General features: G+C 40.9%; 1 protein-coding gene and 2 long non-coding RNA genes across 4 annotated transcripts in view; 2 read left to right on the top strand and 1 right to left on the bottom strand.

The window, feature by feature from the left end:
• Positions 1–4,042, top strand: part of LOC141410863 (uncharacterized) — a 13,655-nt gene extending 9,613 nt beyond the window's left edge. For both annotated transcript variants that reach the window (XR_012435650.1, XR_012435649.1), the window contains 2 exons: positions 17–153; positions 2,229–4,042. This is a non-coding gene — a long non-coding RNA (uncharacterized lncRNA). The remainder of the gene's footprint in view (positions 1–16; positions 154–2,228) is intronic.
• A 32-nt stretch (positions 4,043–4,074) lies between these two features.
• On the top strand, positions 4,075–11,115 carry LOC141410862 (uncharacterized). The gene is made up of 3 exons (XR_012435648.1): positions 4,075–4,451; positions 4,570–4,694; positions 7,522–11,115. It is a non-coding gene; the product is annotated as an uncharacterized lncRNA (long non-coding RNA).
• A 28,405-nt stretch (positions 11,116–39,520) lies between these two features.
• Ostc (oligosaccharyltransferase complex non-catalytic subunit) lies at positions 39,521–58,880 on the bottom strand. Its single transcript, XM_020165105.2, has 4 exons — positions 58,676–58,880; positions 55,592–55,685; positions 53,157–53,354; positions 39,521–40,060 (listed from the first exon to the last, which is right to left on the bottom strand). Exons 1-4 carry the CDS (start codon positions 58,812–58,814, stop codon positions 40,042–40,044), a joined length of 450 nt encoding a protein of 149 aa, XP_020020694.2. The 5' UTR covers positions 58,815–58,880; the 3' UTR covers positions 39,521–40,041.
• Positions 58,881–72,089: the final 13,209 nt, after the last annotated feature.

The raw sequence follows: 72,089 nt of genomic DNA, 5'->3' as shown, positions 1-72,089 counted from the left end.
CTTATGCCTCATTCAGGTCAAAGAATGTCAGGTTTGGAAGCCAGGTTCTTCTTCAGGGACCTCACTTGTGAGTCTAGTTGAAGTTCTCTCCTTCAGGGAAACCAGAATCTTCCCAGCATTTGAAGTTAATAGTCAGCTACCTGACAACTCAAGGTTAGTTTAATCTCTTTATTCTAACTGATGAAGTCTCAGTGAGTCTGTTTTAAAAAGAGGGTAAAGTTAATGGATTTTTCTCTCATATTCAAAGTTATAAAAACAAAACAGAAAAGTCAAGATGGCTTTGATGGGTTAGAATAAAGCCTGAAGCTTCTGTACTTGGTATTTACATGAGGCTTGCCTTAACAGAAAAATGTGAAATGTTACTATTGCTAACAAGAACTGCTTGGGGATTCCTCAAACAAAAGAATCACTTTGCATATTCAGCAGAAAAAAAATGTGAGTGTGAAGAATACAAAATTCTAACTGAAGACTGAAACTAGGTCACTTTTGTTTCTACCAAAAAATAATAGATAATAAAAACCTATAGCTTTGAAAATAAGATCTAAGATATTCTTAAAATGCTTTAACATGGTGGGATCTAATTATAAGGATAATTTGAGTAAATAAGCATTGCTCCCAAATACATAAAATCTTTTCATTGCAATTGTTTCCACGTGTCTTTTTGCGAGCTTCCCAAGTCAAGTCCAAGAGTGGCAGAAAATAGTCTTTTCTTCAATGGCAGGTTTGCATTACATAGTCCTCCATTACTGTTGAGTATGATCTGGTTTGGTTCTGGGTGCTATAATTTGAGATTGTAGACAGGGATGGCCCCTGGAAAGGGAGTGGCTGCCAGTCAGGGGAGAGAGAAGCACAGCATCTTGAGTTACCAAGTGATTAGGAAGTGCAATGAGACTTCAAAATGAAAGAGCAGAAAACTATCTTCTCTCTATCCCATAATCAAATCATGAAAGTCTTGATTTTCCTTATAAGTAGTCATGTGTTTACCTCAAAGCAGTCACTGAAATAAAGACCTGGGGCAGAGAGCTTGCTTTGGAGATAAATCCCAGGAGGCAGAAATATGGAGGTGGGAAAGTGAGGCTGGGAAGGGAGACAGTGAAGAGCTGACCACCCTGCATCAACTGGCACTCTCTAACAAACTTGTGGGATTACATTTTTAGGTTGAGCCACTGCAGGAGAGGGAAAGTGGCACATTCTCCCACCCCTCCCTCCTCCATTGGTTAATAGCTGTCTGGGAAATGTTAAGGCCCCCACACTTTGAACTGTGTCTCCTTGCATTGAAGCCAGCGCACAAGGTCCACGGGAGCAGTTCTGGGGAACTCAGTAGCCCAAAGGGTCTGAACAGCAAGCATCTCACACGGTGAGGCCCACTGGGGTTTCCCTAAGAACCTTGTCTAAATATACGTACATAATTGCCAGAAGGATGAAAGCTATTTTTCTGATGAAACTGAATCCTTAAATTTAAGTGACATTGATGATATTGTCACAACCACCCTGCTTAGAGTCTTGAAAAACAATCAAATCTCTAACTTTCTAGGACATTAGCCTTTGCAGAGTTTTCAACAGTCAACTCAAGATCCAAAGGCATCATGAATACTGTCAATAATAGAAACTATAGGCTCATGCTCTCAGACAGGGCTGGGAGAGAGGAGGGAGATGTATGTCTGTCTAAGCAGCAAGTACCAACTGTGGACTTCCACTACTGTGAAATAAGCTTTGGGAATTCATTGCCCAGGCCAATAGGTTCACTTGGACATCTGTTTCTGTAAAATTAGCAAGTAATATTTTGGGGGGCTTTGTTTTTGTTTTGTTGTTGTCTGGGTGGGAGTGGAGTTTGAACTCAGGGCTTTGCACTTGCAAAGCAGGCACTTTATCACACACCCCCTGTCCATTTTTGCTCTGGTTATTTTGGAGATGGGACTCTCAGGAACTATTTGCCTAGGCTGTCCTTAAATAGTGATTCTCCTGATCTCAGCCACCCAAGAAGCTAGGATTACAGGGGGGATCCACCATCACACGCATATTTTTGTGTTTTTTTCCTGAAAGAGAGCCCAAGATTGTATAAGTTTCAGGATTCACAAAACCTACATTTGCACCCAGTTCTCTGGTTATGTGATTTGGAACTCCATCACGACAACATTCAAAGTTTGATGTAATTATTTTTCCATTTTTGATTGCCTAATCTTGACTTTTATCCACCTCTTCTTTCTCAATCTTTCTTGCTCTCTTAGGCTCTTTTCATGGTTTGCTGGCACTTGGCGGATGCTGCGACAAAGGAATAGTGGAAGAAACAACAACCTTTGTGCCCCAGACTGGAGTGCAAGAGGGTCAGGGTAAATTAACAATAGACAATTCCCTGGTTCTTCCAGGTAACAGGCCAAAGCACCTTAGCCTCTCTCGCTTTTATGTCTTTTTTAAAAAAGTACTTTAAGATCATTAGTTAAATATTAACTTTAACATCCAATGATTTGAAATTCATGTATATCTTCATTTCTAAAACTATTCCCAAGTGGAGCCTGATGTTGCTATATTTGTGTCCATAAGCACAAGGGTTGTACTCAAACTATACACCAATACCCTGGGTTCCCCACCCGGGTGCTCCTGGAGCATTTTTTCTGGCTTGCAAAGCTTGTGACTAAGACGGAGGTGTATTTGGTAAAAGTCAACTCAGAGGAAAACTATTTAAAAGCCCATCTACACTACATTAGAGGAAGGAGGAGGGCTGGTGTGCTCACTAGAATCTTGGAGTCAAGATTAGCAAATATTAATTGGACTCTTCCATGGTTCCACTTAGGAGTCTCAGCTCTGGCCAGGAGATGCAGACTCAAACAGTAAAATGGCAGCCCAGAACAGCCAGTGCTTCACATCATCCAGGTTCACAGGAAATGCTATGGGAACATTAAGAAGGGAGCAGCTAGCCTTGCCCAGGGCACTCCCAAAGTCTCTATAGTCCAGGAGGTGTTAAAGAATGGGAATTGAAGCCAGGCACCAGTGGCTCACTTCTGTAATCCTAGTTACTTTGGGAGGGTGAGATTGGGAGATTGAGATTGGGCTGGCCTGGGCAAAATAGTTCAAGAGAGACTTCATCTCCAAAATAACCACAGAAAAATGGACTAGAGGAGTGGCTCAAGAAGTACAGTGCCTGCTTTGTAAGCGCAAAGCCCTAGTTCAAACCCCAGTACACCACCCCTGAAAAAGGGAATTTACCAGACAGAGGAACAGCATGTGCAAAAGCCTAGGGTCTCTAGTGGAAACCAAAGAAAGGAAGGAAAAGGGAAGAGGAAAGACAGGGCAGGACAAAGGGTGAGAACTGTGGGGAGAGAGGAAGGCAATTTGGGAAGGAGCTTGGCTGTTATTTCCCAGATTATATGGAGCCTGTGAAAAGTTTTCAGCAAACAGAAGAGTTTTATAGAAAGATTTCTCTGAGGCAGCTGCAGAGAAAAAAGGTAAGTCTGGAAATGGCACTGCGATTGGCTTAGTCCCCCTTGCTGCTGTCACAAATTATCACCAACAGAGTAGCTTAAAACAACATCAACCTTTTCACTGGGAGTCCTGGAGTTCAGAAGTCTGAAGTGAATCCTAGGGGTTAAAAGCGAGGTGTAGCCAGAGCTGATGACTGTGGAGGCCCAGGGGAGCATCAGTTTCCTCTTCTTTTCCAGCTTTTGGAGACCACCTGCATTGCTTGGCTCCAGGTCCACTTCCTCCCTCTTCCAAGTCTGTCACTCCAGCTTGTGGGTCTGTCATTCCAGCTCCTCTTTTCTTGACATTCCTGCCTCTCTCTTAGAAGGGCTTCGTGATTACACCAGACCCACATGTTTAATCCAAGACAACCTTCAAGTCTCAAGATCCTTCTCTTGGTCACATCTGCAAAGACCCTTTGCCATGTAAGGTAACATTCACAGTTCTAAGGGATTCCAATGAGGACATCTCTAGAGGCCATTGTTGAGCCTCCCACAGTGACAGCCTCCAAGCAAAAATCAAATGAAGCCTGCAAGTGTGTGAGAATAACTTAAAACAAGAGTGTCTTTCCTTCCAAAGAAATCTCTTGCAGTTGCTTTGGGTGGGGTGGGGAGGGGGCTGAGAGGGAGAGACAATGGGGAAATATAAATAATGTACAATATAAGTCTGATCAGAATTGTCACCTTGAATCCCCCCATAATGAATATATCCTAATAAAAAATTTATAATAAAAAAAGAGATTCTTTCCTTCCAGTAAGAAAGACTATAATGTTTCATTTACTTTTTCCCTGTGCAGAATGAGAAGCTAGTTATGAACAAAACTAACACACAGTGAGTGAAAGAAATCAGTATTCTGGATGCTTTTTCTCTTCTTACCCATGTGCTGTCTTTTTCATTATATAAGTGCTGTCACCCCAGGTTGCAGAGCCCATGGAGTCACGCAAAATGGAACAATACTGTCTTTCATGAGGCTTTGATTACAGCATCAAAGTTGGGTAAGTCTGGAGTGAAGCACGTCGATGTACAGGGATTTGGAAAATAGATCTTAAACTTTTCTGTTTGAGGTCTTGGGAGCTGTCAGTGATCTGATTCACATTTTTATCTCCCACACAGTGGAGCACACATTCTATAGTGGACATTTGCTGACTGCTGACCCAGTGTGACTTCCTCCTTCCTGCATCCTGACGGTACTGGGTTTTTGATAGGACAACCAGCTCATGCACACATACTTGGGGAAGGTACTGAGCACAGTTCATTCCTTGTGCCCCAGTCTATGGGCCATTGACCAAGTGATGTGAGGGTGTGAGTCTGGAACTTCTGCAGACACTTAGCATGAAGAAAAATGCCATGCTGAACCACTGAAGAAAATCAACCCCAGCCTGCCCTTTGTCTGGACATTCCAGTTAAATGAGCCAGTAAATCTTTTTATTCGTTAAGCTAGTTTGAATTGGGCTTTTTATTTTTACAAACTAATGTCTCCTAACAGCTACATGCTTATCCTTTGCTAAATGAATGTGAATGAAGAAATGGATTTTTAAAAATTACATTATTCTTTTCTTTTGGTGGTGGTGGTAAGGGGGGTGGTACTGGAGTTTGAACTCAAGGCCTCGTACTTGCTAGGCAGGGGTCTACCATGCCCTCAGCCCTTTTTGCTTTAGTTATTTTTCAGCTAGAGTCTCAAATTTTTACATGAACCAGCCTGGACTACAATCCTATTTACACCTTCTGTGTAGCTGGGATGACAGGTGCAGCTGGTATGGGGTCTAGCTAACTGTTTGCCTGGGCTGTCCTTGAACTCCAATCCTCCTCATCTCTGCCTCTTGAGTAGCTGGGCACCTCACTGGGTCCCTACAATAGTCTTCTTAATGCTACTCAGAACATTCTTTGATCTAACATTTTTAGTGCTGATCTCATCAAAATACCAGCTTTTTTTTCCTGAGCTCTAGCAGAAATTAGGGAAAAAATTACAACAGAATCATAAAGTTAGGCAAACAAAGTAGAGAATTTTCAATTATAGAAGTGATTTTCTTTTTCTTTTTTGTGGAACTGGAGTTGAACTCAGGGCTTTGTACTTGCAGAACAGGTACTCCACTGCTTGAGCCACACCTCCAAATGCATTTTGCTCTAGTTACTTTGGAGATGAAGTCTCATGAACTATTTGTCCAGGCTGGCCTCAAGCCACAACCTTCCTGATCTCAGCCTCCCAAGTAGCTGGGATTATAGGAGTGAGCCACCAGCACCTGGCATAGAAGTGATTTTCTACAGAGAGGGTTTGAGGGAGAACAATCCCAATCAGATTGCTGAGAATGAAGTTCCTTGTCTTGGGGCAGCTTTTGTAAGGTAAGTATTCATTTCTCCTTAGCTTATCTGAATTTGAGGCTTGGTTTTGGAAGACCCATGAAGATAAAGAGGGTGTCAAGACCAGTTCTGGCTCACAGATTGCTCCAAAATCATTTAGTCTAAGTTAAATATTAAATAAAGAAGTGGTAAAAAATCAATTGAAAAACTGAAAAGGAAACCAGTCCCCAAGCTACTTCATAATTTAGGTTAGCAAGACTGCCAAGAAGAAATATCTTGAAGGAAAAAGAATATAATGGGTGGAGTCTGCCCACCCCCCGACCCTAACAACCCCTCACATCATCAAGTCAGTGAAATTCTTTCAATGTCCACCAACACCTCTGAAGGGTGAGCATTTTTGATCCTTCCAAAATAGCAGACAAGGGCTAAGCCACCTGTATGGTGACCTAAGAAACCCCTACAAAATTGCCTTCCTCTGGAATGATATGTCCTTTCCAGACTCATTTGTCTTACTGTTCGGCCTGGTTTGTCATTTTGTCTTAGTCTACAGACTTCTGAAGAAACTCAGAGAAAAACATTGCTTTGTAGAGATTTAAAATTCCTGTGGACTTTCATGTAAGTTAATCACTGCTACTGTTGTCTTAAGTATTTAAATTATATGCCACTAATTAATGCGTTGGTCCTCTCTGCATTTTCTCATTGAAGGCATAATTTTGTAACTGTAAATATATTCAAGCATATTAAATACATTTTTCCCGAGTGCTTCATATAATATGTATGTAAACATGACTTTTATTCTCACATTGGAATAATATAAAATACAAGAGGCAAAACACATGCAAAAAGCCACAAACAATAGAGTGCACATCTAGCTTTTAAACTGCTCATAATTGGTGTATTATTTCTTAGTGGCGTTGGGAAAACTAGGCAGTGTCCTGGAGAAAAATGAAATGGGATCTGCAATCCACACCTAACAGAAAGTTAAATTACCTTGCATAACAGATTTAAGAGTTAACTGGGTGTGTGGGGCATACCTGCAATCCCAGCACTCAAGAGGCTAAGGCAGGAGACTGGAGAATTTGAGGCTAGCCTGGGCTACACAGTGAAAAGATGTCTCAAAAAAAAAAATAGGAGCGGGGTTGCTGGGTGTGTGGCTTAAATGGTAGATTGCCTAGCAAGCACCAGGTCCTGAGTTCAAACCTCAGTACTGCCAAAACCAAAAACAACCCCAAATCCCCCACCCCCTGCCCACACACAAACAACCATCATCTGATGGGGTCATTTGAGAAAATGGAAATAAAATAGGAAGTGCTCTGTAGTTATGGCATTTTTTTTATTCTTGACAACTGCTACAGTGACATGGGGTTTGTAAGGTGGATGTATGTTCACCCATTCCTGCCAAATTGCATTCTCCTGGGGAGTCTTCGGAAAATATGGGGACACAGCAATGGTTAACTTCCTCATACAGAAGACCAGTAACTGTTGGTCCTGCTGAAAGGATTCCCCTGGGACAGAAGCCTTGGTAGTTATGAGTGGGAGGAACCTGGGAGAATGGGTGGAGCTCCAGGGCCCTGCCCTCTTCTCTGGGAGTGGCATGAATGTGAGCAATCCTAGATCAGATGCAACTTTGACTTGATCGGTGTTCCAAACTAATCTGATGTGTACTAGACGTAAAATTGGAAAATGACTGGAGTTGGGAGGAACGAGGAGCGAGGCAGACCAAGGGAAGGGTTCTTTATTCACATTCCATCTGTTCCTTTAATCTAGGTTTGAGTTCATCATTAAGGCAAATGAACCATCTACTGCCATGTGACAGGAACGGAAAACATGTAGTAAGGAAAGGAAGAAGCTAATCCTCAAGTGCAGCCCATCCTGCTCTCACCATCTGCCTGCAACATGGCTTCAGTTTCTCCTCATGTGAAGTTTGAATGAGACAGAAGGGCTCAAACAGGCTGTTTGCCCCTATAGTTCCCCTACTTCATACCTACTTTCTAGAAGGCAAATAATTCCGACCAACTCCAGAGGGAAATGAGTCCTGGCTAAAACATTGTGGCTCTTTTGTAAAGATGTCCCCCTGGTAGTTACCAGAAATAGATATTGGGCTTTGGAAAATGTCGTAGAATGAAAAGGAGGGCCACTGAGTTCATAAATGCTCAAACTGAAACTGTGATTGGCCATGAGAAGCATTTAGTGCAAACCGTTCTTGCTCTATTGGAAGAAGGAGAGACCTAAGAAAGTTAACTGACACTCCCAGGTCATACCTTCTCCCTCTGAAGTACACATCAAAAGATGTGTGCTACCAATTCCAAGTCTACCGATTTCCTTCAATCTTCTGTGGAAATTTTCCTTAACACCAGTGGCTCCCTGACATCCTTCCATGTTTGAACCCTGTACACATAGCCCACTTGTCATAACTGATTGGGCCACGGACATTCCACAATACCACTCACTTGCTCTGCCTCAGAATTTGAAACCACTAGTGATTGAAGACTTTCTGTGGTTGGAAGTAGAATTTGTAAATTCAGGGAATATAACTCGTAAATATGTTAGAGAGTCACATTCCTGTCATGTGTCTGTGTACAAAGGAGCAGAGAATCTGGTCAGCAGGGTGAAGCAGACATACAGAAACAGCAGAAGAGCATGAAAACAGAGTGGGCTCTGGCACCTTCAATTCCTTCCAGACCCTTGCTGAGCCAAACTGCATTCCTGCTCTTGGGTTTTGTGGGGCCCCTGCCCACCCCCCGTATTAGATCAAGTTACTCGCTCCTCTTATCTGCAACCAAATAATACTAATTAATATCTTTGCACATTGTGGGTAAATATTGCAGCCTGGTTAGCTCTCTGCTTACACCCCATGCTGTTAAGCAGGATGCCTGCCTGATCCTTCCTTCTACCACTGACCACTGACCACTGAGAAACACTGACACAGAAGGACATTTGAGAACTGCCTTATTGAGTCCAGAAGGACGAAGTATGGAAGGGATGGTGGTATTAGCATCAACATGCCCACTTTACAGGGATGTGCACAAGAAACTTGCCACAAAGGACACTAAGCCACAGCTCCACTTGTCAATGACCTGGCTTATTCCTAAATGGTCCTTCAGATGTCCTGGAATTCTCTTCTCTCTTAGTCATCCAGTCATAACAACATGATGTCATTGTCTCTGTGTGTTCTTAGATCATGTCCTCATGGCCACTGCTGCAAGTCTTGCAAAGTCTGGGTCCCCTTCTTGAAAACAAACATTCTCTAACTGCAGTTTTTCTGCTGGCCCTCTGACTTCCTAGATCCAGGAGTATGGACTCCAGTCTGCCGTTCTATATCATGGACTTTCTTGGGCTAGTTACTTGCTTTCTTTTGCCTGTGCCCTGGTCTCTAAGCTCTCTCCTCCCTCCCCTGTCTTGGGTTGGGTTCCTCAGGAGATTTAGCCTTGGAGTTTCCTACGCTAAGTGGTAAGAATGTTGGTGTCTATCTTACAACTCTCATCCATCATTAGCATATGGCTGTTTCTAGAGAACTGATTTGCTAACAAAGTACTTACTTTGCTTCTGGTTGGCTCCATCTTTAAATCAAGAGAAAGTCTACAGGCAGAGCCAAGGTCCTTGCAATAGGACTCCTCCATGAGGAGTCAAAGGTGAGGTCTGAGGGGACATGGACAGGACATAGCAGCATCTACTATGGGCCATGGGACATCATTATGCAATCATGGCATTGTCCAACATGACAGAAAGTCAAAAGACAAATCATACACAGGAAGCCCAAGCCCTGGATCTAGAAGTGATGAGCCTCAGAACCTTGTGACTCAGGCTGCTGTTCATTGGCTGCTGTTCATTGCCCCCGGCTTCAGGTGGAGGGAACAGAACTGAACCAATTACACATGATTCCACACAGGAGATGTGGAGGTGATCATATGTCAGCAATGCTGATGGTGTTTGTTCACAAATACCATCTTATTCCCAAAGTTGTTCCAAGTTGTTTTTTGTAGTGAAAATGGTAGTGAAGTTTATTAGGAAAGGAATATACTTTCAATAGACTGAAAGTGGATCCTCTCTAGCGAGAGAGAGTGACCTGTCCAAGGTTTGTTAGATTTTATTCAAGTCTCTCTCTCTTTTCTTCCATGAATATAAATGCAGCATCAAGGAATGCCACAGGACAGAGATATTTGTCATTCTATTAAAGCATGTCATAGTCAAAAGAGCATAGTCTTTGGAACCAATAAAACCTAGATTTAAGTCTAATTCTGTTTTTTTGTCTTAAAAAAAATCCTTCTGCTGGGGACTGGTGGCTCACACCTGTAATCCTAACTACTTGGGAGGCTGAGATCAGAAGGATCACAGTTCAAGGCCAGCCCAAGCAAATAGTTTGAGAAACCTTATCTTCAAAATAACCACAGCAAAATGGAATGGAGGCATGGCTCAAATGGTAGAGCACCTGCTTTGCAAGCACAAAGCACTGAGTTCAAACCCCAATCCCACCAAAAAAAGGAAAAAGTCCTTCTCAACCTAAAGGTATGAAGGTAGTTACCTCTCACTATCCAAAGTTTGTTGGTTCCAGTTCCTCACCCTGGGGATACCAAAATCTGCAGATGCTCAAGTGCCATATATATAAAATGAGGGAGAATTTGCATTTAACCTACACATGCCTTCCTGTGTACTTCAAATCATCTTTAAATTACCTGTAATACCTAATAAAATGTAAATGCTATGTAAAAATAGTTGAGTTGTGTTGTTTAGGGAATATGACAAGAAAAAAATGGTACATGTTCAGTACAGACACAATGTTTTTGTCTGACTATGTCCTATTTGTGGTTGAAGCCACAGTTGTGGCACCTGTGGACATGGACAACTCCATGTATTTTCTAAAAGCTTTACTGTCTTTCACATTTAGCATTCCATCCATCTAGAGCTGTTTTTTGTTTATGAGTTTTTCCCCATACTGGTACCCAATTGTCCCAACAACATTTATCACAGAGACCATTCTCTCTCTGGTTGCCTGCAGTGTCACCATCAAGTACCCCTATACTGTGTCTGTTTCAGGCTCTGTTCTTCCCTATTCATTTATTTGTCCATCCCTGGGGCAACACCACACTATCTTACTCAGTTCAGCTTGTAAGTTTTTATAGTTGGAAGAACAGGTTCTTTCACTTTGTTAATTTTCTTCTAGATGTCTCACCAATTCTCTGCCCTTCACATTTCTGTGTACGTTTTATAATTAGCTTGTCAAAATAATTGTCAAGACTTTGATTTGATCTATAAATCAATTTTGGGAGAATTGGCATACATACAGTATGTTTGTTTCCATTTATATAAAGTTAAAAATTAAAAAAACTAATCTATAGTTTTTAGGGGCTGATAAACTTAAATATAGCAAGGCCAGGGCAGTGTCCATCCCTAAGGCAAGGTAAGGGATCATGATTTGGAAGAGATGAATAAGGAGCCTTTGTTTTATTTATGACCCAATTGTAGTTATATGAGTGTCTTTTTATAATCACTTATTAAAATGTATACTTATGTTTTATTTAATTTTGTATATAGTTGTAAAATTATTGTTTCTCTCTTGCTCCCCTCACCTCCCTCACCCCAAGCCTGGCTTTCCCATGAGAAAAAAGCAGCTAATACCTATATAATAGACTGACTTGGCTCCTTGTACAACACTGGAAATATACAGATTACAGTGCTTGAGTATGACAGATAAACAAACATTGCTGGCGCCCTTTCCCTTCCCCAGTAATCTCTAGCAGGATTAGAGCCAGAGATGAGAGGAAAACCTCTAGGAGAGTTAGGTGTTCAGATTTGCCTGTGTGCAGTCTGTGACTTACATGCTGTCCTGTACAAAACTGACGTTGACTGGATAGAGAGGTTACGTCTGGCTATTGCTGGAAGTCATGCCATCTGTCAATTTCATCACCTTAGGTGTAGGGCAAAGTGAAGTTCAATAATGCTTATCTCTAATCCATCTTCTGCCACAGTCACCAATTGGCAAATGACTTTCTGCCCACCCTTCTCCCTCTGTCCTTGGATATAGAGGGAGTGAACCTGTAGACTTTGACCCTACTGGTAAGCCTTGCCAGATTGTAGCAAAACATGGCAGTTTTTAAAAGAATTCATCCTGAATTGAGATCCCTTTATAATAATGGCATATATTATAGATCTTATGAGTTAGGAACCAAGGTTGGCCCTTTAGTCATAAAAACTAAGGCAGGAAGAGTTAAGGTGCATTGAATGATTACAAAATGTTCCATTTTGCTAAGAGTTCAGGTACATGATTTTGTCTACCCTCATATGACAAGTGTTATTTTTATCCCCTATCTTATGTTGGCATCCTTACCATCCACAGCTAGTAAACCATGGAGACATTTTCTTTACATCTGAGTTTGCATAATGACAAGTTAGGGATTGGAATGGTGGATATACATATATATTTATGTGTACGAAAGGGCTCATATGCTGTGTCTTCTACATCATCACTGGATGACTTCACAATAATGGTGTGCTCTCCAATCTGTGTCATTTATCTATGGCTGAAGGCCACATGCCATAGACTTGACAAATAACCATATCAATTCCTCGTGATCAGTGAGTAGTAACTTAATATAGGAAACATGAGTTGATTGGGGAGGAAGAGCACATACCCCATATTCCCACTTACCACAGTACATTTTAGAGCTGAATTGTTCCACCATCTGAAGGCCATGGCCTCAGCAACTTCTGCCCTGTGGTGAGCCCCTTCTCCAGGCCACCCTGTGCTCACTGAAGGCTGCTGAATCACTGGTGTCACTAGCATACTCATTAAATGGTTCTGAGATGGACACCACAACTGTCCCTTTTAAAACAATTAGCCAAGGATAATACTCCAAATGGCTAGAGTAACTACCAGCTATTTCAAAAACAAAATATGAATTAGACACTCCAGGATGTTATTGGACACCAAAAATCAAAACCAAAGATAGAAAATGAAGGAATTGTAGCCCAGATGCCCATGAGAATCACTTGGGGAGATTTTTAAGGTCAAAAGCCAGAAATCCTGATGGAATTGGTGGTCTGGGGCCTTACATCAGAATTCTCTTTCATATTTTATTTTATTTTGTTTTGTTATGGTACTAGAGTTTGAACTTAGGGCCTTGCACTTGCTAAGTAGGTTTTCTACCACTTCGGCAACATCAGGATTTTCAAATTACCCCAACTCCTCAAGGATTCTTGTGAGTAACCACTGATGGAACACTGTGGGAAATGTGGTTGGCAGGAAGTTGGGCAAGTTTTAGAAAAAGATAAAGGTGGTGAGAGTTATGTTGTTGACTAAACCCTGAATCCTCCCCAGCAGCTCGTTTCAAGTACTGACTATCCATTCAGCACCTGCTGGGGCCAGGAACTGCCTGGCACGTGTTTCCTCCACTCCTCACACTGACCCTGGTGCCTTTTTAGCTGAGAGAGCTAAACTCAGGGAGGTGAAGCAATTCCGCTAAGGACAAAGATGTCCTCCACAGCGCTTGTGTCTGTTCTGATCCACATCTCAAAATCACCAGGGCCCATGGTCAATGGTGCTTTCCTTGGCCTGCCCCAACAGGTCTGTTGTTTAGTTCAGTACATTTGAGGCAGGCTAGACTTAGGGAATGTTTGGGACTCTTAGAACATATATGACTTAATATTGTATCTCAGGTTGAACATTCTTCTCTTTTTCTGAGGCTTCTCTTTAATTGAAAATGTGTGTAGGTTAATCCACCCCTACCTGGCCCAGGGACAACTTAAACCACCCCCAACTGGCCCAGGAGCCACCCATGCCACACTCCACTTATCAATAAGATTATCAATTAAGAATCACCCCAAAACTTGTTGTGCCCACTGTAGAAGAGTGAATAAAGTCATCTTAAACTGACAGAGGCCACTATGGGAAGGTGACCGGGAAGTAGTAAGGAGGTCTGGTGGAGATGAATCAATTCAGGTTATAATACACTTGTGCATGGAGGCAATGCTAGGAATCTCTCTGTGTAGCTATCCTTATCTCAAGCTAGCAAAAATGCTGTGTCTTCCTTATTGCTTATGTTTTCTCTTCAACAGAATTGGAGAAGAGAGTAGAACAGGTTCTGCCTGGAAGCAAGGAGGATGAGGGGGAGAGACAGGGGGGCAGTGGGGAGAAATGGCCCAAACAATGTATGTACATATGAATAAATGAAAAATTAAAAAAAAAAATCAGGTTCTTCCCTTTCATAGGTTAGCAGAAGTTATAAAAGCCTGAAAAACAGAAAGATTGGCTCTCTGCTTCCAGCTTCCACCTGTCCCCACCATGGTCTTTTGTACCCTCTTCCCCTAATCTTTATTAAATGCCATTACCTCCCTTACTACACTGACATGTCCTGCCTGGATGCTTCCAAATGGGACACAAAGAACTTGGAAATCTTCTGATCAGAGACTGCTCATTGCCATCAACACGTTGGCCTGGCTCAAGGGTCTTCCTCCCATACCCCCAGGTTATTCTGATGTGAGTGGTGCAGACACCAGGCTTTAAAGCTTCCAAGATCTACTGTTTCCTCTAGCACAATGCTCCAAACCTGGCAGATGCTCAAGAAAAAGGAGAGAGGAGGAGAAGTAGAGTGTTACCTGTGGGTGGTCTCGAAAGACCCGGATGAGGAACCTCTCAGGTCCTTGGCATCCCCTACAAAAAACTGGAGAGAGACACACAGATTGCAAAGTAGCAGCAGAGATTTATTGAAAGTGAAAGCAGAAAAGTACACGACATAGGAGAGAGGTGGAGTGGGCTCATAAGTGGTACCTGAGGCTCAGTAGTGCCAGTGCCTGGGTTTGGATGGGTACTTATACACTTCAAGGGGTGAACAAAAGGGGAGATCTGGGTGGTAGTTAGAAGCAGCTTTTGTGATTGCCAGATTTGATTGACAGGGACTAGTCATATAACTCTAAAACTGTGCATGTGGCTACCCAGCATTCAATGTTATAATTGTATGCATGGAATGCCATCCATATTCATTAGGTTACAATTAGGGAATCTGGGGCAGTAGGTTACTTTGAGGCAAGATTTTTCGTTTGTGTGCAAGCCCTTGTTTAGGTAAGTCCCTTGTGGTCAATCATCCTACAGGGTGCTGTAGTTAGTTGCTGTGGCATTTTGGAGTGGTCCTCAGGGGCTTCGCCACCTGTTCCCAGTGGGATGGCCTGCAGGAATGACAATGACCTACTCTTCTTAACTTTCCTGCTTCAAGGGGAAGAAAGAGGACCAGAGGGTTAAGGCTAACCCTAACCTAAAGCCTAGCCCTATGAGGAGAGGCAGCCTGCACTTGGGACTTGTCTAAGGTTATAACTGAGAGACCCTTCCACAACAGTTAAAACTACTGAGTGATACATGCTTCATATTCATGGAGCGCTAATGCCCTTTCTTCCAAATTGAGATCAAAGAGCTAAAATGAGAAACCCCAAAGGCCTGGGGCTCAGAAGCAGGGAAGGAGCACAGCCAGGAGTTGGAAGCAAATAAATAGATATGTTCACCTGCAGAGTCACCAAGATGGCCCAGACAGCCAGAGAAGTGTCAATCCCAAAGACACACAGCTTCTTTCTTGCCCACACATCGTCTATTTGGATGGCTTTGTTCATGGCTGTGAGTAAAAACACCATTAACACGTAAACCTATAGAGGGTCAAGCCTACAGTTCTACCAGCCAGCAAACAGGATCCCCTGCTTAAAGAAAATGGCGAGGCAAAGCTTTGAGAACCAAGTAGATTTGGAGATTAAGGAGTTTTCCTACTGAGCAAAGGGAATCCTTCTTAGTTAGATGGTGTCTGTGTGGGCCAGCCTTCTGTCACTACGACAGCACCTAGACAATCAGCTTAAGAAGAGGGAAGGTTTAAGTGGCTTCATTCAGAGGTTTCAGTCCACAAGATCATTGTCTCTGTTGTCTTTGGACCTGTGGTGAGGCAAAGCATCATGGCAGGGGCTCACGCCATGGTGACCAGGAAGCAAACAGAGAGAGGGTGGGCCCAGTGATCCATATACCCCTCAAGGCCACACCCCTCCCACTGGGCCCCACCTTTTAGAGCTCCCACCACTTCCCTAGAGTGCCACAGGCTGGTGACTAAGCCTTTAACAAATGAGACTTCAGGGCATGTTCCAGATCCAAGCTGTAACACTGCCCCTCCCCATCCCTCCAAAATGCTCTTTCTTTTCTTTTTTGGCAGGACTGGGGTTTGAACTCAGGGCCTCATGCTTGCTATGCAGATGCTCTACCACTGAGCCACACCTTCAGCCCTTTGTAACTTTGGTTATTTTTCAGGTAGTGTCTCACATTTTTGCCTGGGCCAACCTCAGACATTGATCCTCTTACCTGTGCTTCCTACACAACTGGGATGACAGGTGTCCACCACCATGTCTGGCTTATTTGTTGATATGGGTCGCCATAATATTTTGCCCATGCTGACCTTGAACCATGATCCTCTTGATCTCCACCTCCTAAGTAACTGTGATTACAGGTGTGAGCCACCATGCCCAGTCACCAAAATTTCTAAAATGAAAAGATAGCAAGTTCTGAGCCCTAGTACCATGCAATGTTTTATCCAACTACACTTCTGGCCAATAAAGGAATCTGGATGACTGTGTTCAGAACACCTCAGAGTGTGTTCCCTTCCAAGGGGAGAATTGTATGGTAATGTTGACGAGGGGCCAAACCTTAGCTCTGCCTGCTTCTCCTTCCTCCCCAGCTCTCACCACGACCATAAATCTCCTGTCATATTGAGGGAAAAGAGCCAAGCAGGGATCCAGAGTTATAACTTCAGAGAACATTTCCTCTTACCAATAAACATATTTGGGCCCAACTGGTCCATCATAAACTTTCAACAGGTGTTTGTTGAGTGAATGAACAAAAAAATGAAAAAATGTATTGATCTAAAAATAGCCTGGGAATAGCAAAAAGTTATATAGCAGAGAGAAAAGACATCTGCTAGGCTTTAACTCAGAAATACATAATAGTTGCTCAATGAATGATTGTTACATGATAGGGAAAGTACTGATTGAGACATTGACACAGGTAAGCACATTTATATAAACCCCAGGACTGGGGCTGGGGCTGGGCTGGAGGTGTGGCTCAAGTGGTAGAGTGCCTGCCTAGCAAGTGCCAGACCCTGAGTTCAAACCCTAATACCACCACCAAAAATAAACTTAAAAACCCAAGGTCATATTCCCAAAATCTCCTTACTACTGAGAAGTATCTGGTGTTCTTTGAAAAAAAATACACAGCTAAAACAAAAAACAAAAAGTAAAAATACAGAGCTGGTGGAGTGGCTCAAGTGGTAGAGCACCTACCTAGCAGGCGTAAGGCCCTGAGTTCAAACCCAGGTACCACAAAAAATAAATAATAAATAAATAAAAATACATACAGCCTCCAGGCTCCTGACATGGAGATTATGTTTTTACAGCTCTATGGCAAAAATCTAAAAATCATATTTGCAAAATTCCTAAATACTAAGGCTAAGGTGTGAAGGTCATTTGCTATTTTTCTTCAGTGTGGTGGAGTTTGATCTATCCACTCCTTCAACAAATATTAACTGAGTTTCTACACATATTAGACACAGAGTTAGGCATACACCAGACCAAGAAAGATAAGGTCCCTGTCCTTTGAGGCTTACCCTGGGGGACATGTGAAATTCAGTCTTTGGAACAAGGTAACAGTTCCATAGCATTGAGGCCAACACAAACAAAACACCTTCATGGGTTCCTGGTATGAATGAGAAGCAGGAGAGGACAGATAAAATCCAATCTAAAAGGAACAACAATTCAAAGTTTTACGAAGATGCTGGACTTTGTGCTAATGCCTATTTTTTTTTTTTTTTGCAGTACTGGGGTTTGAAGTCAGGGCCTACACCTTGAGCCACTCCACCAGCCCTTTTTCATGAAGAAACAGTGTCTCATGAACTATTTGCCTGGGCTGGCTTTGAACTGCAATCCTCCTGATCTCTGCCTCCTGAGTAGCTAGGGTTATAGGCCTGAATCACTGGGGCCTGGGAGTACCTGTTTTCTTGTCATCCCCGGCGGGGAAGAGGGGGACAGTGATGAGGGAAGATTCATTTGCTCAGGGTCACTATAATGACAAGAGGTTAACAGTGGAGCAGGATGCTCCCTCCTGATGTCCAGAACAGGAATGAGTCTCTCCCTGAGGTCTGTGGATCTGACTTACAGAGGGCTCCCAGAAAACAAATGCAATTACTGCAATGGATGAGGGAAGCTTTCACTGCAGTCTGAAAGCATTTGCTGTGAACGTCTCCTCAGGGAGGTGGGTGAGAGGCTGGGGACATGTGCATCCATCCTCATGATCAGAAGAAAGTAGATGGTTACGGGCTGAAGTGCAAAAAGTGCCAATTTCAGTCTTAGGGAGACTAAAGAACCCAATTCTTAGCCTCTCCACTTAATTATGTTGGTCAAAGAAACTCCTTAAGCCTCAGCTTTCTTGTCCTTTAGGATGGCTGGGGACACTGAATGATGAAATACATCATCTGTTTAACAGAATCACTGGACCATAGAAAGCAATTAGCAAATTCTTGCTATTATAACATATTCATAGATGTACAGAATAGCAAAGGCCTATATCTACCTGTATCTATGGTTATCAGTTTTTGTAGCTATCATCTTGACAAGATTCCTACCTGTGGAAACTCAGAAATTCACACTTATCTTCCAGATTTTTTATGGACAGAAGCTTTCCTTGGGTTGGAGGTATGGCTCAAGCAGTAGAGCATTTGCCTAGCAAGCATGACGCCCTGAATTTAAACCCCAGTATGGAAAGGAAGGGAACTTTCCCCTCCAAGCTGGGGGTGTGACTCAGTAGTAACCACTTGCCTAGATGAAAACATGTGTCCAAGGACTCCTTTCCCACTCCCCTAATCTTTGCTGGTTGAGAACTGTTTCTGGCATGCAAATTTTGGAGATAGAAGTTAAATATTGGGGCTGGTGGAATGACTTAAGTGATAGGATTAAATACTAGACCATTAACAGTTTTGATCCTTTAGCTAGAGAGAAAATGGAAAGAAGGATTGAGGGTGTTTGTGGGTCACAGAACTTAAACTTGAATAAAAAAGATGGTTTCCATGAGAGAAGGGCACACCTGAGGAGTTGGGGGTGAGATGAAAGCAGTGGGGATGCAGGTAAGGGAGGTCCAAACAGAAGAAATGATGGCAGAGGTGATGGAGTTGCTCAAGTGGTACAGCACCTGCCTAGCATGAGGCCCTAAATTCAAGCCCCAGTACCACCAAAATACACACACACACATTATAAAGATGATAAAAGAGAGGGCGGAATGCTTCAAGCAGGTCCTTGGGCACTGCCAGATCATGGTCCATTCATTCATTGGTTTGGCAGGCACTCATTATGCACCTGCTGTGCAACGTCTGTTGTCACAGGCACTCATACGTGAAAGAACTGGGTTATCACATTGCCCCATGCAATGGCTGACTTTGGGAAGCCTACTTTTCTTCCATCCCTTAATTTATTAATTGTAGAATGTGTAAACAGTAGTACTGAGCTCATAGACAGGCAGTAAGGATTGAATTAGCACTTGCAAGGAGCTAAGTGTCGGGCAAGTGAGAAGTCAATAAATGTTAGCTGGTGCTTATTATTACTGAAAAGCCATTTTGGTGTCAAACTAGGAATGCTATTTTTAGAAGATTATCATTTCTTTCTTTGTTTTTTGTTTTTTTGGGTTTTTTTTTTGGTGGGCCTGGGGTTTAAACTCAGGGCTTTGTACTTGCAAAGCAGGCACTCTATTGCTAGAGCCACACCTGCAGTTCATTTTGCTCTGGTTATTTTGGAGATGGGGTCTTAGAAACTATTTGCCCAGGCTGGCCACCAACCATGATCCTCCCAATCTCAGCCTCCCAAGTAGCTAGGATTACAGAAGTGAGCCACCAGCGCTGGCAGAAGATTACCGTTTCTTTCTATCACCATCCTGCAACACAGACACACTCCAGTATAAGATCACATGACTTATACTTAGCTGTGCTCTCCCAGCCATCAAAAGGTCACAGCTTGTTCTTTCCTTTACATCTTCATGTAAGATCCTCCTGTTTTGTCTCATTTTCATTCCTTTCTCTCATTTTAGCAGCTGTAGAATCTTGGCTTTTGTTCAGTCTGAATTTTGTTCTACCTCTTGCCTTCTATAGAGTAACACGTCCTTACTTCTCCAACACCTGTGACTGGTGGATGTTGTTTAAAAAGCTCAATGGAAAGTGCTGGCTAGTTTCTATTTTCCTTTCCCTTCCCTCTCACCACCTCTCCTAACATGCTTTTCTGTTCTTGAAATCCATGATACAGGTTTAAAAGTGGCTGACTCATCTTAGGGTGATTAATAGACTTTAATTCATTCTTATGCTCCAAACTGATGACTCTCACAGGACTCAACACAACATTTACTTATATTTGAGATATGTCTACAATTTCAAATCTACCTGTCTCCATTTGCTCACCAGAGAGAATGGAAATCTCATCAAATTCCTGCCAACCTCACAAGGGAATTATAAAGGTTAATGAGGCAATTTCCCAGCAGTTCTGAGAGTGCTGAAACTGGGTGAATATTATTATTGCAAGATTATTGAGGACTCTCAGTCCTCAATAAAATAGCAGATGACCCCCTCAGGCCACTAGATACCAATTTTTAATTTTAACTTTTCTGATTTGGGTGAATTCATTTTCTTTCCTCTTCAGAGTTCTGTTATGCATTTTGTTCATATTTTGATGAAATGGAATTCTCAAAGGCCAATGTCAATTAGAATATAAAAACACAAATGTTTGTATGTATTTATGTGTGTGTATAAATATACACACTTACCTTACTATGCCACATCAGTGATTTTATATGTAAAATACATCCTTCTAGACAAAAATCTTCTGGAAGAATCACTATGAAGAGACAGGAATACCTAACCATCACTACATCCTCAATCCCATGTCTGAATTCCAAGACCCCACCCCCAACCCCACAAATGTTACCCTACCTGTCCTATGTCTGCATTCAGCATCTGCTTCCTAACTGGGACAGGAAAAAGCTCTGTTGTGTGGACCTTTCTCTCCTAACATATCTTTCCCCCTCCTGCAGCACGCAGTCTTGCTTGCTGCTTCGCTGAGGAAGTCGGGGCAATCAGAAGGGAACTTTCACAGCCTCCCATCACCTGTGCTCTGTCTCTGTTCCTCCCTCTGTGAGTGGATGAACTGTCTATCTTCTCGGCCATCTGCCTTAGGAGTTTGCAGCAGCATTTTCCTTTGGTTACTCGTATCATCCAGTTTTCTCTTTCCTGAATTAGTCCCCTCAGCATAAAAGCATCTTAATTTCCCCCATCTAAAAATACTTTTGAATCCCACCTGTCCCTTCAACTAACACTCATTTCTCTCTATCCCTTTTCTGCAGACGTCCTTGAAAGTATTGTGTACACCCACTGATCCATTTTCTCCTCCCATCCCAACACAAAGGAACACATCACATCCAGGTTCCAAGCTCCCACTCCTCCACTCCTCTGCAACTGCTCTTCTCATGGTCCATTGACCCTCACACAGGTCACCTGACCTGACCTGGCAGGGGCATGTGACCCCATGGATCATATCTCTCTCCTCCCTAAACGCTTTCTTCCCAGACATCAGATTTGCCTGGTTTCTCCTGATTTTCTGTTTATTCTCAGTCTGTCTTTCTGGTTCCACCTTCAAAATGTATCTCCTCTAGCACTACCTCACTGCCCAGTCTTGTCTGAGCCCGTTACTTCTCACGTCTCCTATTGCAAGGAGCCTCATAACTGAGCTCCCTGTCCTGCTCTTGCAGAATATTCTTACCACAGCAACCAAACTAATGCTGTTAAGATGTAAGTTGAGTTGTTTTGTTTCAAACACTCCAATGGTCTCCCCCCTCGTTTGAAATAAAAGAGTATTAAGTATGGTCTACCAGACCCAATGTGATGTGACTTGGGTTCTCCCCCTTGTGTACTCAACTGCTGCCTTGCCTATGTGCTCACTGACCCTTGCACTCACTAAGCCCATCCTGACCTCAGGGCCTTTGTACTTGCTCCTCCTCCTACTCTTCTAACGGGCTTCAAGGTAAGCTCCCTCACTTCCTTCCTTTGCTTACTCACATGTTCTCTTCTTAGTAAGGCTTTCATTGGCCATTCCCATCAAACATCCTAAACCTGCTTCCTTCCCCAAATCAAGTCCCCATTTTCTACTTCCTTTCTGGGAGGTGGTACTGGGTTTGAACCCACTCTATCACTTGAGCCATGACCCCAGCACTTTTTGTGGGGTTCTCATGCTTTTTTGCCCAGACTGATCTGGGACCAAGATCTTTCTACCTCCCCATCCCGTGTAAGTGGGATGACAGACATGTACCACCATGGCCAGCTTGTTAGTTGAGATGGAGTCTCATTAACTTTTTGCCCAGGCTGCCCTCAAATTGTGATGCTACCAATCTCCACTACATGCGTAGCTGGGATTACAGGTTGAGCATCTATACCAGTCCCCCTTTTCTACTTTCATCCTTAGCATTTATCCTATTTCCTCCATGCTTCATTCTTATTTATTATGTCTTCACACTAGGACATAAGCTCCATGAAAATGAGAACTTTCTTGTAAGTTTTGTTTCCTGTTTTATCTGGTGTCTAGACCCATGTCTGGAAAAGAATAAGCACTCAACATAAATATTTGCTGAAGGAAGGAAGGAAGGAAGAAAAAATAAACTTACTGGAACAGACAGATTGTTAAGAAAATAAAATCAAAATATAGGCATTTAAGTTGCTCTTTACTGTGGAGTAGGCCACCTGTTGCCCTGCAGGTTTCTGGGTGTTACTGCAGCACCTGGCTGGAAGACCCTCTCCCCAACTTTTCAGCATCATGCACTGACGGGGACGCCATCCTTCTCTGCAGAAGCTGAGGACGCACTCAGAGGAGACTGGCTTTCCACCAGGGACATCATTAATCTCCCTACTGTTATCTAATCACAGTAGCAAATAGGATTTTGTCCTTTTTCAATATTCAACAAGGTTATCAGGTCTCAATCTTACTGGATTTTGCCTCTGTGTTTTGTTCCCAAATCCTGCTAGTGATCATTTCTATTCAGATTTCATGAAATTCTTTTTTTTTTAGTGGTACTGGGACTTGAACTCAGGGCCTCACACTTGCTAGGCAGGTGCCCTACCACTTGAGCCACTCTGCCAGCCCCAGACTTCATTAAATTCTTAAGGAACTGGCTGTGTTAGGACTTTCTGCTTCTATAGCTTGGCTCTCGGTATTAGCCTGAGCACAAATATTTAAGTATGATATCATTCATCAGTCAACAAACATTTAGAGGGCTACAAGTTTCCAGGTACAGTATAATGGATACAGATTTTTTAAAAAGGCCCAGGTCTTGCCTTTGAGAAGATCTAGGGCAGGTGAGAAGGGGAGAGCTGTAGACTGACTCCACATAACCTAACAATACAAGCCCACTGATGGATGAAGGGTTATGGGGACACTAAACAGAGAGGACTGCGGTGTGCAGGGAGGAATGTGTGTTGATGGGTTACAAGCTGCTTTGTGTAAAGGGAAGCCTAGTGTAGTTAGAATTACCAAGTGAGTTTCTCCAGCTCTCAGCCAACAAGTCCCCTGTGCCTGCCTTAAGGCTAAGCATTGCTCCAGAACTCCAGTCAAAAACAACTTGGTGTTTTACCAATGCTATATGTTTCATATCCATGGCATTTGATCCATCTCCTCCCTGTGGTGATCATCAGCTGGAATAAAGAGAGCCAAGTTGCCTACTTGCTAGGTTTTCCTCCTTGAACTTATGGACTGTTAGCACTGTGACATTACAGACCAGCTTTCTCCAAAGTTCCCTTCTACACTGCTGAGAAAGCCAAGTTCCTGGGAGGGTGACTGCTTTCCCTGAGTGTGTCCAATGTCTTAGGTCACCCATCTCTCAACAGGACCTAATTTGAAGACTTATCCTTATCAAGTGAATGCCTCAATTTGTGGAGTTGATTTCCAGTATAACCCAAACCAGTCTTAATTCCCTTCAGACTTGAAATGGGCAACATTGCTCCATCCTATTCCCTCCTCCCCTCTAGCTATTTTGGGACCTATACAGCCAGGGGAAGTCAGTTCCAGGAGTCTAACCTGGACACTCCCCATCTAAAGCAGTCCTGCCTCATCGCAAACTTTGCTTTTAAAGAGGCTCCAGCTCAGCTTCAAGGGTTATGAATCAAACTCCAAATTTGAGTCTTTGCTAAAGTGTTAAAATTTATCCCAGCCCAGCACTGAGGATGCTCCAGTGTCTGTCTTGATCTAGAACAAGAAAAATAGAAAGAATGACCTGTACTCTGTCAGTACTTGCCTTCTCTGCCTATGGAGCATAACTGCATAGAGGCAATGTCACAGTCATGTGTCACCCAGCATCATCTAGTGTGGCTATTTGGCTCTTTCAGCTGTCATACTCAAGCTACCTCCATTACTGTACCCGGGAAGTAAGGAAATCTTCTTAGCAGTCAACTATCAGCCTTGTGCATGAAGGGAGACCATGGTGAACTGGCCACCCAACAAATAGTTTTGTGGTTGGGTCATCCAGTCACCTCTACTCTGTCACCTCCCCTGCTTGTTCCCTCTGCCTGCTTCTGCAGAGTTTAATTAACACTGCCTCTCCTGCTGCTACCAACCACCATTAAAATTACGTATGGTTGCATTGGTTTTCACAGTGGACTGTGTTTTGTTTCTGGCAATCTTGTATAAGCCATCCGCCAGTCCCTACAGAGCTGTCTTGGGCTCAGGGACCTTCTGAAGATGGGTTGAGCTCAGAGCAGTTGAGTCACAGAATTCAGAATTCAGAACAAGGAGTCCTGGATGTAAAGAACAGCCTGTGGTCATTTCTCTCAGAAGGGGCACTGTCAATGGCAGACCAGATGAACTGTCCAGTACACAATTTCAAACTCTTTGGTCTCTGAACCTTCCATGAAAAACAACATCTTTGAGAAACATGACGTACAGAAAAGTACAAAAGCTATGAATATGCATGAAATAAGCTCCCTTTCTTTTTTTTACTTTTTCTTCTTAAAATTTGGGCTTGAAATACCCAACTTGAGGAATTCTTTGAAGGATTTAAAAGCACTGCACACAAGGCCAAACACCTGGTGACAAGGTGATATGAATGTTTCTTCACTTCCTGTGAAGAACACACTCCTGTGTCAAGCCTTCCAGTAAGGTCAGTTCCTCCTAACCTAAGCCAGTGTGGCCACTCCTGGAACAGAAATGTGGGGCGTCACAGTAACACCTCATCTTTATCGAAAGCTGTACTGTTATAAATCCCTTTCATCACTATTTCCATCCCTGATTAATTTCCTCATCTATTTGACATTATAGATTGGTTTGTAAAGGTGTGTCCCCTCTAGAATATCCATGAGGGCAGGAACCCAAGTTGTTCACCGTTGTCTCACCAGTGTCTGAATGAATACTTGACAATTAGCAGCATTCTTAAGATACGTGTTGATTAATAAACTAAATGTAACCATTAGTTCAACCACTAATAGCACCCCAAGGGATACTATGATTTCCCCTTTTTTCAAGGAAGGAAACAGCACAAGTGGTCAGGCAAATTGCCCCATTCACACAGTGTGTTAGTGCTGGAGGGCAGATTGTGGCCCGCTCTGCCACCAAGCTCCTCTCGGTGTACTGCCTGGGTGCCCTGGGATGAAAGCCTGCCTTTCAGCTCCTGCCTACTTGAATCAGATTCTGCCCTAGTTAAAAAAAAAAAAAAAGACAAAAGAGAGAGCTGTTCTCTTTGGGACAGATGCTATCTTCGATCAGCTGCAGCACAACTTTTAGCCCTGTCCCCCACTAGGAGGGAAGTAGCATGGCAATCACTGTAGACCTGGTCAGGGGTCACTGTTAGGTCCAGAGGACCTGGACCCTCAGCTAATGTGATGCACACCAGCATCTCCGCAAGCTTAGGTGCATGGTCGTTCACAGTGGTTGCCCATTGGCGTTGGAGTCTGGACTATTATAGGAAAGGGGCCCTTTTGACAACTGATTCATATTTTTCCTAAAAAGATAAGGAACGGCATGTCCCACTTTGATGTGTCCTGAGTCAGGAACATCTGGTTCACTTCCTTTGTGGCTTGTTGGACTGTCATGTCAAGCTTGTCTCAGAGGAAGATCCTCCAGCGAGGTCTAAGCCAACATAGAATCTTCAAAGAGCACAGTGACAGGAGGCATGGATGTGTTGAAGTCTGGCGGTGATGCTTTTTGTCACAAGAGCAGAGAACAATAATGATAAGGTGTGGGATAGTGGGTGGTGGAATTAATTAAACAAGATTGGCTATGAATCAATAATTGTATTGAGTGAAGGAAGGTTTATTATACTATTTATTCTATTTTTGCTTGTGTTTAAAATTTCCATAGTGAAAGTACAAAGTAAGCAAGTCATAAAACCAGCCTTTTAACAAAACATGGAACCCCAGCAAAAGTATACAACATTCTGCTATATATACAAGACCGGGTTCTACCCTCAAGGAGCTCAAAGTCCTGGTCAGGGAAATACAGCAAGCACACACTCACTGCACAAAGCCAAATCCAAAGCAAGTGTCAGTGCCTTACAAGAAGGAAAAGGGCTCACATTCCAACCACCTCATTAGCACCATGCTAATAGAGATAGTCCTGCTATTAAGATTTGCCACATTCTTCCAGCCCAAACTACACTGTCCATGACACCAGTCAGAAAGGGTAAGTATCTGTTGTCTTTTGTGTTGTCAGAGGGGTGGGGAAAGTAGAGAAACTAATTTTCTACTTGAGTAGGACACAGCTATACTCAAGCACACCGTGTAAATGAAATACAAAGATTTGGATAGAAAGAAGCTCCAGGTTGTAACGATGGGCATAACGAGTGCAGTAAGGACAGTCTCGGAGATTGTTACCAGAACTACACATTCCACTTGAGATGGAAGATGGAATGGCAGAACAAAGTTGGGTCGCTTGCAGAAATTCAGTAAGTTTGATAAGGTTTACAAAAAGATATATTATGATGCTTTATAATTATATATTTTTGACTATTACTAAATGGTCATGTCATGAACTGGATTTTAGTTTCCATGACAACAGATATAGCAAAAATAAAGGAAAAAATTAGGTGCATTCATTGAATATAAATCCGATCTCATTTCAATAAACAAAATGGCAAGAGATACAGAACTATTTAAGAAGCTAATCCATTTTATATATTGAAAGCTATCAGATGATGTGTGATTATGTGCACATAATCTCACATCAATAAAGTAATCTGTATCATAAGAAGCAATTTATTTAATTATGCCAACCTTGAAATGCTTTTCCAGACATGTACATATTGGGAAATAAACCCATCATCCTGCACCTTCTTTCCCTTGGCCATTTCTCAAGGTTGTACTTGCAGCCTGCAACACTGAAAAATGGATAACATCCCCTTTCAGACAAAGAGCAGATTTGCCTGCCATCCATGTTGCCAGAAAAGCAGTACATTCCCTGAGCTCAGCCTTCCCCAGCTGCCACACAAGACACCTGTGTGCACAGTATCCACCTTGAGATCTTGTGGGACTCGAAGAGTGTTGGAAAACCGACACCAACAAGTAATTCATGATGCTTGCTCTGCTGTTAATAACAAAGTCGTTTGTCTCTGACCCAGAAGTCTCATGTCTTCTGCCAGTATCCATGAAACAGTAACAGGCTAGCTTATTTACTTGCAAATAAAGTAAAATTCCAGACCCTGCCACTATTAATTTTGGAAGAACTTAACAGGTTATAAAATACAACAAAACACAAACAGTGACAAAAGTCAGTGTCTCTAAGAAGTTGCCAAATGTTCATTGAGTCAAGGGACATAGATGGCAAATTAGTCAAGGACTCATTTACTACATGAAAAAACATCTTATGTGACATAAACGTTTCAGATGAAGACGTCCTTTCCTATCAATGCAGGTACTATGGGACTGATTTTTATGGGACTTGAATGTGGGGATAGTCTGGCCTCTGTTGCCAATTACTGTTCATTAATCAAGGAGGTGTCAAATGAGGCAGCTTAAGTTTCAAAATAACTCAAACATAATTACTTCTTTTAATGATTGAGCAAGTCAAAGATTGCTGACTGGCAATAGGACGTTTGGGGGACATTTTTCCAGAAGATCACCTGGCAGACCTCAGGAGTTCCAACTGACAACTACCTCTGAGGTCTGTCCCTTGACTTTGCAATTTCAGAAATACAATTCTGGGTGCACTTTGAATTAATCAGTCTCAAGAATGTGACCAAATTCAAAAAAATTTAACTTGTAATTCTCAACTCCAATTCATTGAGTCAGTGTATAACAGTTGCACTCAAAACCCTGTCTGTGGTGGCCCTATGACCACCTCTGGGTGTAACTAATTACACAGAAGATGGGGACAACCAAAGCATGAGGCCTGGCTTGAAAAGATACACTGGGAAATGAGAAATATCAATAGTCTGTGCAAAATGGAGAAACAAAAATACACAAGGAGAAACTTCAAGAAAATTGGGGTCATAAGGTGGAGGATAGACAGAGTCAAAGTCAGTTCAAGTTATAAGAAAGAATAAAGTGTGAGTAAGAAAGTTATCAAACAGGGAAAATACTCAGCAAGAAGAACTAATGCCAAGTAACCTGAGAAGCTCATAGTGAATTAAGCAACTCTTATATGTAGTTCCTGAGGGTTTTATGCAGTCGTTCACTGAATATATATTGAGTGGGGATTGTGCCCCAGACACAAGTCTACAGTTTGCTTTGTGTAGCTAGATAAACAAAATAAATGGGCCAATTTTATAGCATACTCCAGAGTGGTAAGTGCTATAAGAAAAAAAAATAAGAAAGGTGGAAGTGGTGATTTTTAATGTGAGAGAGGGAAGGCCCCATTGAGAAATGAGTTTTGATCAAAGACTTGAAGGAATAAAGAAAAGGAATCATCTGGATAAAATGAGAACAAATAAGTGCAAAGGCTCTGAACTATGGTGCGATTGGTGTATTTGATAAACAGGAAGACGGTGTAGGCTGCCTGAAGTGAACCAGAAGACTAGGAGATAAGATCAAAGGCTAAAAGGGGGGGTGGGCAGAAGGGGGAGAAAAGCTATCTAGGGCCTTCAGGGCTATTGTTAGGACCTGAATTTTTATCCTAAGGATTTTATCTGAAGGATTTTAATCAGAGTAAAATTTTTAACCAATAAAATGAGAAGGTGAGTCTGGTGAGCAGCACTCATATAGTGGGCATTAGATGCTCCGAAGATGTCTCTCAAATAAGAGTTTGAGGCACTTTCATCCTTTATGGTAATCGTCTTGACAAGCAGGACTACTGCCTCCTTCCACCCTGGACAGTGCAGGAGAAACCTTTGATTAAGAGATTTTCTTTCCCAGATCCTCCCCTTCTATCCACCTACGAACTGTCCACAGTCTACATGAATAAGTCTCCTGGGATCTCATCCAGGCCACCTTGATTGTTATTTATTTATTTATATTTTTATTTTTTTACTTTTTGAGACAGGGTCTTGCTACGTAGCCCACGCTGATCACAAACTTGCAATCCTCCAGCCTCAGCCTCCCAAATGCTGGAATTACAGATGTGCACAACCATGCTTGGCACTTTGTTCTGAATACAGTTTCTTGATTTATAATCCAACTGATTACCTCAACTTTTTTATTATGCAGTAAGGGCACTCATTTTTCATTTTTTTAAAGTTCATAGTAACTCACCTTCTTATGAAAACATGAACCATCTACATGAGCAAATTCCCTGACTTAGGCTGCAATTTGTTAAACTGAAATGTAGAAGCAGTGCTATGAAAAGGAAGTAAGATGTTTACATATAATCTTCTGTATATAACTCAGGTAGAGTTTAACTAACATACTTTCATGTTAGAAAAATTATATGAAGACATACTTTTCTAAATTTTTATAAAATGAGGCTGTGTTAAATAGTCATAATTAGTACTAAGTGAAACAATGTATAGTTCTTAACATTACAGCATTCTCCAAAACTTATATCTACTTGAGCCCTCAGGCATACATTAAGACATATAAGATTTATAAGCCATATTCTATGTCAGCACTGCACACATTCCTCAGGTTCAAAGACGAGTGAGACCAAGCTGATAAAATACATCAAGAACGAAACATGCAAATGGAGTGTGTAGTTAGAGGTATGGTGCAGAAATTTTTGTAAAGAACTTAACCATTTTTCCATCTAGTCGATTCAATTTTTATTATTACTGAAAGATTCCTATTCCTTTGAGGTCAAATAAGGGCATGTTCCTGGAAGGGATCCAGACTGTAGCCATCCCATCTAGTGTCTGTGCCACCTTTAGCAAGTGATTTAATCTCTCTGAGCTGTTTTCTCATCTATACAATGGGTTTAATGGTCTCAGGCTGGGGATGTAGCTCAAGGTTAGAATGCTGGCCTGGCATGCACAAGGTCTTGGGTTCGACCCCTAGGACCACAGGAAAAAATAAATAGTGCTATCTCATTGTATTTTTGTGAGGATACAGTGAGTTAATCTATGAGAGATGCCTGGAGCAATGTCTGACAGTGCGCTCTCAATAAATAAACTTTAGTGATTTTTACTTTCTATACTTTCTTAAGCAACAATGCTTTTCGCCAATAACAGCGAAGCCTCTCGAGGAGAGTTATGGGATTGAAGGGTAGGAGATGATGACTCAGGACTTTCTTCTCCTTTGTTTCCCCTGCCCTTCAGAAGTACTGACCAAAATGCCCAGAGGAACCACTCACAAGTGGTTTTCAATGAGGAAAACACCCAACTTACTCCCTTAAAATTTTACTTTGGTAGCAACTGGGGATATGTGACATTTTTCCAGGGTGCCTGAGGGGTAGAGAAAGAGAAACCTGCTTGCAGGTGTTAGGCCCAAAAGACCCAGAGATAAGCCCATATTCAGCCTTTTCTGGTACAAATGTCTGCTCTTCTCAGAGGACTGGCCAGGTGCCACACCAAGTGTCCCCAAAACCATGTGGTGTGGCCGTAATGAGTGCTAGGATGACCTGCACAGGTTACTAAACCTCTGACACCTCAGTGAACGGAAGTTGACTCCAACTGGAAACATGACGTGTTTAGGTTTTGTAAGTGGAAGAACTAATAGTTTGTCCTGGCTCACCTCTGCGCCATGAGTTACGTGTTCAACAAATCCTTTATTTTTCTGATTATTGAAGCAGTGGTGTTGCCAGCTTAAACACAGCTCTTGAGATCTCTACAAGAAATGTGACGGTATGACCACCACCTTGTAACCAAATGTGGCTTTTCATAAAGTAATAACAGTTGACAGTGGAGAAGCATAAGAGAGTACTCACTGGGAGGCAAAGAGAAAACCAAGTTTCAAAAACATCTGCATTGTCTACTCCTTGTTTTTTGGGTTTTGCTTTTTTTGTGGGTTTTATTTTGTACGCTTTTTGTTGTTGTTTTTGGAACACTGTGTAGTCCAGGCTAGCCTCAAATTCACAATCCTCCTGCCTCAGCTTCACAAGCACCGGCATTTCTGGCCTGTGTCACCACACCTGGCTTGACTCCCTGTTTTGAAGCATCATCCATTTTGGACCCAAAATTGGACATGAGATTCCATATGCCAAGTCCAGTCACCTGCCCCTAAATGCCAAATAAAGAAGCATGGTGAAGGCAGAGAAAGGAAATTTATTACACGGCTCAGGACATGCCGTGGGAAAAGGCAGAGTGAGCACTCAGCTCATCCTCAGCCATCTTCGGGGTACAGGCATGAGCTACAGGTTTAAATAGTCAAAAGAACTGGGGGTAGCGGACAAAGGTATGCACAGTTAAACAGTTCAGTCGCAGGTGTGGTCTGGTGGGTTCATGTCTGGCAGAGCCCACAGTCTTGGTCAGGCAGGTGGTCTGGTCCAGTTCTGGAAGTTATCACCTGGAGGGAGCAATCTGGCACCAGTTTGAGAGTATTACTCTGGCTTGGGATGTGAATTGTCCTTTTTGGGAGGGTGGCAGCTCTAGGTGGCTCTGGTTCCTTGTCATAAAGATGTTATCAGTTCTGTTCTTTTTGGAATCCAAGGTGATTTGTAAAGTGACTGTAAAGAGAGTGGCTTAGAACAAAGACAGACACAAAATGGAGGCAGGATGCCAAGCTTCCCGTGTCTTTAGTTAATTTGTGGACCCAACTAAGGAGTCAGTGCTTTTCAGCAAAAGCAGTTTGAGTGCCTCTTGCAATTTCATTAATACAGAATGTGGGAGAGATGGTATCAGTTTCCATTTACTGATAAAAGATATAGGATTATAAATTTATAATAATTTGAGAATGTAGTGACCTGCCCATGGCATCTGTGTCCTGTTTATGATCATGACAGCCTTAATAAGATATATTCCAGCTGCTGAGTTCCTGAGAGGCATTTGAAGGCCACAGATCAGGCACATCAGCTCCTTCTCAATGAGTCTTGGCCTGCTGAGGCCTCTTAATCCCAGATTTTAAATCACGGATTAGCACAGGGAGACATTTCCATCATCATCTCATTTGACTTTTCCACAGAGAAGTTTCTTCTTGATAGTGGTCAGAGTGCCTTTGAAAGTTTTACCACATGTAAAAGTAATCATTTAAGAGGAGCCTAACAACATAATTATAAAATGTAAAGCAACAGCAGGGATACACCCATGCCAATATCTAACACATACAGTAGGCCATCAATAAGTGCTTCTTACGACTAATAAATGACTGATGAACCATCACGCAAATAAACTTCTTAACGCAAGCATTCAGTTACCAAGAGCTCCATCTGCTGGTCAAATTGAAATCATCCACAGCCCTGCAAACAGTGACCAGGAAACCCATGCCTCAGAAAATTAGAAAAGATAAAAGTAATATCTAAGATGAAAGAGCATTAGATCATCTGACCCAGTACACTTCTTTTACAAAGAAGCTTCTTATAATAATGACATTCCCAAGCAGAAGAAATGGAGAAAGTCAATGTCAAAATTATAGTTCACTTAGATTAAGACTGAAAAATATTGACTGATAGAATAAGCATGAAATCTTCTAAGATGAAAGTAGTCCACATATTGAAGATGCTTTTTTATTTAAAATTGCTACTCACCCTTCTCAAGAGAGAAAATATAATAGGGGAGTTTGGACATGAAGTCAAATTAAGGTTCAAATGGAGTCTCCACTGCCCTTTCTTCATATCCTTCCTTCTTCCTTGAAGCAAGTCACAATGTCGCACCATGAAGATGGGAGATAGCCTATTTAAAGCATCATAGCAACACACAGTAGGAACTCCAGAATTGGAAGACTGAGGGTGGCCGTGGCTGCTGTATTGTCAGTACTGTGACCTAACATTTCCTATGTGCCTGACACCTCAATTGTTAGGAGAGCTGAGGGGAACATGTGAAAGGCTGAAAAAGTCCAATACAACTAGAAATTATTACGAGTTAGACACAGAGATAGTGATATACCAGAGATTACAATTTTAACCATCAATTTAGCAATAGTCTCTTAAAAAGAATTTCTGGATAAACTGTTCTAAAGACACAAGCATCCAGTGCTACCTGGAAAGACTGTTCTGGGCTCTATTTCCTCTAAAGTTAGCTCAGAAGTTGAACAATCCTTTAGCTCATCTCTCTCTTCATGTTTCACTGAAAGCAGCTAAAAGACAGTTGGCACTTTCTACTTTCTGCCAGAAAATCTCTCCTGCTGGATCTGAGTTCATTCAGAGCTTTTACTAGTTGACAAACTACTGACTGCACACAAGGGTTCCCTCTTTCAGCCTCCAAGATCATTTTCCTCACCATGTTGGAGCCTCCACAGTTCCCTCAGGGATCTTTGGGGTGTCCTTGGGTGTCCCTAATGGTCTTCTGGAGTCCCTCCAGCTCACTTCTCTAGCTCTTCAAGACCCTGCTCATTCTGAGCTGCCACTTGGTCCAAAACCAAAGTAGTATTTTCATTCCAGTTATCCACTGCTACATAAGAGCCACCCCCAAACCTAGTGGCCGAAAACAACAGTTTATCCCTAGCCACCATGGTTCTGTAGAGGGCTCAGTTGGGTAGCTCTCCCTTGGGCTGTTCCTGCAGCCACAGGCAGATGGGCGCTGGGGCTGAGCGTCCAGGAGGGCTCACACTCAGAACTGGGAGCCGATGCAGTGGTCAGCTTGGAGCTCAGTTGGTGCTGACAGGAGCGGCTACACATGGTTTCTCATGTGGTTTGGGACTCTTATGATCTTGAAGCTGGGTTTTCAGAGGGCACATCCCAAGAGCCAGCATTCTAAGAGGCAGGAAGCAGAAGGTGCCAACTGGCTAAAAATGATCCAGCACTGGCACAGGGTGATTTCTACCATCTTCTGATCAAAACAGTCACAGGCTTGCCACGTTTCATCACTTAAGAGAAATAATCTCTCTGCCTCTTGATAGTGGCTTTGTATAAAACATGTAGGCAAGAACTTCTGTGAGGGCCATCTTTGGAAACTACAATCATCTGGGTTAAAACAGTGCAGACAGTGCTGGGGACTCTGAATTACACAGCCACTCCAACCTGGTCAGACCTGGAGTGCTCTGTTTAGATTGGCGCTCGCTCACACTCTGCTGTCAAGAGCAGACTCTTTTTTTCTGAGGTGGACAACTGCCAACACAAGCACTTTCTGGCATGTGTGAGGGAAGGCTCATCCTCAGCAGGAGGCATCTGAAGACATGGACTTTATGAAGGGGAGATGCCATCCATTAACTAAGGCAGCTCCTTGGCCTTCCGTGGAGTGGTGGCGTCACACTGCTTAGAAGCTATTTCCAACCTGCTGTAGACACAACATAAATCATAAAAACACTTTTTCTAATGGACAGAAAAATAAAAGCAGACAACCCAAGCTTCAGCCACATCTATCACACATGCCTGTGTGTGCTCGTTTCCACCACTCCTATCCTCAGAGGATGGATAATCGCACATTCAATAAAAGGATGGTTATCTGGGCTCCACTGGCTCATGCCTGTATCCTAGCTACTCTGGAGCCAGAAATCAGGAGGACTGTGGCTTGAAACCAGCCAGGGCAAATAGTTCTCAAGACTCTATCTTAAAAAAACCCATCACATAAAAAAGGGCTGGCAGAGTGACTCAAGTGGTAGAGCGACTGCTTAGCAAGCATGAGGCCCTGAGTTCAAACTCCAGCGCAGCAAAAACAAAATAAATAAATAAAATAAAATAAAAGGATGGCTGCGAAGAGGATAACCACAGAGACGTTCAGAACATTTGTGAGGTACTGATACATCCCAGAGGCGCCCCATCTCATTTCATTCCCAGAATACACCTGTATTGCTATCTTCATTTTACTAAGAGGGAAATGAGGCTCAGAGAACCTGAGTATCTTCCTGAAAGTGACAGAGCTCCTAAGTTGGAAGAGCTAGAAAATAAATCTAAATCTGATTGAACCCAGAACCTGAGTGGTATTGACTGTCTGAATTCACAGTAACCACTACTGAAACAGTGATATTAGCCCCTGAATGCATCGAAGCGTAAGTACTCCCAAAAAGCATTATTTCTAGGGAATTCATTCTTAAACAAAGATAACTCAAAGTGCAATTTGACCAGAGAGACCATAAAGGAACCATAACTGAAGTTTCTGAGCCTGAAACACTTTAGGTTGACCTGAGACAAAGGAGGTAATGTGATAAACTTTTGGTATTTGAGATGCTGCCTGTCATTATGGAGTGCAGTTAGACACAAGGAATGGAACTGAAACCAATTACTAAAACCACCACTGTAAAAAGCTTTTGAAGACAAAGAGACCGGAAGACGGAATGGGCTGCCCAAGAAGTAAGGAGGTTCCCATCACCTTCTAGGGTCCACAGAAGCTAGAGATCTCATTTTGTATAGTGAAATTAGGATTTGAATTCTCTCAAATACTTTATAAACATTATATAAGCTAAACTTCATAAACTTTTAACAAGTGAATCTAGACCCAGCTAGACCACTGGATGCAGGAGGGCTAGGGGATGGTTCAAGAGGAGAGTTTACATTACAGAAGCATTTAAAAATCGACATTTTGGCAGGGCACAAGTGGCTCACACCTGCAATCCTAGCTACTCAGAAGGCAGAGATCAGGAGGATCACAGTTCAAAGCCTGCCCAGGCAAATAGTTCACGAGACCCTATCAAGAAAAAACCATCACATAAAAGGGCTAGTGGAGTGGCTCAAACTGTAGGCCCTGAATTCAAGTCCCAGTACCACAAAAAAAAATCGACATTTTAAAAACAGCTTTATTGAAAGATAACTGACATCTTAAGAAAAACTACATATATTTAAAATGTACAATTTGATCAGTGTTACCTATATGTATACCCTTAAAGCATCCTATAATCAAGCTGACTGATGAGTATATATAATGTGGAACCTAGAAAAGTCAAACTCACAGAGTAAAATGATGGTTACCAGTGGTTGGGGAGATGTTGGTTAAAGAACACAAAATTTCAGTTAGGTAAAATAAAGTCAAGAGAGCTATTGTATAGCATGGTGACTATAGTTAATAGTAATGTATTATATACTTAAAAAATGCTGAGGATGGATTTTGTGCTCTCACCACAAATGAAATGTGAGGTAATATATACACTAGCTTGCTTTAGTCAGTCTATGTCTATGTATAAGTATGTACAATATAAAAATATTAGACAGGCATTGTGATGCATGGCTGTAATCCCAGCCCTTGGGAGGTGAGGAAAGAAGAATCATAAGTTCTAGATAGCCTGGTCTACATGGCAAGACCCTGTCTCAAAAAAATTTTTTGAGATTTTATTTTTTGGCATTGTCTTTAAAATCCAATGTACACAAAAAGGAAAAAAGATAAAACAAAATCCAATGAACATTGTCCACTCATAGGACATCTCAATTCAGACTAGCTGCATTTAGCTACCTATATCTAAAAACTAGTGAATAATTCAACGATATTTGCTATTCGAGGTGGTAAGGATTAATTTAAATTTGCTTAATTCTAATTAGAATCATTTTAATCATTCTAACTTAAATTTGTTTTAATTCTAATGACTCTAAAATAATACCTATTTCAGTAAACCAAAGACATGACGTAGTATAAGAAATAAAAAATACGGTGAGAAGGCAGCAGTATCTTCCCTTGGTACTAATTCATCCTTTTACTATTTGGGGCTTTAAACACAAGCCAACAACCAAATGAATTCTCCAAAACAAAATAAGAAAACTCCAGGTACATCATACTTCATCCAAATTGGTCAATTAGTTCTTTTTCTGATTCTCAGCTGAAGCTATAATGGAATCAAGAAAATTTCCTCAGGCTGGAGGTGTGGCTCAAGCAGTAAGCACTTGCCTAGTAAAGGTGAAGGCTAATTTCAAACTCAGTACTACCAAAACAGGAAAAAGAAAATTTCCTTTACATGTAATGATCAAGATAGATTAACAGCAATGGTTCTCAGCACTCTGAACTAAAAGTGACCGATCTTAAGAGAAATGCATGACATAGATCCGTAGGCTATCCCAGATAGGTACAATACAGTCCTTGTGGTAGTACACTCCTGATTCCTGGACTCCCAGGAGCAGGCCTACTTTGGTATCATGAAATATTCCAGTATCCCAATATATTATCCTCTTCACTTAAAATAGCTTGGGTTTCTCTCTCTTGCAATTAAGAATCTTAATCTTTGTATGTACATAATGGTAAGAAACATGAGTCAAAGATTTTGGGGAGAGTGTATTAGTACTTGAGATTTCTAAGCATTACTAACCCACTGCTGCAACAATAAGTACAGTCTTCCCTCATTTCAAACCTGGGTTTAGGCTTTGCTTGTATACCAAAGGGAATTTGCCTGTAAATGTTCTCTAGATTGTGAGTTTCACCTGGACTGGGGCTGTATCTTTCCAGCTCACTCTGATGTAGTCCAGCATCTGCCACACACCTTATTTGGATAAATAAATGTGTATTTCTTGTCACTATGATCAAAGACTGATCTTCCACACCAAAAAAATAGACATAATGAAAACAACTGCTCTGCTACTCAGAAGACCTGGACTCAGTACAAGCGAAATGGAAAATAACTTTTTTATTCCAACTTTACCCTTTAGGAATGCATCATTTCTTGAGCACATGTATTACTTCACATTTTGCGATTCAAATAAACAGTAACAACCATAGTACAATCTTTCTCAGCAAATATATAGGTATTTCTTATTTGAATTCTATAAATAGTACTTTTTTTAAAAAGTAAAATCTGTGGCACGGATGTGCTATTCAGATCTCCCTTGAAGGACTTGCTGCACAGTTGCAAGGAATATAGATAGACAGCCTCTGGCGTAAGCTTGTTAGGGTTCACTCAGCATTAGTCAAGACCATGCAAATGTTGAGGTGGCCCCAGCCAAAGACCTGACAATGTCCTTTATGATGGCTCTAACTCTTTTCACTCACCACAAGACCCTGAGTGGCTGCCTTGGAGCTCCCTGTTGGGCTTTATCAGTCAGCCTGCTTCTCCTGCCTAACTTCACTTCCTTCCTTTTCCTTTCACTGGAGTTAAGCTCCACAGAACACTGCACTTCTACCTACACTTCAGCATCCTCTCCCTAGAGAAGCTCACCCGTGACAAAAGCCAAAGGTGAGCTTGCTTCCAGTCCAGTCTATAAATTTACCCTATGACTCTGTTTATGTAAATAATGCTCAGCAACTTTCCCTTAGGTTGAGGCATTTTGGTTTCATGTCTCCTGAAACATTTCAAACCTAGTACACGTGTAATTTTGTTTCTTCACATAAACACTGCACTTTCCCCAATATTCTATTGACTGGAGATGCTTTATATATATACTGATAACATACTTTTAAATATTATTGATTTAAATATTCCTCATTGTATTAAGTAGATATGATCCACCGCCCCCCCCCCCCAAAAAAAAAAAAACCTTTAAATTTTGAAATAGAAAAACACCAAATCTGAACAGTACCACCTGGTGGTGCATAGCAGGATTGTCACCTACTCACTATGACGGCAGACCTTTCAGAGTCCTACCACCTGTGTTGGTTTCTGTCCCCCATTGTGAGCAAGGTTTTAAAATAAGACCAAATAACCAAAAAAAAAAATGTAATTAATATAAACTCAACCTTTAGAGTCGTCAGCAGGTACATACTAGTTGTTTCCCTTTCTCAGAGCTCTGGAGCACAGTGGTCCCTTCTCTGTGCCTGTTGTCACAATGTTGCATAGTATTCACTTACCTCCCTTATTTTTCCTTGTTGTCGTTAACAATATGACAGTTTATAACATTTTTAAGCTATTGATTATTGAATGTAAACTACTAGGGCAGAGTCTCTTATTCATGACAACATCCTCAGTCAGTGCTGCCCAGTATAAATATGTATTCAACACTTTGTGAAGAAACAGATGGATTTTTAATGAACAGCTGCAATTAGTCTACCCTTGGAATTTGAGGGGGTAGGGACTCACCTGAGAGAAAATTTTACCATAAACTTAAAGATCTTAGAATATGAATTGAGCCATTAGAGAAGCCAGCCAGGCAGAACTCAAAGGTGTGGCTAGAAGAAATGAGGGGAAAACTAGTAGGGTCCAGCAATGTTTCTTCACATGTTCAAAATGTCAACTAAAAAAGGAACACCCAACAGGAACTTTCATCTAGCACACTCACTGTTACAACTCTGACACAGAAATGTAGCCATGTTTGAATATTTGCATGTCACAAGACATCCCACTGTTATTTTGAGGTCTTAAAGATGAGCACAAAATGGGAGTGAATGATTTATAGACAAAAAGGTTAATACTACCAGTCAGTTAAAAAACAAATATAGAAGGTATTAATTAGAAAAATCATTTATTTCTGCTCCTTTCATACATCTTTATGGTTCAGGAACCAGTCCTACCACACACACGCACACTGAAAGGCAAAGCACCGTCGGTGAAGCTGACCAGCCATCCAGAGCTCTCAGCTCACAGGATCTTGCCTCTTGATTTAATTTCTGAAAATCAGAAATGTCACCTCCAAAACATGTTAAGGGGATTGTAAAAAATAATCACTTTATTCAATATCACAGCTTTAGAAGAGGAGTATATTTTCTTTAAGAAACAAAAAAACTATGAAGAAAATACCACTTAACATCATTGGTACATCAGCAAAGGTCAGCAGCAAAAAATACTGTGATAAACTTGACTGTGATACCAAGCCATTCGGGTCCAAACTCTGCTTCCTAGATTCTCACTCCATGCTTCCTTTACTGCTGCTCTTCATTCTTTCCACATTTCAGAGGGTTGCTACAGCCTTTGAAACTTCATGACAGGAGCAAATCCAGTATTCATTCATTTCTTCTCAAAAGGCACTCTAACCCATCAGATAGCCTCTGCAGAAATAAAATTTACAAACACAAAAAATGAGCAGGAGGCAGAATTTGAAAGTGTCCAAACAAATCTTATAAGAATCAAATGATAATCCCAAAATATATTGTGCTATTTCTATGGTTCTCAAGTCACATTTTGCCCCTCCTTTATACCAATAAATAGAATTCTATTACTCTTTTCCCTAACAGTATAAACTTACAAAGCAATATACTAAATAAAGCAGAATAAGAAAAAACAAGCAAAAAGAAAATACTATGTAAATGTTAAAAGGAGTCAGAATCAAGCCAGGCATAGTGGTGCTATCTGTAAGTCTAGCACTTGGGAGACTGAAACAGGAGCATCAAGAATTGGAGGACACCTAGGCTACATACACAGTAAGATCCTGTCTCAAAACAAGTCAGAATCAAATCTCTACTGGACTCTCAAAATTACAATAAAAAGCAAACCTTTTTTTTATGGAAACTGGTTTGGGTTTCTAAAAACCCTAATTTATTACCCTAGGAGACAGTGGGAATAAGAAGCTACTCATACCTGGGAGCTTTTGAGCCCTCAAGAAACATGTGTAGGCCAAGTACAGTGGCTCCAGCCTGTAATCCTAGCTACTTGGGAATCAGATGGGGGTATCACAGCTCAAGGCCAGCCCAGGCAAACTGTTTGCAAGACCCCATCTCAACCAATAGGTAGGCGAGGTGGTGTGTACCTGTCACCCCAGCTACTCAGGGAAGCACAAATAGGAGGATCACGGTCCAGACCAGCACAGGCATAAATGGAGACCCTATCTCAAAATTAATCAACACAAAAAGGGTTTGCTGAATGGCTCAAGCACAAGGGCCTAAGTTAACCCTCAGTACTGCAAAAAACATAAAATGAAAGAGGGAGCAGGGAGACAGAGTAAGTAGAAGCATCTGCCTCTATACCTCTATTCATTTAGGAAATGCCCAGAGTGCTCAGAGACCAGTAAGGTGCTTTAGCAGTACCTTTTGATAGACTCAAATTTCAAGATCAAATAAGAGATCCTCTTATTAAATGTACAAGTTAGACCCTAAAATCTTAAGTGAAAGGATTTAAGTTTGACGTTATAAAGTACCAAACTTTCATTTTGCAATGAACACTTGAGATCTATTAAGAATGAATCTGCAGGATAAGGAAAAAATATATACAAAATTTATGTGAGACTATCCGCACTAAGAAAGGATTTAACACTCTGTACTGATCCATGCCTCTAGAACCTTTCCTTTTGCCCCTGCCTCTGTCACTCACGGGGTAAGCCTGGGCAGCTTCAGTCTCATCTGCAAAATGGAGTTACTGCCCTGGGTGTTACCAATGATATACTTCTTATATAGTATATGTGTTCTCCTTGTAAAAAAGTTGCCTCTAACAGAATCTCAAGTTTCTTCCCCTGTATGGTTTGACTTAAACACTACTTTATCACCTGAAGCCTACCACATGACGTATTACAAAAGAACTGGCTTTTCCTCCCTTCTGGCTTCTGGACTTACTGACTCCCTGGAAGACTTAGCCTTACATGCAGACAATGCAACCTACCCAGAATTCATATACTCTTTTCCTTCTGCAGTATCAGCCAGCCAATCCACATTTTGAGTAGAGAACTTTCAGCTAATACAACTACCTTTACAACTCTTAATACAGCACAATACTCACTTTCCCCATCCCCTAAACTAAATAAAAAGAAAAACAAAAAGGCCCTTTTGGATATATACAGTGATTTGGAAGACATTACAGAAACTTGCTACTATGTCTGATGCTTCACAAAAAGGATACTTTGGACTAGAGGCATTGCTCAAGTGGTAGAGCACCTGCTTTGCAAGCATGATGCCCTGAGTTCAAACCCAGCACCGCAAAACAAACAAAAAACAAAAAGTATACTTTAAGAGCTTCCCAACATAGAGTCAATAAGACTTAAAGTGTCACTACTATGTGCACCACACAGAGAAAGGTACTGACCAGCTAGCTTAGGCCACTGAGGACTCTTTGGGATAGTTCCCCGCCACTGGCATATACCGAACGTGAACATGCACTTTGAACCTCATATTGTGGCATCCTGCCTTGAAGCAGTGTGAGATCTGTGCTCGTGTACTATCAATCCATGGATTATTGCCAACTTACATTTGGAAAGAAAAGTGTCAAAGTTGCCAAATTTACTTACAGCACTACCTTAAGAAAACATGAGGGCCATGAAGAAATACTATGTTATAAAGATGCCATGTTGGAACAAGTAAAACTATGGGTAAATACAATCAAAGTTAACCAAGAACTCAAGGCACCTGCATATCCATGTTTATTGCGGCACTATTCACAATAGCCAAGTTATGGAAACAGCCAAGATGCCCCAGCACTGACGAATGGATTAAGAAAATGTGGTATCTATACACAATGGAATTTTATGCAGCCATGAAGAAGAACGAAATGTTATCATTCGCTGGTAAATGGATGGAATTGGAGAACATCATTCTGAGTGAGGTTAGCCTGGCTCAAAAGACCAAAAATCGTATGTTCTCCCTCATATGTGGACATTAGATCAAGGGCAAACACAACAAGGGGATTGGACTATGAGCACATGATAAAAGCGAGAGCACACAAGGGAGGGGTGAGGATAGGTAAGACACCTAAAAAACTAGCTAGCATTTGTTGCCCTTAATGCAGAGAAACTAAAGCAGATACCTTAAAGCAACTGAGGCCAATAGGAAAAGGGAAACAGGTACTAGAGAAAAGGTTAGATCAAAAAGAATTAACCTAGAAGGTAACACCCACGCACAGGAAATCAATGTGAGTCAATGCCCTGTATAGCTATCCTTATCTCAACCAGCAAAACCCCTTGTTCCTTCCTATTATTGCTTATACTCTCTCTACAACAAAATTAGAGATAAGGGCAAAATAGTTTCTGCTGGGTATTGAGGGGGGGAGCAGGAGGGGGTGGAGTGGGTGGTAAGGGAGGGGGTGGGGGCAGGGGGGAGAAATGAACCAAGCCTTGTATGCACATATGAATAATAAAAGAAAAATGAAAAAAAAAAAAAAAAAAAAAAAACTATGGGTAGAAGACACCAAAGATGGATCTTCTGTTTAACCTCTACATTAAGGCACCCATTCTTTCCATAATCATTGAATCCCTTCTATATATTAAGGTGGGCACTGTTCTAGGCTAGCACTGATAGAAATTTCTCAAAATAGTATGACAGGGGGGAATTCCAAGACGGCGGCTAGAGGTAGGAAGCAGAAAGCGACCCTCCTATAGTGAAATCTTGGAGAGACGCTGGAGACACACTTTGCAGGCATAATCACTGAGAAAAGGCATAACTTTGACCCCTCCACACCTCCAGCCGGCGCAGAGAATCTCCACTTCATGTTAAACGGAGAAACCAGGAGGGCCGCCGGGCCGCCAGTGGCTGGCGCCCATACGGCTTGGGAAGACGCGGACCAGGTGAGCTTCGCGGTACCGTGGTTCCCCCACAGACAAGCCTGGGCCAGAGCAGCAACAGCCCCCTGGACAGACTGACCTCCACCCGGGGAAAAAAAGAGAAACTGAGTACTAAGCAATAAGAACAGTTAAGACACGCTGGAAAGAGGGTGGGGTACCCTGAGCGCTTAAGATTGGGGGAAGGGAATCCTTCCCGGGACTGTAAATAAACAAGCCAGGTGGGCTGGAGAGGCTCTGGCGGGAGCGGGGCGCGCCCAGCAACCAGGAGCGGGGACGCTTGTGAGAGGAGGGAAGACCCACTTCCCACGTGAACTGTAAATAAACACGCAGGCCTGACAACGCGGGGCAGTGTCACCTTTCCCAGTGCTTGGAAAGGGGAAAGCCTGTGGCAAAGGCCCCCGCACAGGAGAACTCTGAGCAAACAAAGCCTGTGGGACCAGGTGAGTGCTAAGCTCACCCCAGAGATCTGCATAAATAACGCCGCCAGCTACAGGCTGAGAGCAGCAGGCAGGCAAGCCACAGTTGCAGATACCACTCTCAGAACTGTCTCCAGACGCTTTTTTTTCTTTTTCTCCCTACCTTTGATGAGAGAACAACCGAATTACACCTGCAAGCCGAAAAACTTACTGAAACTGTATTGCTTTTGAACTGGGGACACTTGGTGGGGCTGTGTGTGTGTGTGTGTGTGTGTGTGTGTGTGTGTGTGTGTTATCTTTGATTTTCAATCCTCTCTCTGTCACTCTGTCTGTTCAGCTTACTGTCGATTAGTACACTAACACTCCCTGTTTATACCTTTGAAACTCTCTTGTCTGATACCTTGTTCTGCTTTCTCCCTCTTGTCTGTATATTTGTTTTCCCCTTTTCTTTAACTTCTTGCTTTCCATCTCAGCTCACTCTTCCATTCTAAATATTACCATTGTTATTATTACAAGCTAGAAAATACTTAATTACACACAGTACAGGGACAGTAACAACACCAAGGACAATGACGGGAAGACAGAAAAAACAGGGAAACCAGTTTCCCCACAGCAAAAAATTAGTACAGGAACCAGAGGGGAATGAAGAGAACAGAAACTCAGATCCAGACTCCAACAAAATGAAGATAAACTATGCCAAAGGACCCAATGAAGCCCACAAGAATAATTTAAAAGAAGACATACTACAAGTACTCAATGAGAATTTTATAGAGATGATACTGGATAGGGTCAACCAAAATGTACAGAAGACACTCAAGAAATTCCAAGACAATAAAAATAGAGAATTTGAAAAAGCAAAAGAAGAAATAAAGGAAATCATAGAAGCACTGTATAAACACCAAAATGAAAGAGAGAACACAATGAATAAATGGATAAATGAACTCAGGACAAAAATAGACAACAATAAAGAAGAAAACTGCCAGGATATGGAAAACCTCAGAAAAAAGAACAAAACAGAACTGCAAAACAAAAACGGAAGGCCAATCCAGCAGAATAGAACAAACAGAAGACAGAATCTCAGAACTTGAAGATGAAATGGTAATTAAAGGAAAAACCGAAGAACTATTAATTAAACAACTCAAGACCTGTGAAAAGAAAATGCAAGAACTCACTGACTCCATCAAAAGACCAAACTTGAGAATCATGGGCATCGAAGAAGGAGAAGAGGTGCAAGCGAAGGGAATGCGTAATATATTCAACAAAATAACAGAAAATTTCCCAAATCTAGAGAAAGATATTCCCATACAAATGCAAGAGGCCTCCAGGACACCAAACAGACCAGATCAAAATAGAACTACTCCACGACATATCATCATTAAAACAACAAGTTCAGAAACTAAGGAAAGAATATTGAAGGCTGTAAGAGAGAAAAAACAAGTAACATACAAAGGTAAACCCATCAAAATCACAGCAGACTTCTCAACAGAAACATTAAAAGCAAGAAGAGCGTGGGGTGAGATCTTCCGGGCACTGAATGAAAATAACTTCAACCCCAGGATACTCTACCCAGCAAAGCTATCATTCAAAATAGATGGAGCAATAAAAGTCTTCCATGATAAGCAGAAACTAAAACAATATGTGACCACAAAGCCACCATTACAAAAGATTCTGCAAGGGATCCTGCACACAGAAAGTGACACCCAACTTAACCATGAAAAGGCAGGCAGCACCAAACCACAGGATAAGAAAAAGCAAGACAGTAGAGAGTAACATCAAGTTAGGTACACACAATCAAACCTTCAAACAACTAAGACAACTAAATGGCAGGAATCACCACATACCTATCAGTACTAACGCTTAATGTTAATGGACTTAATTCACCCATCAAAAGACACCGTTTGACAAAATGGATTAAAAAAGAAAATCCAACAACTTGTTGCTTACAGGAGACTCATCTCACCGACAGAAATAAGCATATGCTTAGGATGAAAGGCGGGAAGATTTACCAAGCCAATGGCCCCCGAAAACAGGCAGGAGTAGCAATACTTATCTCTGACAAAGTAGACTTCAAACCTACATTGATCAAATGAGATAAAGAAGGACATTCCATACTAATAAAAGGGGAAACAGACCAAAAGGAAATAATAATCATCAATCTGTACGCACCCAATGTCAACGCACCCAATTTCATCAAACATACCCTGAAAGACCTAAAAGCATATATAAACGCCAACACAGTGGTTGTGGGAGACTTTAACACTCCATTATCATCAATAGATAGGTCATCCAAACAAAAACTCAATAAAGAAATCCAAGATCTAAAATATGCAATAGATCAAATGGACCTACTTGATGTCTACAGAACATTTCATCCAACCTCTACACAATATACATTCTTCTCAGCAGCCCATGGAACCTTCTCCAAAATAGATCATATCCTAGGGCACAAAGCAAGCCTCAGCAAATATAAGAAAATAGAAATAATACCGTGCATACTATCTGACCACAATGCAGTAAAAGTAGAACTCAACAACAAAAGTAAAGACAAAAAACATGCAAACAGCTGGAAACTAAATAACTCATTACTTAATGAAGAATGGATCATCGATGCAATAAAAGAGGAAATTAAAAAGTTCCTGGAAGTCAATGAAAATGAAAACACAACCTACCGGAACCTATGGGACACAGCTAAGGCAGTCTTGAGAGGAAAGTTTATAGCCATGAGTGCATATATTAAAAAGATTGGAAGATCCCAAATCAATGACCTAATGATACATCTCAAACTCCTAGAAAAACAAGAACAAGCAAATACCAAAACAAATAGAAGGAGAGAAATAATAAAAATAAGAGCTGAAATCAACGAAATAGAAACCAAAAAAACCATACAAAGAATTAATGAAACAAAAAGTTGGTTCTTTAAAAAATAAACAAGATCGATAGACCCCTGACAAACCTGACTAAAATGAGGAGAGAAAAAACCCAAATTAGTAGAATTAGGAATGCAAAAGGGGAGATAACAACAAACACCATGGAAGTCCAGGAAATCATCAGAGACTACTTTGAGAACCTATATTCAAATAAATTTGAAAATCTTAAAGAAATGGACAGATTTCTAGATACATATGATCATCCAAAACTGAACCAAGAGGAAATTAATCACCTGAATAGACCTATAACACAAAATGAAATTGAAGCAGCAATCAAGAGTCTCCCCAAAAAGAAAAGTCCAGGACCAGATGGATTCTCTGCTGAATTCTATCAGACCTTTAAAGAAGAACTGATACCAACCCTCCTTAAACTGTTCCACAAAATAGAAAGGGAAGGAAAACTGCCAAACACATTTTATGAAGCCAGTATTACACTTATCCCAAAACCAGGCAAAGACACCTCCAAAAAGGAGAACTATAGGCCAATCTCCTTAATGAACATTGATGCAAAAATCCTCAACAAAATAATGGCAAACCGAATTCAGCAACACATCAAAAAGATTATTCACCACGACCAAGTAGGCTTCATCCCAGGGATGCAGGGGTGGTTCAACATACGAAAATCAATAAACGTAATAAACCACATTAACAGAAGCAAAGACAAAAACCACTTGATCATCTCAATAGATGCAGAAAAAGCCTTTGATAAGATCCAACATCATTTCATGATAAAAGCTCTAAAAAAACTAGGAATAGAAGGAAAGTTCCTCAACATTATAAAAGCTATATATGACAAACCTACAGCCAGAAATATACTTAACGGAGAAAAATTAAAACCATTCCCTCTAAAATCAGGAACCAACAAGGATGCCCACTATCTCCACTCCTATTCAACATAGTACTGGAATTCCTAGCCAGAGCAATTAGGCAAGAAGAAGGAATAAAAGGAATACAAATAGTTAAGAAACTGTCAAAATATCCCTATTTGCAGACGACATGATCCTATACCTTAAAGACCCAAAAAACTCTACTCAGAAGCTTCTAGACATCATCAATAGCTATAGCAAGGTTAGCATTGCTAACAATGAGCAAATGGAAAAAGAATGTATGAAAACAATTCCATTTACAATAGCCTCAAACAAAATCAAATACCTAGGTGTAAACCTAACAAAAGATGTTAGACGTTAGAATAGCCATCATCAGCAACACCACCACCAACAGGTGTTGGCGAGGATGCAGGGAAAAAGGAACCCTCTTACACTGTTGGTGGGAATGTAGACTAGTACAACCACTCTGGAAAAAAATTTGGAGGCTACTTAAAAAGCTGGACATCGATCTACCATTTGATCCAGCAATACCACTCTTGGGGATATACCCAAAAGACTGTTACTCCAGAGGCACCTGCACATCCATGTTTATTGTGGCACTATTCACAATAGCCAAGTTATGGAAACAGCCAAGATGCCCCAGCACTGACGAATGGATTAAGAAAATGTGGTATCTATACACAATGGAATTTTATGCAGCCATGAAGAAGAACGAAATGTTATCATTCGCTGGTAAATGGATGGAATCGGAGAACATCATTCTGAGTGAGGTTAGCCTGGCTCAAAAAACCAAAAATCGTTATGTTCTCCCTCATATGTGGACATTAGATCAAGGGCAAACACAACAAGGGGATTGGACTATGAGCACATGATAAAAGCGAGAGCACACAAGGGAGGGGTGAGGATAGGTAAGACACCTAAAAAACTAGCTAGCATTTGTTGCCCTTAACGCAGAGAAACTAAAGCAGATACCTCAAAGCAACTGAGGCCAATAGGAAAAGGGGAACAGGTACTAGAGAAAAGGTTAGATCAAAAAGAACTAACCTAGAAGGTAACAGCCATGCACAGGAAATCAATGTGAGTCAATGCCCTGTATAGCTATCCTTATCTCAACCAGCAAAAACCCTTGTTCCTTCCTATTATTGCTTATACTCTCTCTACAACAAAATTAGAAATAAGGGCAAAATAGTTTCTGCTGGGTATTGGGGGAGGGGTGAGGGAGGGGGCGGAGTGGGTGGTAAGGGAGGGGGTGGGGGCAGGGGGGAGAAATGAACCAAGCCTTGTATGCACATATGAACAATAAAAGAAAAATGAAAAAAAAAATAGCATGACAGGCATTATTATATTTAATCCTTGCAACAATCCTAAAAAGGTGGGTATGAGGGCTGAAGCTGTAGCTCAATGGTAAAGTGACTGCCAGGAATGAGTAAGGCCCTGAGTTCAATCCCCAGCACTAAAAAAAAAGATACATAAAACATGTCTCCTCATAACTGTTCTGCTATCTTCCTACTTTCCTATCTTCTCCAATAATTCTAGAAACAGAAATCTCACTTTTTTTCTGTTTTGAAAAATCCAATTTGAAACACAGAATTTTTAGGATTCTGTTTATCTTTATAATAAAAACATTAATATTATGCTTGATAGCACATAAAAAACTTTTCATTTAATCTTGACAATAACTTTATGGGTACATTACTAAATTCATTTAACAGATTTGGAACCTGAGACTAAGAGTTCACAGAACTAATCCAATGTCTCAGAGCTAATAAATGGCAAGCCCAAAAATTCTCTACTCACTTTCTCTATTACCTATTGTCCTCAGCAGCTGTGCAAATGTTTTGTTTCATTAGTTTTCTCTCTCATTTGCTAAAGATGAACCTCGGATACAAGATTTTACTCACTGAGACAACTCATCTGACAGACTCTCTATCCTTAATTTTCTGGAATATAGCTCTAATTCTGGAAGCAAATGAAAGAGGCTCTCAAACATCTGAAAGGATGGTTACAAAATTAGCTCATTAAGCTTTTCTTAGTCCAGGACTGACATGAAAGGCAGCCCAAAGGGCCTGGGAAAGGCAGGGATAGAGAGAGAATGTTCAGTGGGTATGAGAGTACAGTTGATAGGAGAATAACTTCTAAGCTCCACTGCACAGCAGGGTAACTATGGGTGACAACAATTCATTGAATAGTTCAAAACAACTGGTAGAGAGGATTTGGAATATTCCCAGCATGAAGAAATAATATATGGCCTAGGCTCACAGTTATGCCAGTTACTCTAGTCTGACAATTACACACTGCATACATATATTGAAATGTCACCCTGTACCCCATAAGTATGTACAATTACTCTGCTTCCTTAAACTTTAAAATTTTATTTAAAAAGGCAATCAAATAGTATTGTGTATTTCCTCAAATTACAGAATAATCAGTTATCTGAGGAGGAGGAAAGGATAAAATTAAAATAGGTGTATCAGGTATACACTGATAACAAAGTGATAAATTACACTAAAAAAACTGAAAAGTATTACCAGATGCAATTATAAATGTAAAATGACCCTCAAGCAAGAAAGTACAATTATGCTTGTAGTACCTAGCAAATAACAGGCAGCATACTCTTACAGTCCTAGCTACTTAGGAGGCTGAGGCAAGAGCGTCACTTGAGCCAAGGAGTTCTTGAACAACAAAACAAGACTGTGGCTCAAAAACAGAAAAAGAAAAGGTATAAATGATAAATATTTCCCAAATATAAATATGAATGTTCAGGTGGCAATAAAACATTAACACTTTGGAAAGAAAATGTTTTAATACATTCTAAATGTATTAAACTTTAAATTATGTGGGAAAATCATGTATGTATCATATAATCCCCCAAATAATGTTGATTTAAGTATTACTACATTTTAATTTATGTTTCATTTCTCTCCTCCCTTGAAGACTGCATCTATTCTCTTAAATTGATCCCATGACCTTAGGATTTACTCAGGAGCTCCCAGCTTTTCTCATCAGGCTGAATAGACACTAGTCCAAATATTTTGCCAATCTGAATAAAGTAGGTCTTTTGTTCTCAGTTACAGTAGCTACTTAAGAGTAGTTTTATATACAGCTTTATAACAGACTTGAGTAAATTTAGGAACTATAACTACTTTCAACCAAACACCCAGCCTCATTTTAGGCCATCACACTGTAACACATCAAGATACTTTTTTATTTGTAAGATTCCAGCTGAGGGCTGGAGGCATGGCTCCATCATCAGAGCCCTAGCAAGCATGAAGCCCAAAATTCAAGCCTTAGTACCATCAAGAACAAAAAAGATTTGGGGCTGGAGGTGTAGCTCAGTGCAGAGCACTTGCTTGGGATGCATGTGACCCAGGGTTCAATCCCCAGTACTGCAAAAATAGATAAAACTTAAAAAAAATTTAGGATTCTACTTTTAGCTCAAAACTGTCTTAACTCTCTTCAACAAAATTAGAGATAAGGGCAAAATAGTTTCTGCCAGGTATTGAGGGGGTGGGGGAGAGAGGGAGGGAATAGAGTTGGTGGTAAGGGAGGGGGTGGGGGCAGGGGGGAGAAATGACCCAAGCATTGTATGCACATATGAATAATAAAACAATAAAAAAATTTTTTAAAAAAGGTAAAAAAATACATGGCAACTTAAAAAAAATCACTAATTGTACAATGAATGACATTGTAAATTGTCATAAAAATTTCTAAATGCTTACTGTCAATTTCTGTACTTATACTGTCACAGGTCAGCAATAAACAATAGTGGACTGATAAAAAAAAACTGTCTTAATAGTGGAAGCTAAAGACAGACTAATGACCATTATTTTTCAGATAAACCAATTACAAACTTGTACCTAAGTCTTCTACTCACTGTTTTAACATGTTTGTTTATCATGTTTGTTTGAGAACAAAAGGCAAAACCAGCTCCCTTCTGCTTGCTACATGCTTCCAAAGGTTTAGTCAGTTTCTGTTGTTAATTCTCAGTAGCCTCTTTATTTTCTTTGGGGGCCTCTAGGTTTCCTGCTCTGCTATGGGAAATCCTAGTCTCTTCCTACCAATGTAATTTACCAGGCTATGGATAATTATTTCCAATAGGGACAGAAGAAAGGAACAAAAAAGTCTTCATACAGTTAGCCAGGTCAGAATTGTTTCCCTGGCCAAAAATAAGAGCCACTGGCAGAGGAGCATGAAGGGGTCACAGGACCACACAAATATTCAGCTGACAAAGAATCATGTGTGCTCTTCCCTGCAGGGCTAAGTTGGGAATATATATGTCTATAGGATAAGTAGTTCTGATTTCTAAGAAAAGCCTGCCCATACTACTCCAGATATGTTACAGACAATGGACAGGTTAAGCTACAAGACAAACAAACTTAGAAAACTCAAACACACTATAAAATCAGTAGTTGACATTGTATGTTTAACAGTCCCTAAAAAAAAAAAAAAAAATACTAAGACTTCATCTTTCTGTTCTGCTTGCCCAAAGTTCTTGTAGTTAATAATGGATCCATAGGTGAAATCAACACATGAAAATGTAATCAGACTTGCCCACATTTCTAATTAGTGCCCTCAAATGGAATTATATGTTTCTACAAAACCAATTTATTTTTCTTTTAAAGATACTTTAATTTTTCTGGACTGGGGGCATGGCTCAAGGGGTACTACACACGTCTAGCAAACACAAGGCCTAGTTCAAATCCTAGTACCACCAAAACAAAAAGATATTTAAATTTTTCTAAGTTAAAATAATCTTTCAAATAAATGTTCTACATAAAATCTAATCCTTTCCCCAACTTTTAATGGGGCAGTAATTTATTTCCCATTCAGGACTTAATGGGTTTTCTTCATACAGGTTGAATATCTTTATCCAAAAAGCTTGGGACCAGAAGTGTTTAAGATTTCATATTTTTTTATTATTTGCATACACATAATGAACTATCTTAGGGATGGGACCAAAGTCTAAACACAAATTCATTCTTTTATATATACCTTACAAGCAAAACCTAGCAGTCATAATAATTCTGTGTATGAAATAAAGACTCACAGTGTGGAATTTCCAAATGTTGGTGATCAAAAAGTTCTGGATTTTGAATTTTGGGTCAGGGATACACAACCCATACCAACATTGAAAGAGCAATACCAAGTAATGGCTTGCAAATCTTCCTTACTATTAATTTTGTAATCTTATTTTATAGATTATCCAAAAGGCATTTCACAGGAAAAATAACTATCTCTTGTCAGTGATGCTGAGGCAAAGTAAATTTTCTCATGAATATTCACAGGGATAAAAGCCAAGAAGACTTATTGGTCTCAATTTTGTTACTAACTATAGTAATCTATGGCAAATCATAAATTTCTTTGATTCTTAAACTTTTTCATCTGTTTCAATGAGCATTAAATTTAATCTATGATTTTATGTTGTCCAAGTAATTATTTTACCAACTTCTAACAAGAGTTTAATTACTTATTATACAAAGTATTCGACTTACGGCAGTTTCATTCTCATGAATACTCTAGCCATGAAAAAACTCAACAGTACACAGACAAATCCAATGAATAGAAGAAGAAATCTATTGAGTTTTGGAATATTTGGTGCATTGGATCGGTCCAGGATTATGAATCCTAAACCTCCCATTGTAAACAGGAAGCTGGATGCAAGTCCTTCCATAATGTACTGTCCATTTACTCTGGAAAAGAAAAGAAAGACCATGCCAACACAAATGAACATTTTTAAAAAGGAAAATTTCCCCTTTACGCTGAAACATTTCTGTGCTAATCTTTTATTCTTACCCTTATAACCTTTTATTACATCTCTGGATATTCATCTGCTTATTCACTGAACAAAACTTACTGAGAGATGCATTATATAACAACCACTATTCCAGGTTCTAGGTATGAAACAGTGAACAAAACCAGACAAAAACTTTGCCTAGCTGCATCTGCCACCCCCAAAGCAAGAAAAAAAATCCATCTTTATGTAGCCTATTTTAAAAAGAAAGTCTTAAAATATCAACCAAGCAAACTGTCTAAATAAGATTAATACTAATTTTTAATTATTAGCTTAAAAGTGGGTAAACAGAAGAATAATGGTTCCAGGCAGATCCAGGTATAAATGTGAAACCCTATCTCAAAAAGACCAAAGCAAAAAGGTCTAGCAGTATGGGTAAAGTGGTAGAGTGTCTACCTAACAAGTGCAAGACCCTGTGTTCAAATCCCAGTACTGACAAAGTCGATCATCTTATGTGTATGAACCTGTTATACAAAATTTTTGCTTAGCTTTTAGAAGTTATGCTATTTAAATTTCTACTACCATTCTTGAGTTACTTTTAAACTGGTTAGAGATGCTTCTTGAAGTCTTATCATAATGATTAATAAATCTTGTTTCAAAGGGAAATAACTGTAAAGCAAGTGTTCTTAACTAAAGCCCCATGATCCCTACAAAGTCTCTAGCAAAATTATAAGCCTTTACATTATATGCAAATTTATGCATAAATACGAATCTGATTTTTCTAGGACTATACAGTTTTGAATTCTCAGAGTTCAGGAACCTCAAAAAGCAAATTTCTCTATTTAAGAGATGGTTAAAAATAGGCATTATAAAGAGGATATAGGATATATTTTCCATTAACTAATTGCTTTCACTGAAAACACAGTAAATAAGCCAGGTTCAAAGGGCTCCCTGTCATAAAGATCCCCCCTCAGGAAGCTCCTCCCCCAAAGAATCACAATAAATCTGTTCAGAAAATTCTCTGCATCAAGGGCATAGTGTAAATATAAACATATAGCTATGCTTGGGGAGATGCTTATCAAGTGAATGATGGAAAGCAGTAGGATAAACACTGCTCAGGTGACCTGAACTCACTGGAATGCTGTTTCAATGTGGAAATGGAATCATTTAAGGTCTCAAAAAATAATTTTTTTATTTAATGGAATAGTCTAGGGACCCACAATTTTTTTCTTAAATGCCATATTATAAACATCTTAAAGGGCTAGGAGTATGGTTCAGTGGTAGAGCATCTGCCTAGAATATGAGAGGCCCCAGCTTCAATCTCCAGCACCTAAATAAATAAATACATAATTTTAAAAAAGTAAATAATAACTTCTGCTTGTGGGCCATATGGTTTGTTACTTACTCAACTCACCTACTACAGGTGGACAGCAGCCAGTTAGCATATAAAGGGACACAACTAGTTCCAGCAGATATTTATTTGCAAAAAAAGAAAACAAAATGGCTAGTTTGCTGAACCCCAAAATAGTCTAAAACTTACTGTGAACTGGTGATACATCAATCACTGTGAAATAGGTTTTAACTTACCTTGTGCTTATTAGACAAGCATTCTACCACTTGAACCACACTCCCAATTTTTTTTTTTTTTTTTTGCTATAGTTATTTTTCAACTAGGTTCTGGCATTAGACCACAATCCTCCTACCTGTGCTTCCACATAGCTAGGATTACAAGCACGCACCACCATGTCTATCTTGTGTTTGGAGGTCGGCTCTTGTTTTTTGTGGTCCAGCGTGGCCTTGACCAGAGATCTGAGATCCTCCTGATCTCTGCCTGCCTACTAGCTGGTAGTGTAGGTGGGAGACACAGTGCCCGGCCTGAATTACTTTATTTTCTAATAAATTACTAATATACTTTTATTCTTGCTCTTGCTCCACCTTCTGCCACTTCAGAATTCCATGTTTTAAACCAAGTACTGTATAACCGCAGATAACCACACAAATTCCACTGCTTTCTTTTGTTTTTTTTGTTGAGACAGGGTCTTGCCATGTAGTCCAAGCTAACATTGAACTCACTATGTAGCCCAGGCCAGCCTCAAACCTGCCATCCTCTTGCCTCCACCTCCCAAGTGCTGGAATCACAGGCTTGCCTTAACAACCTTCTTTCCCACCACCAAGTCATTCAAAAAGTATCTTTACCTGTAGGCCAAGAAAGCTACTGGCCTCTGATGCCCATGTTCGTCAGTCATAGAGCCAACACTTGGCGGTTCAACAATAACATCATAAATTATTCCTAAATGGAAGACAACAATACAGATTAGATTGCATTTCTAAAAACAGAATTAGTTTTCACTGTCTCTACAGGTTCACTTACACTTAAATAGGACAACTTTGATTGTCTTATTGTAATCAAGTGAGGCCTAACAAATCCTAAGCTTTCCATAAACCACTCAGACATTCAACTCAATGTTTCAGAATGACTTCTGGGACAATATGATCCCTAAAAGAGGTATCAATTTTATAAAGGAAATTTATTCAATAATGCTTGCTAATACTGAAGAATGACCCCACATTAAGAGATTTAACATTAAAGGCTGGCTCTATTTTAGTTCACAAAAATGTTCCACATAGCCTTGCATTTGTTTCTGTAAATTAAGAGGCAGCTAAAAAAACTTTCTTGCTTAAATGTAAAACATTTTTAAAACACAACACCTGGTGACTGGAAGTACTAGAGATACCATCATTAATGGTAATGCCCGTGATTGTGTCACAGGGTCACCATGATCGTTAATATTAACATCTATCAACACCAACATGTTCCCAACTTCTACTGTCAACATCTACTCTACCTTCTCCACTGTTCTTAAACATCTTCATCACCAGCTTTTCTTAAGCATAGTAGGCCTGTCTCTCTCACCCCAGCCTGACAAAAATAAATGAGGAATTCCCTAACCTTCTCCCAATTCTACAAAACCTGCATTTACCCTCCCCATCTTCGTTCCAGCCATACTGAGTCCCTCTGATCAATGAGGGATCCCTTCTGAAATAATCGACTCCATTCCTTCTAGCCTTCTCAGAGACTTCATTCCTCTGGATCTCTCTTTTCCCTACATCAACCCTCCCTTGAGTTGAGACCCTCCTAACATCCTATTTCAAGCCTTCTTTTTTTAAAGGGAGTCAGACTTCTTTCTGGAAAGGATTAAACAAACTTGCCCTTCATCCACCAACTCACTCCAATTCACCTTCTGCCACCATTGGCAGTGCTCACTTTGGTTGCGAATGACCTCCATTCAATGGACACTTTTCAGCTATCATATTAGGAGGCTCCCCAGCAGCCCTCATTCCAGTAACCCCATTTCCCCATTTTCTGGAAAAATAACCTCATTTACAGCTTTTGTTGACACTTCGCCCCCATTTTCTTGTAACATCTCTAGCTGAGCCTCCTCTTCTACAAAACCACTAAATGTCAGTCTGTCGGAGTTTGATCCATGTACTTTTCTATATTCTCTCCCTAATTCAACTCTCAGGGCTTTCAATTCCATATATCACCCTCCATCCCCACTGCCACCCAACCTAGTACACTGTAAGTAAACTACAAAACCTGTACTTGTCTCTTGGCCCATCTTTGTCCATGCTTTTCCCTCTACATAGCAGACCCTTCCAACCCTTCAGATTGGGGCTTACATGACATTTCCTTAGGAACCACAGTCTAATCTAAGTGATCCTCTCACTCTCATTATTTTCACATAACTTCATATTCTTTTCCTTCACCGCATTTGTGACATTTGTAATAGAAAAAAAATATGATATTTAACATGTCTCAGCTATGACATCATGAGCTTCCGGAGGGCAGGAGCCCTAATCAACATATAAATTGTTTATTTACAAGCATACACTCACAGTTTTTGGGAAAGACTCCTTTCCAGTGGCCAAAAGGATTCCTTGTACAAGGTATCTCATGGCCTTGACCGCTAAAAGGTGTGCTTTCCACTTCCCCTGGTGTTGGGGCAGAGACATCTCCACCATTACAACCATCAACAAAGAAAAAGTGGCCAGAATGCAGCAGCCTTCTAACAAAAGCTCTGGTACTGAGGGAAGAGTTACAGGAAAGAGACTGGCAGATGAAGACTCTGAAGATTTCTTTTTAAAGCCACATGCATATTAAATTACATATATTCAATAGTTGCTACTAGGGCTGACAGAGTGGCTCAAGGGGTAGCATGCTGCCTAGCAAGCATGCAGCCCTTCGTTCAAATCCCAGTACCCGCGCTCCCCCCTCCCCCAAAAGTTGCCACTACTGTGTGGAGCAGATATTCATGCTAATGCAATATTATACAGTACCTTACCAACATAAGAATGTTTAAAATGTTAACGTATTTAGAAGAACTTAAGTTAATTGCCAGTCTTCTAGATCAAGGGTGAAGGATAAACTAAGAGATACCATGTAGAGTTAAACCCTCTCAGTTTCATATGTCTCCTTCTTCAGTGCCACTCAGTCTCACAAATGACGAAAATACGGCTATTCCCGTAAAAGTTGAATCACTTTTGTTAATCTGGAGAGCTTTAGTTTTATAATTTCCGAGTTAAATACGCCACTTTCCAAAATATAAAAGCAGTCCTGAGTAAATCTTGGAATCCTAGCTAGGATGGGTGGTGGCCCTAAGACTGCAGGGAGATGCCAGCTCACCAGCAGGCAAGGCAACGCCCCTCTGCAACTTTCTACTTGCAAGGATTGGAAGATAGAGATCACTGAAAAGCGTTCAACAGTAATGCCTTTTTCCTTCTCTGCCTCTGCCCTCTGACGTACCATGCCTTCTGCAAACCTCATCAGCAGTCTCAAACGTTTGATCAAAACCGTAGTTTCGGGAAATCCCATTCCTATTACTGTAGATCGGGCACAAGACCCTTAGGTCTCCAGACTCCAAGCACAGGGACAAAGAGAAGTTTAAAGTCCAACACCTTCTTTATCAACCATGGATCTAACATGCCTTTCCCAAGACCTCTGTCAAACAATGTATAAGTAACAAAAAGAGAAACAAGCTGGGTTTGAAAAACATTCAACTCGGATCTCTGGGATGAGAATCTAAAGAACGAGAACATGAGTGTTCCCGAGACGTAGGTCAGCGCATGAGGACTAACATGTGGGACCCCAGAACTCCCTTCTACCCCTTCAAAGATGGGAGCAAGAGATGCTCTCCCGGGCTGAGACAGCCGGACCGAGGCGCCCCGGAGCCGGTCAGCCCACCGCGCCTCCGCGCCCCTCCCGCCCCGGCAGCCCGTTACCTCCGGTGATGAGGAAATAGGACACCACCACCAGGGCGTACACCGTCATGGCCGACGGCATGTGCACCCAGGGCGGCTTCTTCAGCTTCAGATTGGGACATTCGAGCACCAAGAACGGTACTCGGTACAAACTCTCCATGTTGGTGTCGGCACAGCCAGCTCACGGGCCTCACGCCCCACACGCCACCCGGAAACAAGACCGCCCTCCCTACAGCCTGCGCATGCGTGAGGAACGGAACGGCAGGTCCGCCAAGCTCGGAAGTAGCGTTTACACTCGTTGAAAAAAAAAAGAAAGAAGTACTACGAAGGCTAAATGATGTGATTAAAAATAATGTATTTTTTAGTATTTTAAAACTTAAATTTGAATAGAGAGCTCAGTTTATTCTTAGTGGATAAATAAGGAAGTATGCACCTTCCAGGACCTGCGGGGCTTCAGACGTGGCCAAGCCAGAGAAGCGCAGCGATCTGATTCCCATTGAGCCCCGCCCGCTTGCTGACGCAGGGGATCTGCAAGCTGATTGGATGTCGGAAGCCTCAAGTTCACTGAGCTGTAGGATGAATGGGAACGTTTGGAAAGATCCGCCTTGTTGGCGGTCCTTTCCTCAAGAGCTTGAGAAGTCCCTAAATCGCTGAGCTTTTACATCTCGTTGTATGGAGAGAATAACAATAGTTTGAAATAATATGTTGTCTTTTTTTTTTTAATCGAGCTCAGATCTATCACAAATATCAACAGGACGTCCCCAAAAGGATGCCATGAAACTGATCCCTGACAAGAGCAAAATACTACCCTGAATAACTTGCTCTCTCTACTTTGCTCCTCTCTCAATCACCTGTGTGTTGGTAGATGGTAAAATCACTCAGGCCAAAAATCTTGAAATCATACTGATTTCTCTCCTGCTGCATCCAAAACATCAGCAGGTCTTTTTGGGTTGTACCATACTATCAAAATATCTCTATAATTTATCTGCTTTTCTCCATTCCACTGCTACTCCTACAGGGTGAGCCATCTTCTTTTATCTGGGCTACATTTACAATCCAAGTGGAATTAGTTTTGGGAATGGCCTACATGGGCTAAAAAGTTTGTTTTTTCAATGTAATCCTTTAAGGGTCTACGAACGTCAGTTTCCTTTTGGAGTAAGAGTTTAAAGTGTTCTATAAATCCAAAACAAACTGACACATTATTGAGCCAATGTTTTCGGTTTTTTGCTTGCTTGTTAGTGAACCATGGTTTTTACAAAATGCCATGAATTTGATTTTGCACTTATAATTAGTTAATAACTCAATTATTGACAAATGATTTGAGGACCATAATAATAAAAATATTTATACCCAAATGAATAGACAACAAAAACAAAAATCGACAAATGAGACTATGTCATTTCTAGGGGTCAATGATCTGTGACATTGTGAGATATCCATTCCAAGGCAAAGAGTAATTGCTACTTCTGATATATATATAGTCTCATTTATATAATTTGTCTTTTATCGGGGGCATTTAAATTAATTCTTTATAATTTTTGCTCTACTCAAAAGTTTGATACCTAAATTTATCAGTTCATTTCTTTGTGACTTCTGAATTTTGTTCTCTGCATACCAGTGTCTACTGTAAAAATATATGTTTACCCTTCATTATTTTGGTGAATGGACTAATGAAGGGATCTAGATTTATTTTTTCCAAATAGCAAAACAATTGTCTCAATATTATGTATTAAATAATTCCTTTTCCTCCTGATAACTGAAAACTATCTTTAATGTCAGCTATATGTTCATATTATTTCACATGTATGTTCTTTGCAATTTATTTGTCAAACATTTCTCTAGTACCAAAGTAAATTAATAATTATAGTTTGAAAATATATTTTAATATCTGCTAAGATTAGTCACCCCTCATTAATTTTATTTAGGACATTTATGGATATTTTCACACTATTTTTCTAAATAAACTTTAGTATTATTTTGTAGAGTTTTTTTTTTTTTTTTTAAGAGCAATTGCTACATCTGACTGGTCTTTTCCCCCATGAAAGACACACCCTGCCTAGAGAACCACTTAGGATTTTGGAGGCAACCAATGCCTCATTGGTCATACTATTTTAACATATTTACTGCTAGTCTGAAGAGAGACCCAGAACATGCAAAGGCTTTTGGCATGTGGGCCCACACTACCTGGAATGTCTGTGCCAGAGAGTGGTATGTTTGGGTCTGTGGACAGCACAAAGCCCTAGGATTTTTGGATTGAACCTATGCCACCCTCTGCAGGGAAATAACCTCCATTGAGAAATATCTTCTGGCTTCCTTAGTGAAGACTACTAACCATGGATGACAAGTAACCATGAAATCTGAACTATCCATCACCAGTTTGCCATCATCCAACCTATAACCCATTAATGTATTCCATCATCAAATGAAAGGATTATGCACAAGACCAAACTCAAGTAGGTCTTGAAGCCTTCAAACTGCAGGTGCCCATGGTCCATATTTCTCCACATTGCCTTTTTTTTCCCAATCTATATATACAACATTATGGAGAATGCCTCATAGCCAGTTGACTGAAGAAGAAAAAGATGGGAACCTGTTTTTACAGCCAGTTCTGCCCAATGTCCTATAATTACCTGAAAATAGATGGCTTTGCACTACAGCCTCACTTTGGGGGAGAGGAGAGGAAAGTGGTAAAGGAAATTCTGCCCAATGGGCAGAATTTTAGCAGTGTAACCAGTTGTTCATTTTGCCTGGAGGGAATGATGGCAAGAGATGCAAGTCTGCAGTAATCTATGGACACTGGCCAGTCACGAGGAGTGGCATGTGACTAGATCTCTCTGTACAGGTACAAAGTGTGAAGATATTTGTGCCCCATGTGGATACTCAGCAAAGAGCAACCTGTGCTGACAGGATGCCCATAATCAGGTAGACAGGATGGCCCATCCTACAGACGCTAGTCAGCCTCTCTGTCCATCCATTCCTGCCCTTGCCCAATGGGTCCACAGACAAAGGAGTCATGGCAGAGGTATGAAGATTATAAATGCTGTTTGCTCAGTGGCTAGGGCCACTGTTGAGTCCCCCATCTGCCAAAGTAGAAACAGGCAATGAGTCCACAACCAAGCACCATTCTTCAGGAAGATGAGCTAGTTACAGCTTAATTACATAGGACATGACTTAGTAGGCACTTGTCTGTTACTGAAATAGACACAGTAGATACAAATTTTCCTTCCTTCCCCACAATGCTGCTAACAGTAGGACTACTATGTGGATTTATAGAATGCCTTGTTCATCATCGTGGTATACCACACAGCGTTGCTTCCAGACAAGGAACTCATTTGACACAAATGAATTGTGGCAACTGGCTTATGTTGATGGATGGAATTCACTGGCCCCATCACCCTGAGCAACTATGTAGACCGGCTTTTGGAAAATTTAGTAATGACATCAACATCTTTCCAGGCAGGATGATCTCTTCCAAGATGTATTATGTGCTATAAATCAGTGATTAACATATGCTGCTGCTGCTTGATAGGGGATCTTCTTATTACTTCTTGTAACCCACTAGTAAAATTTTTGCTTCCCATCCCCACAACTTTGGGTCCTACTGATCTAGAAGTTTTAGTCTGAAAGGAGGAATACTTCCACTAGAAGACACATCAGTGGTTCCATTAAACTGGGAGAAGAGACTGTCACGTGGTCACTTCAAGTGACTCATACCAGGAAGTCAAAATACAAATAAAAGGGTACTGTATTGGCTAAGGGTATTCATCCTGATCAATCAACAGGAAAGTGGATTGTCATTACAAGATGGCAGCAAGGAAAATATATCTGGAATAATTTTTTTTTGGCAGTACTCAGGGCTTCTTGCTTGCTAGGCAAGTGCTTTACTACTTAAACCATGTCCCCAATCCTTTTCGCTTTGTTTTTTAGGTAGGGTCTCATGCCTTTCACCTGGAATGGCATCAGACCTTGATTCTCCTACCTACACGTCCTGCATAGCATGGATTACAGTTATGTGCCAACATGCCTGGCTTGTCTTTGAGATAGAGTCTCACTATATTTTGGGTTTTTTTACCCAGGCTGGCCTTTTGAACTAATATCCTCCTAATCTTCACCTCTCAAGTAGCTGAGATTACAGGTGCAAACTACCACGCTCATAGAAATGTCTCTTATTATTCCCATATCTTGTGATAAAAGTGCAAGAAAGATGAGAACAAGCCAATAGAGGCAGAACTGTTAGGGGCTCAAACCTTCCAGAGATTAAGTTAAAGCCATACCAGCAGGCTGGAAGCTACAGCCAATGAAGGTTTTTATTGAGGATAAGGAGATATTAAGTAGCGAAACAATACAATTGTAAGTACCAGCTATGACCATGTAACCAGTGGTAAAAATAAACTCTGTAATAGTTATGACTGTTCTTCCTTATTTTTCTATGAATATATTTTGTGTATGTTTACCAGGTTTATTTTTTTGTCTCCCATTCTTCTACTTCGAGTAGTACAAAATTTGCTAATAGCATTTAACCTCTCATTACTTAAACTTGTGGATATAAATAATGGAATATGAATCATCTAGAATTGGGAAGATAATCTTTCAAAATGTGTAAAAGAAATTTGTTTGTACTTTGGGGGAGAGAGCACGTTTTAGTTGTGTGAGGGATAGTTGCATATTTACAGGAAGTAAATATGCATGTTGCTATCGCCCTCATTTGAAAATCATGGTAAATATTGTTCAGAAAGGTATATGTGGGTGACAAGTTCACCTGTGTGCACTATATAGTTCCAAATTAGTGTGGGCCACAAGAATGTCATTGGTTTTAAGAGACAATATTTTTAAAACTGGAAAATAAATTTGCACTTATCTTTAGTTGCTTCTGAGACATTAAAAATACTTAATTGAACATAGTGGGTTAATTAAATGCATGATAAAGCATGAACATAGTGTAATAATAGGAACTACTAAAAGATACTGTACAAGGTGTTTTTCTGAAATGAACTGATGTTCACAGTAGGCTTTAAATTAGCAAAATCAGACCTCAAAATTATATGCAGAGTATTGGCTCATTTGTTGTATGATTTTTCTAGGCATTGTACATTACAAAAAATCTTAAAGGACATAAAGGTGAAATTATAGACTATTCCTCCTGGAAATTGCATGTATCACCTAGTTCTTCTGCAATCCACACTTTTACTTTCCTAATTAAAATAAAAGAGTTAAGTACCATTTTGTTGGAACACAGTGGCTATCTCCTTTCTGGCCTCAACACCAGCACATCTGTTTCTTTCCCCAGGTGTGCATGGCTGTGGATAACTTGCTGATAAATGCTTGCTGTGTTTGCTTCCATTCAAGCCAGGGTGGTTGGATATTTATTGCTCCGCACCATCAGATAGCCAACTGTAAGATCAGAAACTCAGTACTTTGGTTGTAGGAAAAATGTCCTTTTCATTACTGAATTCCCATCAACTCCCATACTGCTGACACACAGTAAGACGCATGGTATGTGTTGAATGAATCAATGAATGGGCCCTGGGCTCTTCATCGCTTTTGATCCTTCAATGTGTTATCCTAACAATTGTACTCCCTTAATTTTTCTTCTCTTCTACTTTCTTTTTTTTGGCTGGGGGAGGGGGTCATGGTACTGAGGTTTGAACTCAGGGCCTTACACTTGCTAGGCAGGCGCTCTACCACTTGAGCCATTCCACTAGCCATTTTTTGTGTGTGTTGGGTATTTTTGAGACAGGATCTCATGAATTATTTTCCTGAGCTGGCCTTGATCCTGGATCCTCCTGATCTCTGCCTCCTGAGTGGCTAGGGTTATAGGCGTGAGCCACCAATGCCCCAACTCTTTTCTTTTTTCTCTTTTCTTTCTCCCTTTTTCTTCCTGTGTGTGTTTTTGTTTTTGTTTATTAGAGTCAAGATCTCTCACTCTGTTGCCCAGGCTGGCCTGAAACTCAAAATCCTGCCTCCTCCTTCTGGGTTGTGATTTACAGGCATGTACCACTGTACCCAGCTCTTAATGTCTTTTTGTTTGTTCTCTCCTCTCCATTTATATCACACTATTAGTTCACATCCCCATCATCTCCTACCTCTTGTTCTCCCCACATTGTGATGCTGGCCAAAGTGCTCTTTCCAAGAAACTGGACAAATCTCATAATACCTATCAAGATACCATCTTTACTGCTAGCTAGAGACAAAGTAGCTGGATAAGAAGTAAAATTTTCTTTTTCTTCATTGCTATCTTTTTTTCTCTCTTATAGCTTCTCTCCACATCTTAATATCTGCCTTGTGGAAACTGTAGGTGTTCTTTGAAAGCACTTTCCTCCCTTCCCATGCAGAGGTAGGGGGTCACTGAGAGCAGGCAGTCATGCTGGTGGTGGTGATGTTCTCCATTCGTTCCCTAAGCATTTGTGGAGCTTGTAGCAGAGGAAAGCTCTGTCCTAAGTGCTGAGGGTCCCAAGCTGTCCAGTGTATGACTCCTGTCCTCAATAAGCTGGTATGCAGCCAGGCGTCAGTGGTGGATGACTGTAATTCCCAGCAGTCAGAGGCTGAGGCAGGATAGTCAGGAGTTCAAGGCCTGCCTGGACTATATAGTGAGACCCTGCCTCAAAACCAAACCAAATCAAACAAAAGGAACTGATCTGCTAGTCTAGGGAGCAATACACATACAGTGACATGTGTGAACGTGAGACAGAGCAGGTAGGGGTTGTTTCTTGGAAAGATCACACACCTCCTTGTGGAGCTGGTAAAAGCTATGAACTCTTCTTAGAAAAACGTGGTGTATAATTATAGGAAGTTCACAGACTGAAGTTAAAAGAGTGAGAGGAAAGAGAGCTGAAGATGGATGCCTACGGAATCACCCACGTGATTAGGAAGACACTACAAAGTTAATACAGCAAGATCAAAGGAGAAAAAGAGTCAAGGCTGCTGTAGCAGGCAAGGCTCAGAAGGGAGTTTCCAGCAAGCCAGAGCAAAGCTGAAAGAAGAGTTGGGTTTGATAATAAGCCCATGGTGACCATTAGCAAGTGAGCATGCTGTCAAGGGCACGGGATTATTGGCTTGAAAACTGATCTAACCCTTTACCAGGCACCATATCTGAAATGTAGCATCACGGTAAATGCTCACACATGTCTGGTGAACTAATTCATTTATGTTAGTAGTGCAGTGATGGGAGAGCCAGATTGCAAAGGGGAGAAGTGCTTGGAAGTTTTAAGATAATGATAATGAATTTATGTATCATTTATGCACCCATCACAGCTTGGTATAAAGAGAAGAAAACTGAGGTGGTAGCAGAGAGGGGGTTTTAAGGAAAGAGAGACTTGGATATGTTTGAATAAAATGAGAGAAAATCACAGAGAGGGAGGAACAGAGATGCCAGAGGGAGGGGAAGGGGTTAAGGAACTGAACTTTGCTAAGGCGATGTGAGAGAGTATGGGTGGAGCCCAACAGGAGCAAAGTTTACCTTGGAAAAGATTTGAGCCATGTTCTAAGAAAGAGCAGACAGATTAAGATGCATAAGGCAACCAACACCTGGTGTCTACAGTGCTTGGGAGTTGTGTTAAGTTGTCTTATTTCACCCATCGAGTCATCCTTTGGAGTAGATGTTACTGATTTCCTCTGATGAGGAAACTGAGGCATACAGAGATTGGCAACATGCTCCAGTTGACACAGCCAGAAAGTGGCAGCGCGCTGGCCTGCTACCCAAAGCACACACTGTGATGTGCATTAAAGTTCTGAGGTGCCACAGAGGGAAAGAGAGCTGCACAAGTGCACATCTGATAGTCTCTGTATCTTCAGCTGCTAGAAGGTTGCTGGGAACAAGTGAGGGTTGGAGTAGGAAGAGAGGGAAAGACTTGAGCCACACACTGTGGGGCTGAGGGTGTGACTCAAGTGGTAGAGCACCTGCCTAGCAAGTGTGAGGCCCTGCGTTCAAACCCCAGTACTGCCAAAAACAGACATTGTGAAGAATGGATTTCTATGTAGCATCGGTGGTCCAGGTTAAAAAAAAAATATATATATATATATACATAAAAATACACATAGATATTAATTTTTAAAGCAAAATAACTGTAGATGATCTATACTTTTTTTTTTTTTTAATCTTACCGGCTAAGCTTCTGCAATTCCACTAAGTAACTTTTTCTGAGCATCCCATCTGTAATTCCTCTCTTTGGCCACAGCAGGGCAGGAGTTCCCTTTTCTAGGAATCAATCCTGCACAATCTTACCCTGGCCAAATGTGTCTTTGAGACCTGGAGATTTGCAAACTGTATTCACAGGCATAGTAAAAAGGCAAACTTATTTAAAAGCACTTCGCTTCGATGCTATGATCAAATAAATGCAATTAAGCATCACATAACTGGAGAAGGCTGCTTCCCATAGCATTCACATACATCTTTAAAATGCAAATGGTTTACTACTTTAATGATGAAAGAAAAATCTTGTGAAAGCAACATTTTCAGATGAATAAAATATCAAACCCAGGATTTTTTTTAATATTGAGTTGCTTTGCAAATCATACAGACTTTTTAAATTTTAAAAAAAAGTGTATTTGTCAAGTTTGGTAACTGAAGTTTTAAAAAGAATTATTGCTAGTTAAGCTTTCAAAGGTATGCTTATTGGAAATCACTTTTGATACAGAAACCTATAAAGAATATAAAGAAAAGCAATCTATCTATCTAATCTATATATAGTAATCTATATAATCATTCAGATGATGCATTTAGAAAAAAGATAGTTGTTCAGATCATAAAATACAAAGTATAAGAACATGCAAAGCAAATGCCATCTCCCTGTATCCTCTCCTCTTCCCCATGCTTTCTCCCTAAAAGTAACCACTATTAATAGATTCTTTCTGTTTTGTTTTGTTTTTTTGTGGTGCTGGGGTTTGAACACAAGGCCTACACTTTGAGACACTCCACCAGCCCTGTTTTTTGTGAAGGGTTTTTCCAAATAGGGTCTCATGAACTATTTGCCCAGGCTGGCTTTGAGTCGTGATCCTCCTGATCTCTGCCTCTTGAGTAGCTAGGATTACAGGCATGAACCACCAGCACTTTGCTTATTAATGGATTCTTACAATTGAAAGATGTCTTTCCCAGGCACATTTTACCCCAAGATTAGGAATGGCATTTAAAACAACAGACTTTAGGCTCCTCAAAAGAATTAGAACTAAAAGCCAGCGTGCAATTTGATTGTTCATGGGAAATGTGGCAGTGTCCTTACAGCCAAAGGCTTGTGACAATGGCCAGCCATCCTCTGCCATTCTGTCCACACCTTTCACCACGGGTAGGAACTCAAAGTGCATTCTCACCTGCAGCATGGGTGTTCCCAGAGCTAAGTATTTGGGGTACATTTTAAGCAGCAGCTGTTCTTGCTGTCTGTCAGAAGTCTGGAGAAAAGACTCCTGTCTCTAAGGCTGTCAACTGGGTCTTTTCATGCACACTGAAGTCAATTCAATAGAACAAAACAAAAATAGTCTAGCTTAGCAATGACAAAGGACCTTTTAAGATGTTGATTCGGTCATACTTGCACACTGAGGAGAAGAGTATGTTTTATATATGTATATTGAATGAAATATTTAACTTTTGAAGAATGTTGTAAAATCTTTCCATATGTCCATTATCTCAAAGTACTTTCCCTCAAGTTCAGTTGAAAGGAAATACCCAGAGCATTAGGCCCATCAGAACCGATGTCTCCAGTTGTGGTTTACAGATGCCCTAACGTGCTTCTGCCCAGAACTAATCAAATACAGCTTGGCACTTCACCGTGTGTGTGTGTGTGTGTGTGTGTGTGTGTGTGTGTGTGTGTGTGTTTGCACTGGCACAATGCCTTACAAAGAGAAAGAATCATGTTGGGTAAAACATGATGCAGGAGGAGATCAGTTGACTTTTTTGGCTTATTTTCAACATTATCACTTCTCTTTAATCATCCTGGCGGTGTGGATGCAGTTGGTTTGGTCTGGAAGAGGCCAGTTCTGCGCTAGCGGCAGGAAGGATGCTGTGCTGGGCGTGCCCAGCCCACAGAATGTCTGAATGTCTGCTGTCCTGGTGATCATCTTTATTTTTATAGGTGAGGTAGCTAAGACACAGAAAGGCTAAGCAACTTGCTTGGAGTTTTCTAGGTGGGTACTGGCAGAACTGCAAGGAAACCTGTACTTACCAAATTCCACATTGTACATACTTTCTACCAGGTCTGTGTGAAAGGGCAGTCCAAGACCTGTGTTGGTGAGAATCAACTAGGAGATCTGTTAAAGCGCAGAGGTGGGCCTGACTTTTGGAGGTTGTGATTGAGGAGGTCAGGCAAGTATCTGAATTTAAACTGACACCCTAGAAGATTCCTATGTGAATCTAAAGGGTAAGAGTCATGAACTGTACCGTTAAGCTCAGATTTTTGAAACAAAAAGGAGAGTTCAGATGATGAATTTCATTTGGGGCCCTGATATCTTTTATTTTCTTATATATTTTTTTGGTGGGATTTTTAAAATCAGGACTTCATGCTGGCAAAGCTCTACTGCTTGAGATACATCTCCAGTCTATTTTGCTCTGTTTAATTTGGAGATGGAGCCTCTTGAACCATTTGCCTGGGCTGGCCTCGAACTGTGATCGTCATAATTGTCCTGATCTCTGCCTCCCAAGTAGCTAGGATTATAAGGGTGAGCCACCAGCATCTGGCCTTTTTTTTCTTTTCTTTGGCAGCACTAGGGTTTGAACTCAGGGCCATGCCCTGGCTAGGCAGGCAGTCTACTACTTGAGCCACACCTCCAGCCAGTTTTTGCTTTATTTTTATTTTATTTTTTTTAGATAGGGTCTCATGTTTTTTTGCCCAGGGCAGTGTGGACCATGATCCTCCTACCTTTATTTCACATGTAACTGGGATTACAGCCACACATCTTCATGCCTGGCTTATTCATTCAGATGGAGTCTGGCTAACTTTTGCCCATGCTGGCCTCCCTCAAACTTTGATCCTCCTGAGTAACTGGGTCTATAAGTGTGAACCACTGTGCCCACCTCATAGTGCTTATTTTTAAAAGTTGAAATCCCAGCATGTTCTTCACTATTGATCCCGTCTTTTGCTTACCGTTAGTAGTAGATTATATTGAATGGGGCCTTCCTTGACACCAAGCAGGCTGAGTCACCAGCTTCACATTGCTTTAGCAGACGTCAGTCTTCCCACCCACATCAGGAATTATGAAACTGCAAAGACAGTCCTTGAGGGAACACACTGGCTCATATTTCACACAATGGTTGATGACTGGTGTGGTCTGAGATTAGGTTTTAAAGAGAGATGAAAGGAAACCAGAAGTGATTTATATTAATTATTGACTAGGTAGCAGACACACCTAATCTCTAACCTTGGAAGCTGGGTATTTTTATTCCCATTTGGGGAATACAGACTCAGAGAATTTAAGTAACTTCTCAAGACCACATAAGGACTAAGGAGGGAGTCTACACTTTGTCTGCTACACCATGCTATATACTGTGTGCCAGGGGAGAGGGCGCCTGGAAGGGAGAGAGGGGAGACAGGGGATTGCATACTCCAGAAGTTCTCCTGGGGTAGTGTCAGCATAGTACCTTGTACACATGGGACATGGTGAATGTTTGTTGAATGAATTAATGTGAATTCTTCAAGCCATCAAAAGGAATTTTCTAAATGCTAATGAGCTTAAAGCCCTTTGATGTCTTCCAATTGCTCACAGTAGTGGTTCACAAACTTGTTCAGAAAGCAAAGCACTTAGAAATCGTGATACTATTGGCAAAACATGATAGATTTATATATTGTGCTATAAAATTAATTTATTATTAATCAGATTTTGTGCAAACAATATCTAGCACCAGAGATTTAAGAAAAAATGTCAGTCAGCAAATTCACCCATGCATCTACATTTTTAAAAAACTTGGGAATCTCAGGTTACCTTGCAGAAGATCAAAGTTTTATGGATTGCTATTACTTTTCCCTCCAAATGTTGTATTTATCCAGATTAATGTTCAGAAAAAAATTTTCCCTGGTTTTACATAGTGGTTGCATTGCTAGAAATTTCAGTATTAAAACCATGCAAATACTTTGTGTGCTTATATTTCAATGGATCTGCCAGGGCTTAGATAATAATAAAGAGGTTTTCCCCACACAAAGGTCTGATTGGATACTAGAGAGTCACACAGGGCTCCGGACAGTTTCAGAAAGATGACCCTGTAAGTCATATTACTGATCCAGTAGATTTCCCAAGTGCTGTCCCACTGAACCACTGCTTCACTCTCCCAAGAGTGCTAAGTCACTAAACTAAACACGAGACTTGTGCCCCTGGAGGGGACACTGGTGGTGTGATATTAACCCTCAGAGCCCCATCCAATGCCTGGAGCATAGCAGATGCCAAACTCATTAATGGGACAATAAAATGACATGAATTCATGAATGGGAGACTTGGAACAGCACTAGTCCAATCTCCCAGGACAAGTAACTGACTTCTTTCCTGAGAAAACAGAAATGGGCAAAACCAACACTAAGGCCAGGCCTTTGACTCCACCTATAACACTATTTCCATTAGAACAGGAATCTGCAGATTGGGGTTCTTCAAACTCTTGGGGTACCTTTAATTTTCAAGTTACCTGGAGATATTCCCAAGGGTCCTGAGGCATTGTACTGTGGTTTGAACTCAGGGCCTTGTGCTTGCTAGGCAACTGCTCTACCACTTGAGCCACTCCTCTTGCTTTAGTTATTTTTCAGATAAATTCTCAAGGTTTTTGTCCACACTGGCCTGGGATCATGATCCCTCCACTTCTGCCTTCAGTGTAGCAGGATGACATGCATGGACAAACCAGGTCCAGCTTGTTTGTTGAGATGGAGAGTTTTGCTGTTACAGTACCACCAAAAACAAAACAAAACAAACAATAAAATTCCCATTGATCCCTAGTGCTACAAAAACAAATAAAATCATTATATGTTCACTCTGCCGGAAACGACATCCTCTACAATAATGTAAGTTCCTAATGAAAACTGGGTGCCGGTGACTCATGCCTGTAATCCCAGCTACTCAGGAGGCAGAGATCAGGAGGATTGTGGTTCGAAGCCAGCCTGGGCAAATAGATTGAGAGATCCTATCTTGAAAAAATCCATCACAAAAAAGGGCTGGTGGAGTGGCTCAAAATGTAGACCCTGAGTTCAAGCCCCAGAACCAAAAAACAAACAAGCAAAAAAATTCTTAATGAAAAGTTTGAGATGATAATCCAAAAATGTGTAAGGGTCTATGTACTTTTCAAAGATTTTTAAGGAGTATGCAAATAAAAAGAAATAAAAAAGATCATTGAACTGTATTGTAGTTTTAGTGGTATATATCTCTAAAACAAAATATCTCAAAATGAAGGAGGATTGAAAATAAAAGCAGTCTTGGCTGGCATGGTGGTGCACACCTGTAATCCCAGTGACTAGGGAGCCAGAGATTGGGAGGA

Source organism: Castor canadensis, chromosome 9 (genome assembly GCF_047511655.1).
Source record: "Castor canadensis chromosome 9, mCasCan1.hap1v2, whole genome shotgun sequence".
Lineage (NCBI taxonomy): Eukaryota > Metazoa > Chordata > Mammalia > Rodentia > Castoridae > Castor > Castor canadensis.
This window is presented reverse-complemented; position numbering and strand designations above follow the sequence as displayed.

Excerpts from the sequence above, each read along its gene's own strand:
- Ostc (XM_020165105.2), bottom strand. The coding sequence starts at position 58,814 with ATGGAGAGTTTGTACCGAGTACCGTTCTTGGTGCTCGAATGTCCCAAT. Across the intron at positions 55,686-58,675 it reads CTATTTCCTCATCACCGGAG|GAATAATTTATGATGTTATT; the intron begins GTAACGGGCTGC and ends TCTTCCATTTAG. Across the intron at positions 53,355-55,591 it reads GTAGCTTTCTTGGCCTACAG|AGTAAATGGACAGTACATTA; the intron begins GTAAAGATACTT and ends TTTCTTTTCCAG.